Below are 72089 nucleotides of genomic sequence, written 5' to 3'. Positions count from 1 at the left end.
GTTGAAAATTTGCAGTGGCACGATTTAGCTGCTTTCTCTTTCTTGCTGGTATTTTTGTTTTAATGGTGGGTTTTGCTCTTTTTTGTGTATCTGTGATAGTAGTCACCATTATTCAGATTCTAGGTGAAGGACTCTGTTGATAATTTCTTGCAGGTCTGGTTCTGTGGTGGCGAACTCCCACAATTTTTGTTTCTCTGGGAAATAAACTATTTCTCCCTCATTTCTGAAGAAGAGCCTTGCTGGGTAAAGAATTCTTGGTTGGCAATTTTTTTCTTTTAGTATTTTGAATATATCATTCCACTTTCTTCTGGCCTATAGAGTTTGAGTTGAGAAGTCTGCTGTTAGTCTGATGGGGCTCCCTTATAAGTGACTTGATGCTTTTCTCTTGCTGCTTTTAGAATTCTCTCTTTGTCTTTGAGCTTTGAAAATTTGACTATAATGTGTCTTGGGGAGGATCTTTTTGGATTGATTCTGTTTGGAGACCTTTGAGGTTCCTGGATCTGAAGGTCTACATCTCTCCCTATACCTGGGAAGTTTTCTGTTATTATTTCCTTGAATACATTTTCAATACTTTTTCCTTTCTTCTCCACTTCTGGAATAACCACAGTATAGATGTTAGAACATTGAGGTTGTCTGATATCTCTCTTAGATTTTCTTCATTATTTTTAATCCTTTTTTCCTATTTTTGTCTGCCTGGGTTATTTCAAAAAGACCATCTTCGAGATCTGAAATTCTTTCTTCTGCTTGCTCTAGTCAGCTGCTCAAACTCTCTGTTGTGTTTTTTATTTCATTGAGTGAATCTTTCATTTCAAGGAGTTCTGCTACAGTCTTTTTTAAGGTATTAATCTCTTTGTAAATTTCCTCCTTTGTATTATGGATATTTTTTCTTGTTTCCTTGGGTTCTTTGATTGAGTTTTCTTTTATCTCTTTGAGTTTTCTTAAAGTCATTGCTCAGAATTCCTTTTCAGACATTTCAAAGATTCCCTGTTCTATAGGGTCTGGAATTTGAGCATGACTGTATTCCTTTGGTGATGTCATATCTTCTTCATTGTTTGTAGCTCCAGTATTTTTTCATTGATGTTTGGTCATCTGGTAGAGGACTTGCTTCTTCTTCTACTCTGTGGTTGGCTATGAGGATAAAGATTTCCTCCTCTATTTGCCGGCTCTACTGGTGACTCTTCTTATACCAGTGTAGTTGAGTGAGTGGTGGGTTGCCTGTAGAGTGGCCTTGGCTGCTACTGTTGTAGTGAACTGTCCTTGTGGTGACAGTAGGTACGGGTTGGCTATATTACACCACCTTGGCTTCTGTTCCAGCTTTCTGTGGCCATAGACTGGGTCACCAGTGCCACACAGGTCTCAGCTCCTCTCCGTGCCTGCTGAGCTATGTGTGCTTCCCTTCCCTCTGGGGACTTAGACTGAGCCCCAGTCTCATGTGGGTCTCAGCTCACCCTTGCAGCTGTTGGGCTGTGGGCACTTCCCTTCCCTCAGGGCCTTAGACTGGACCCCTGGTGCCACGTGGGTGTCAACTCACCTTGGTGGCTATTGGGCTTTGGGTACTTCCCTTCCCTCCAGGGCCTTAGACTGGGCTTTAGTTGCCCTGCGGATCTCAGCTCTGGAAGTTTATAAAATTAATATGCAAAAAAAAATCTATTGCCTTCACAATAGCCTTCACATAACAATAACCAGTTTGAAGATATAATGGAGGGCAAAGTCCCATGTATAATATCAAAAGAAAAAAATACCTAAAATTGCCTTTATTATGATATGCACAGATCTGTATGAGGGAAACTTTTAAACATCTTTAATGACAACACTTTTTAATGGAGTCTGTCAAACTGATTTTAAAGTTCATGTATAGAAAAGGCAAGAATAGCAAGGAAAGCCCTAATAAGGGGATCCGTGAGGGTAAGATAAGTCTGATAGATAGATAGGTAGATAGATAGAGACACAGATAGAAGGATAGAAGAAAATATAGTCTCTGTGTATTATTTAGAGATTATCAGGAAACAGATGACACCTCAAATTAGAATAATTGGAAAATAATAACAGGACTATTTACAAAGGTGTGGACAGATTGGAGGAAAACCACAAGCAATTGCATTCGCCTAGTAACTGTTGAGTTGCTGACCACCTCCAGGGGCCGAAGCTATGATAGGAGGGTGTGGTTAGCAAAACCTAGAAGGGAGAGTTGTGTAGGGGCCACGTTGAGAGGACTACTGCTGACCTTCTGTCAAGGGAAATAGACAGATAAAGGAACCTGCAGAAGGAGCCAGAAGAATAAATACCTCCAGCTTGTTTTCCTCCATTTTTCCAGTCTCCACCAGAGCTCCCCTGTGGCCATACCCAACCACAAGCCGAAGGCAAGGGCGTAGTTTTAGTTCTTTCAGGCCAAGCTGCCAGGGCTGAGCACAGAGTACAGAAGCAAGGGAGTGGGTCTGGAATGGCAAATAGAAGACCAATGATTGGAATACTGCTGTTGGCATATGGCTAGCTCAAATACATATGGAAATTTGCTATAGGAAAGAGGGACATCTCAAATTCCAGAGGAAAAGATGGTTTTGTAATGGTGCTGGGACATTTGGAAAATGATAAAAACGTGTCCATACTTCTCACCATTTACCAAAATAAACTCCAACTGCATCAGAAATTTGAATGTGAAAAATAAGCCATATAAAGATTAAAAGAAAACATAGGCAAATTTATTTTAACCTGGAAATGGCAAGAGCCTTTTTCCTATGACTCACAATCCAGAAGCATTAAAAGACTGATAAATTTAAGTACTTAAAATTTTTAAAGTTTTGCATGACAGAAAAACACCCTAAGTACTCAAAAGTCAAAGAAAAAGTCAAGGGAAAATATTTGCAACTTACATCATAAAGGGCTAATGTTGTTAATACATTAAAAATCTCTTCAGAATTAAGATAAATTGGGCAAAAGATGTAAATAGTCTACAGAAAAGAAAAGGTAAAAGTTCTTAAACATGAAAATATGCTTGACCTCACTCTTAACAAAAATATGAAAACTTAAACTACACTGACAAGTCATTTCTTATTTTCACATTGGCGGAAATCCAAGAGTTTGAAAATCCATTGTTTGCAAAGACACTGGCACTCTTGTACATTGCTGGTAGGGGTGAAAATTGTTCACTCCCTATAAAGGGGGAATTTCACAGCATTTAATAATATTACAAATGTATTTACATTTTGACTCAGCAATCCTATTTTAAGGAATATACTCTGAAGATATACTTCAATAAATAGGAAAACATATTCACTGTGGCATTATTTCTAAGAGCTAAAAGACTGGCAACAATTCAAATGCGCATTATTCAGAGAACAGTTGAATAAGCCAAGGTACATTCACACATTAAATTACTATGCAGCCCTAAAAAAAAAAAAAAAAAAAAAAAAAAATCTCTATGTACAGATTTGGAGTGATTTTTCTGCCCATTTTATTAAGTATATAAAGCAAGATGTTAAACACTGTTTATGGTATGTTGCCTTTGTTTAAAAGCTAATGGAAAATAAATACTATTTTTACAAAAAGGAACACTGGAAAAATAAATTGGAAATTAACAAAAATGGTATCGAGCTCTACAGCTGGGGTAATTGGGAGGTGGAACAGAGACTTTGGAGAGTACATTTTTTACATGGTTTTAACTGTGAACTATGTAACTATTTTACATAGTTTAAAAATTAAGTAAAAAATGAAAAAGGCAATCTAACACTGAGAATAAACTGAAACAGATAACCTTGCTTATATATTAGATTCGTAACATTACCACACGGAGAAAAGATTTTAAGTGTCTATTGAACATAGTACCCTACGTCCTTAAGGAGAAAAAGAACAGCAAAGAAATCTTAAATTTCATTTAGTAACTTCATTGTTAATATTAATATAGTAACTGTAACTTTGTAATTATTTATTGCACATTACAGTTGACTCTTCGTATCTGTGGGTTCTGCATCTACAGATTCAACCAACCACAGATCAAGTCATCAAAAAACAAACAATAAAAATAACAATACAACAATAGAAAATAATATAAATAAAAAGTATAGTATAACAACTATTTACATAGCATTTACATTACGTCAGATATTATAAGTAATCTAGAAATGATTTAAAGTCTACGGGAAGATATGCATAGGTCATATACAAAAACTATGCTATGTTATATCAGAGACTTGAGCATCTGCAGATTTTGGTATGGGAGGGAGCCCTAGAACCAATCCTCCATGGAAACAGGGATGACTGTGTAAAATAAAGCAAATACATAATGTGTTACCAGGATCTAATATGTTTAGTTTGAGATAAAGGAGATAAAAATGTGAATTAGATAAAGATGTGAATAAAAAGGTGCTAAGAATAAATCCTGTAATATTAAATTTGAATTGTGAATATCAATATGAACTCATGATTTTATTAAACAAATATATTTTCTCATTCTGTCCATTGAATGGGCCTAGAAAAAGTGGTACTGCAAAACTATGAGCTCACCTAGCACCCAGATCTTGGTTTCTATGTACTATTCTTCCCTAAAAAAAACAAAACAAAAGAAAAAAAAACAGAATGGAAGAAATGGGTGATTCTAAGTCGAGGTCAGGGAAAGTACAAAATGAACCTTCTTGTATGAAAAGCAAGAATAAAAGCATGTCAAAAAGACACAGAAGCCAGCTTGTGGGGACTTCCACTGGCCAAACACAGGACATTTTGATCATCAAACAGAAAAATAAGTGTTTGATTGCAAAATAAGGATGAATAAAAAAAGAGTACTATAAATGAATGGATGGATCGATAGAAAATCCTTAATCTGAAAATTGGTTACTAGAGAAATAAGTATTAACTTTGCCTTTTTAGAATAAACTATAGTTCATCTGGTTGATAAAGGAAAGCTTTTCCTTACCAAACTATGCCAGCTAATAACTGCAGAACAAATGATAGAAGCTCAAATTTACAGCCCTTAATGAGATAATTTGTTTACATATGGCTAGAGAATTCTGGAGTGCAGTTAACAAAGGCAGCTCTCTGGGGAGTGGGTTTCAAGGTTGTGGGCGAGTGCTGAGGGAGTGGGACTGTTTGCTTATTTTATTTTTTTTGTCCATCTGTCCTCTTTAAAATGTTCATCATAAGCATATAGTGATTTTACAATTAAAAAATTAGTTAAAAATCTGTCTGAAACTCCTATTTTGCAAATTCTTATTTTTTCTTCAGAACCTCGCTCAGCTGTTCCCCTCTTTAGGCAAACTTTCCAGCCACCCTGAGCAAGGAAGTCACTTCTTTCCTGACCTTTATTATTGCACTTACCATGTTTTAAAATTATAATTGATTGTCTGTTCACAGCTCTGTATACTCACCTTCCACCAAACCATCAGAGTTTGTTTTATTCTTTGTGGCCTTGGTTCCTGTCACCAGTTTGGCATATCATAGGGTTCAATGAATGTACAGTAGGTACTTAACAAATGCTTGCCGAGTGTTTTAAGAAATAAGCTAGAAGAAGGACTTCGGAGTGCTGATCGTCATACCCAGATCACACCTGACCCTTCCCCTCCTCTGGATAAAAATCCTCCAAAAAAGAAGTTTGATTGTATACAATTCAAAAAATAGTTACTGAGTAAATTATGTAATTTCTCTGGGCCTTCAGTTTTCTCATCTAAAAAATATGTGGGGTGAGGAATAGGAACACAAGCTGTTAGAAATAATTGAGAAAAAATGTGCTTAATGACTACTTGTTGGATGAATAAACAAGAGAATAAATCACAGAATTTATGAATAAATGAATAAATGGATTAAAGAGCATAGAGACAGAAGAAAAAAGAGAGAAAAGGACTGAAGAGGATGGATGGATGAATGTTGGATGGATCGATGGTTGGATGGATTGTTAGATGGATGTCTGGGTGGACGAGCAGTTAGATCAGGCCTAATTTATTATTAGGATTAGGTAAAGCACAGACAGAGCCAACATAAATTTAGATGATTTTCTATTATAATCATGAGTTATCCCCCTCTTGTCATCAAGAACAATTGGCTTTAATGAGATGACCAGTTGCAGACCCCACTAATGTGATTTCTTCCCGAGTCTGGGCCTAAGGCCAGTTGCATAGGGAGTGACTCACTTTTTTCAGCCTGGACTTGCCCTAGGAAGACAAGGTCTTTGAGCCCCTTAATTGATGGGTAGCTACCATTTTTTTCCAGTTAGGGAAGATGCTGGAAGAACTACAAATAAACAAAAACTAAAAGTTGATGAGTTACCTTGTCTTACAGCATGAAGGATAGAGAAGCAGTTCACATACCACCATAGGCTGTGCTGGATGAGGTAAGAGGCTTAAGTTCGAGAACTAACCCTGCAGCTAACTGTCTAAGTGATCTTAGGTTTGCCTCTCCCCCTCTTTGAGCCTCAGTTTCCACATCTGGAAAATAAGAGGGTGGTTGTTGCCCAGTTTACTTCCAGCACCAACCTTGTCAGGACCACATGAGTAGACATGGTTCTGTCCAAGGCTGATTTGCTCTTGAGTCTCTCTTTGTGTCTGAGTTTCTCCATCCTACATGCTGGTCATAATTATGCCTACTCTGCCTATTTTGCATGGTTGCTGTGAGGATCAAATGAGATAATTGGATTTGAAAGTGCTTCAAAATGACATGAGTATGCTGAAAATGTGTTAGATAAAAACCCAAGATAGCTCCCGCAGTTTTGAAGTGGAGAGATCAGAGAGGATGTATCAGAAAATATATATCTTTGGAAAGGATTTTATTCAATCCCAAACTCTACAGCAGCCTCTCTGCTGTGCTGTCTTCCTCTGAGGAAGGGGTGGTCTGAGGCAGTAATTTCTGAGGTGCAGCAGGCTCAGCAAGGGACAGGGTAACCTCTGGTGAGCTTCCTCTCCATTCTGCACCTCTGGGTCTGTTGGGGCAAGCAGATAAGAGGCCCTACTTGAGCTGGACACCCGGTCCTGTAACCTCCCATGGTTGATAGCTCCTTTCAGAAGGCTCAGTTTCCTCATCTGAGAAATGGTAGAATAAAATCTCCCTGTCTGGGTTGCTGCAAGGATCAATTGGGTGACATGGTGAGAGTAGTTTGCAGAATTGGAAGTGTGCTGAAAACAGGAGGTCCTTTCTCAAACTGAGATTGGATAGCTCTCTGGGAATTAGTCAAGACCTTAGAAAAATTTAAGGTAGTGTCTCCTAGATCTCTCAGACAGAAGAAAAAGGCTTCTAAGAATCTTGAGAGTTGCCCCACAGCATCTTGACACTCCAAAGTAAAGAGAAGCCTACCTCGAAAAGAATTATTAAAGAATTGCTAATGTGGCTTTTAGGCATGGAATCAACTACCACCATCAGATTTATAAGAAACCCACAAAGATTTTAAGTGAGCTTTAGCAACTTGGGACAGAGAGAGTTGAAAAATGAAAAGAGGATTCAAGCTTCCCAAATTTCTACGAATAGGAAGCAGGCTGAGAAAGCTACTGAGCTGCAAACAAGGAAACATACTGAAAAGAAAAGATGCCTCAGAGCCCAGAGCCCAGATGGTAGAGATAAGAGCGGGAGAGAACAAGGGATCAGAGTATCACTCCCAGTGAGCAGAACTGGATCTTAAATAGGGAATATTCCCTTCCCCCAGAAGTGGAAGCAAATAACAGATGCTCAGCTAGATTTCAAAATGTTTATGAATCACTGTCATTGTCACAGTTCTCTGGGTCAAGAAGAGCTGCATCCAAGAAGCTGTATTCACGCAACCTTGTCTCCATCTAGGCCTGAGGTAATGGGTGCATTTATGGAATTTGAACCTGATGCCATGGTTGGATGAGACTTTGGGTGTCTTACTGGTGGACAAGCACCTCTTGCGTTGGGGAGGGACAGGCAGTTTGGAGCCAGAGAGTGGACTGTGGTGCACTGTTACATTGAATCATACCTCCTTGCATCCATGCCCTGTTGCAGTTCTCTGCACATGAATGCTAGGCTTGGGCATGCAACTTGCCTTGTCCAAGAGGAAGGACGTCAGCAAGCATGACACAAGCAGAGGCTTGATCAATGCTTGCATTTTTTCTCATCACCCAGGATCCATCATTATTTTCTACCCAAGACTTGTGTTTTGAAAGATTGTCTCCTCCAAACTAACAGCTTAGTTTCATTCCCCATTTAACCAAATTAACCACTGGCAGAAATAACTCAGAACAAAGAAGACAATCACTGCGTTTGATTGAATCCCAGCCCAGGGCAGAGAAACCCAACTATTTGTGATCCTGGACGGTCTGATTGCTGGAAAATGGGCTGTTTTCATCAGGTTTGGAGGATTTGGTAAAGAGCTATTCATGGTGGCAGCTCACAGGATAACAGAATATGCTGATCCCCTGGAGCTCCAGAAAATGATGGCACCACAGAGTCAGCCCTCCCTGAGACAATGGGTGGGCCTTGCTCGGTTATGAGCTGCAGGCCACACCTGGGTGGATGTGACCCCACAGTCATTTCCCAGCCAGCTGTCTCCTCCTAATCTGAGGGCAATTCTCAGGAAAAGGGTATGTCTATGAGCTGTTAGCAGCCATCATTTATAGCATCTGGGACATGGGCATATTGTCTAAAAGATACCTGAGCAAGCACCAACAGCATCTGTGACACCTTCCCAGCTGTCATGGACAGAGGCAAACCCCAAATAAGCCTTTAGGATAACCTGCTAAACTAGCAGCTTTTCAGTTCCCCTAGGTATATTCTATGCTACAACCTGTTACTAGTTGATGTTCCCCTTTGGAGCATTGACGTGTACCTTCCAATATGGCCCCCAAGTTCTGCAGTGTTGCTGCCTGGTTACCACCTAGGCCCCATGTTCCTTTCCAAACTGTTTGTGGACCTTAGAACAATGGGGGTTAGAGCCTCCAAACCTCAGCAGGTTTTCCACAATAACTGGGATAAATTGAGATAGCCTGGGCCTCTGGTTGAAAGCCCTGAAGAACAGAAGAGAAGGGGCTCCTCACGGTACACAGTTATTTTCAAGAACAGTAACAACAAGAATGTTAACTGTTAACACTGTGCTACTCAGCACATTCTACATGCTCCATGTGGAATCCCTCTGTCAGTACGCAAAGCAACACAATGTGGTAGGCATTCATTCTCATTTTTCTAAAGACGAAACTGAAGCTCCTCATTAAACTCTGGGCTTCTGAAAGGCCTGGCCTATGATTTGATCTCTGCATTTATGGGAACTAGCTTGTGAGTTTTGGTTGATTCTGTAACCAAAATGCTGGATGGAGTCAGAGGAACTTCTGGAACAAGTCTTGCTCTTTCTTTCTTCTGAATTTTCTTACTTACAAGTATGCGCTGGAGCCCAACCGACTGGGTTTCCACCTGCCTCCATCACTCAGCAGCTGTGTGATGTTGGGTAAATCATGCAAACTCTCTGTGCCATGGTTTCCTTACCTGTAAAATGGAGAAATTAATTGTATCTTTCTCATAGGTTTGTTGTTGAGAGTAAATGAATTAAGACACATCCATTGCTTAGGGTAGGGCCTAGCACATGGTACGCTCTCAATGAACAGTATTGGCATTATCAGGGTGCTATCATCAAAGATGTTCTGTGCTCCATTTGTCTTAGAATGTTCCAGAAGTCAACTGAGGCCTCCAGACCTGTGTAGATCTGGATAAAATAGCTGGAAACTCTACAGTGCCCCAGGTGGTTCGTCTCCAAGATGCTGGGAATTAGAGAGAGGGGGTGGTTTCGTTCTCTTGTTAACCGACCTCCAGCTCCTGCTCTCACTGAGTTCAGTGGGGGGAACACCTCCCCATCCTGCTCAGGCTCCCATTCCACAGTTAGTCAACCCAAAATAAAAATTCAGTCTCTTTTCATAATTCCCACTTAGGAAAACTCACATGCATGCATTTCTACCATTCTGGTTCCAGCTTCTGGTCTATTGATATTCCCTTCTTCTCCTCCACCTCCTCTTTCTTGCCTCCTGCCAGTCCCACTTTTGTTCATTTCTAGTGTTTGGTTTTCTCACCACCTCTTTGCTACCCTGGGGCTGCTGACACATGCCTTCCAGGCCTCATCTTCCTTGTGAGGCATTTTCCCAATGACATTTCTCTTTCTAAGAGAAACTCCTGATGCTAGATGTTAAAGTTGTACATTTCATTTCTATACTACCACATCAGAAATTTTGGGCACCTGTCTGATTGTCCCATGCAGTACATGGAAGAATATGTACAAACTGTTGGTATGGGGATCTGAATGGCCTGGCCTGCTTCATGAATTAGGACATGTAGATTGATGAAGTTCTCCCAAGACAAACATCCTGGACATAAGGGTGAAGGTTACAAAGAGCTGTAGTCTTTGATAATATCCCTAGCTATTCCAATGACAGGATGTTGCAGAAGGAATGGACTATGTCAACTTGCAAAGGAAATAGGACTTTTTCTTGCACAGTCTTGCTCAGAATGTCCATACTGAAAACAATAGTGAAATACCTATGGTTTGTCCTAGGCATCAGGAAGTCAGCAAAATTTCCTAATATTCTATTAGTTGGGCTTATTGTTCCTTGATTTGGTTATCCTGTGACCTCTCAAGAGCCACTGAAAAGAGGTTCTAGAACTGAAATCATATCACATAGGGCTAGCACTCCTGAGACTGGCACACAAACCCATCATTAAATGAGCTGGTACAAATTTCTTAAGGTTCTGATGGCCCCAGGGGATTTATTTTCATATTCAGCCAGCCTTTTCATCTTTTCAAAACGCTATTTTTCTTGAGAGGCAGTTTAGTAAAATGATTAAAAACTCAGGATTTGGAGCAGATGGATCCAGATTCAAATTCAGTCTCTGTTATTCATTGGCTGTGGATTTGGGAAATGAACTGGATCTCTCTTGGTCTCCTTATCTGCAAAACTGGAATAATTGGACTTTAAGATGGTTATTATTCGTAAGCAAAATAGGATGTGCCAAGCGTTTGGCATGATGCAAGGTGCATGATAAGCATTCAATAAATGTTAGCCATTATTATTATCACTAGGAAGAACTAGAGAAATGTTGACAGCAGAAACTATTTTTTCCCCAGGATTTACTAACAACAAAACTCAATCTCACAGGAGATCAATGTTCTACAAGTGCTTCAGAAACTCAATGGCTTCCAGCTCAGTTTAAAATTGAGTAACCATCAAAGTAGGTAAATGGGTCTTTTTTGGCTCATTTGGTTTGGGTCTTGTTAATTTTCTGCTTGGCATATCTATGTAACTCACAGCCACTCTCACGGGGCCATGGAGTGTGTCAATAGCTTTCCCACTCACTCTGTGTTGCAAATCAATTTTCATTTCTGACTCAACCCCTTGAAAGACCTTTTTCACTTGGCCTCCAACTCTTTTTGACCTTTGTAATCCACCAGAGGGGGGTTTTTCCACTACTTAGCAGCTTAATGCATCTATTGTTCCAAATCACTTTTTAAAAAATCATCTTGATTGCTTGATTCTTTTTATATTTTAGTCTGTGTTTTTTCTTAACCTGTTCGAGTATGACATACTCCTTTTGAATTTGTTAAAATTATACCTTTAATTAGCAAAGCACCATATTAAATTGATGACATCTCACTGAACACAGAGCATTCTTTGATTCTGTATCTTAGCAATTAATTGGTGTCTAACCCATTGATAGTTTTCTAAGTGAATAAACTTCAAAACATTTTTTTCTGATAACTTGGATCCATTAAAAAAAAATCTTTATCTCTTTCGTTTTGTGGCAGTTTTTTTGATTTTTACAGATGGGTTTTACAGAGCTTCAAAATGTAGACCAGATGATCTGAAAACATTGGCATCGCTATGTTAGTCAGGTTCCTATGAATATTTTATATTTGAATTATAGGATTTTGTATGTCTGTTGAGCTTCTAGCTGGATTTCTTTGAGACAAAGATGCATAACACAGCATCTACTCTCAGTTCAAATGCCATGTGTGTGATCTGCAGGGGTTTTCTGAGCTTCATTCTCTTCCCTGTGAGTTGGAGCAGGGAGACTATTTGTCATGTGTTGATTGTGTGCTGTGTATTATTTCTTTATACCTGATCCCATGAGGTGGTAGCTCCAAACTTCCCCATTTTTGCACTAGCTCTGCCCACAGCAAATATGTGTATTTCAAGCAAAGATGCCCCAGGCTTCCATCCACTTTCTCTTGCACATACCCAGTGGCACAGGAAGCAAGAGGGCAGTGCCGTGTAGAGGATGAGTATGTGCCTGTGCTCATAATCCTGGCTCTGACACTTACTGGCTGTGAGATCTGGAGCATCGTACTTCATCTTTCTACACCTCAGTTTCTTCATCTGTAAAGCAGGGATATAATAGCACAGTTGATCCTCATGATTTGTGAACTCCGTAGTTGTGATTTCACATACTTGCTGAAATTTATTTGTGGACTTTAAATCAATACTTGTGATTCCATGGTCATTCACGGACATGCACAGAACAGTGAAAAGTTTGAGTTATTGATGTGCGTGCTTGCAGCTGAGGTCAAACACGGCGACACTTTGTCTTCTTGTTTCTGCTCTCATACTGTTCACTGTTTAAAATGGCCCCCAAGCCTAGAGCTGAAGCTCTGTCGAGTGTTCCTAAGTGAATAAAGGCTGTGATGTGCCTTACGGAGAAATTGGCTGTGAGTTCAATGTTAATGAATCAAAGATATTTATTAAATAAGGTGTGTTTAAACAGAAACTCGCATACAACAAGGTTATGTATTGATTGGTTGACAAACATGTTTTGAGCAGAGACTCACAGGAAACCAATTCTTTATTTCTCCTTGGAGTGATGGTTCAGTATTTGCTAAGTCAGTGTTCATGGAGCCTTTATAGAACATAAATGCCACAAATAATGAGAATCAACTGTACTAGCATTGCAGAGTGGTGAGATTTAGATAAGTTAATGCACAATCAGGTGTTTAGAACCTGGCAAATAGTGAGCACTGATAAATATTAGCTTCTATTAATAGTTACCTGAAAAGCCCATCTTTTTTTTTATCACCTGGCCCATCTTTTTTGGTTCTGTCTACTCTCTACTACCTTGCTTGATTTCTGAAGCTCTGGGAAAAGTGGCCCATGTTCCTCTGTGCTTCCTTACCTTATACAAATATGACAGTAGAAATGTCACCCTGTGTGTTAGCACTGTTATCCCACTGAAGAAGGCTTCCCCCTGGATGGTGTAGGAAACCATGCCAGGGTGGGACAGTGGTTGAGAGGGACTTTGGCCTTATCTGAATATTTTCATTTTCTTCCAAGGAAAGTGTCTGTGTGCAATTAGAAACTCTACATTATGTAATGAACAATCTTGCTCCCACTCTGTCAGTCTGTTCTCTACAGAGCATCCTGAGTGATTTTTAAAAACCTTTATGAGAGCACGTCACTTTCTGGTTCACCCTCCTCCAGTGGCTTCCCATGACACCTACAGTGAAGACTGAACTCATTACCAGGGCCTATTATTAAAGTTAAGTAGGACTTTGCCAGAGTCAACATATTGGAAACCTCAGTTTTCTTGTTCATACCTTGGAGTTGCTTTGAGGCTCAAGAGTAAATAGTATCAGCCTCCAGAGCCTCTCAGAATGCTCTGGTCTACCAGCAAGAGCATAATTTTTGAAATCAGGCAAACCTGGGCTCAAGTCTATGTTGACCCACATACTACCTGTGTGTCCTGGCACCTTGGCCTCTGCCTTCAATGCTACTGTGTAATGGCTAAGAACATGCACTTGAATTCCAGCTTCTCCATTTAGTACACACGTCTCCAAATCTGTAAGATGGGGATAGTGATAAACCTTAGCACTTAGGGTTTTTGTGAGAACTTAATCATGTAATGCATATAAAGCTCTTAGCACCATGCCTGGCATATGGCAGGGGCTCAATATATGCCAGCAATGATCATAGTAACTCCAGTATTTTGATTACTGTTATTATTATTAACTGTAAAATGATCTTACTAATACCATTTCACAGGTCTCTGAGAATTAAGTAGGAACACCAATAGAACTCTTAGCATATAGTAGATCCTCTGACCCTTTATTCTCTCTACAATTTCCTCTTTTCCTGCCCATTTAAATATCTGGACACATGTGGACCCCTAAGTATGGTTTTCATGCATTGTATTTAGTCGACAGCCACACAACTACTGGACTTTTAAAACCCACAAAACAATTTTAACTGGTGCACTGGGCAGGCCTGAGAAGACTTATTGTTATTTTATATATACATCAAGATTAGTTCTAGGCTGTGCACTTTTTTAAATTCGAAAAGAGTGTGCTTGCAGTCAGGAAAAGTGGATTACATGGGATTAACTTGGTGGTTTCCACATGAGCACTTTCAACTTCTGATGATTTATTATCTCACTGGACACCCATTCCGGCTCTGGTGATTTTATGAAGCTGAAAGGCATAAAATAAGGAAGCAAAAATCTTCAAATAGAGAGGTTTGAAAGCCCTCTTATTAAAGAACCATTTTATGGGAGATTAAGAATACCCCATCCAATTCAACAAATAACCCATCCACAGGGGCCACCTGCTACGGGAGGGTCCCCCAACCTGCCCAAGGCTTTTCTCTCTTCTGGTTGTACATGCAAGGAGGGCTGAGGGCAGACGGAAGAGACAAGGCTCTGCTCGAACAGCCCCAGGGAGGTGGAGTGCAGCTGTCTGCAAGAGCCTTCATCAGTGCACATGGCATGAAGACAGCTGAAGTGAAAGCATTGCTTTTACTTAAAGGATTGCCAAGGCTGCTCCTAGACCACATGTTATTTCTTCAGTCTCTTTGAAATGGACTGAAAAATCCAAGCTAAATAGTTTTGAGCCCAGATGTTGAAACACTTACTGTTGTTAATGATGATGGTGATGATGAGGGTGGTGGCAGCAATTTCCAAGGGGCTGCTGTAAGTGTTTCTCATGCTTTGATGTAATCCTCCTGACACCTTTACATTCATCTCCCAGAGGAGTAAACAGAAGCTCAGGGAGGACAGTCTGATGGCAAAGTCCTTGCTAACCATACGTGGTTCTTTCACATACATTATTTCACATAATCCTCACAACAGCAAATTAGGTATATCACTAATCCCCATTTAACAGATATAGAAACTGAGATTGGCAATTCCCTGACTTGAGTAAAGTCTCCCAGCTAGCAAATGGAAGAATTAGAACTTAGAATATGAGTCTTTGGACTCCAAATTCTGTGTTCTTTCCACCATCTCTCAATGCCAGCACTTATGTGCCTTTAAATGATGTCATTTAGGAGAGGAGTAATCCAGAGTGGTGGTTTTTATTTGCAAGGGGCGTGCAATTTCCGTTCTCTTCTACCAGATGGCATCCAGGTTGGGATAATTTAGCATCTTCCCTGGAAGCACACCCTCTGCTGGAGCCGGCCTTCCCCCACTGTGCCTCTTGAAAACTTCCCTTTTCTTCTAGGCTTGCCAAAATCCCACCAAGGACATCTGGTCACCAAGGCCATCTGGCAGAGAGCTCTCTGGGATCCATCCTTATGACATCAGTGGCTGGACTGCTGGGTCTGTAAACTCAGCTGAATTTTGTGGTTTTTCCAGGTTTCATGTATGGTCCTCAGAGCCCCATTCTAATTTGGGTGAGGGATATGGTCATGCTGAGTTCTTGAGCACTTATCCATGTTCTCTCACACAGCACCCTTGCCATGCTGTGGGCACCACCACTTTCACTCTGAACTTCTCATCTGAAAAGAAGAGTTGTGTCTCCCAAGCAGCACCGTGTGTGCCATGGCTCATACTAGATGCCCAGTAAATGGTCACTGACAGAATCAGCTCACATATCTGTGACTTGCTTCTCTCAAGAGCAACTAGCAGTCACTGGCATGCATGCAGAGGGTGTTGCTTGAGTACCTGTCTTGTGCCCAACCCATGGCAGGGCACTGAAGACCCAGAAATGAAGTGGGGGGTCATCTAGTAGGAACCTGCTCTGTGCCAGGCCTCGTGTTCTACACCCATGATCTCATTTAATTTTCCCAACAACATATGCTATGTTTGAGCCCCTTTATAGACTAGAAATTTGAAGTTCAGAGGTTAGGCATCTTGCCTTAGCTTATACATGGTGCCTGTAGCAGACCTTAGGTTCAAACCTAGTTTTGATGAAGATGAAGAGTGCCCAGCACATAGTAGGCACATCATAAATGGCAGCTGTCACTGAGTCATTATTAAAAGGAGAACAGGTTGTGAAGTTAGGCAGACCTGTGTTTAAATCCTAGTTCTGTCACTTAGTAGCTGTGGGACCTTGGATAAGTCATGTGACTTCTTTAAACTTTTGTCTCTACATTGTATGGTTTAGAGTTCAGTTTGGCTATGAGTACAAGAAAAGCCAAAATAACAGTGGCTTAAAAAAGATAAAAGCTTATTTCTCTCTTATGTAAAAGTTTACAGGTAAGTAATCTAGGGCTGGTTGGGCAGTTTCACAGTCTTTAGGGATCTAGGCTCCTTCTCTCTTGCTGCTCTGCCATCCTCAGCAGGAAGGTTGTATCTCATGGCCCAATTTGGCTGCAAAGCTCCAGCCATCATGTCCTATTTCCAGCAAGCAGGAAGAAGTAAAGACAACAGTGGGGTTATCCATCTCTATTTAAAGAACAATTTCTGGAAGCCATACAAATGCTTGGCTTACAGACAGGCCTTTGGATAGAGTTTACCACATGACCCTAAAAAGCAACAAGGATTATGAGGAATATAGTCTTTATTCCATCAGCCATGTTCCTGGATACAACTGGAATCCCACTGCTGAAGAAGGAGGAGAAATACTGGGGAAAATAGGCCCGTTCTGATCCATTGTCCCATTCAACAGATTGTCATGTGGGTTAATGAGATACAGGTTGAGCACCCTAAATTTCAAAATTGAAAATCTAAAATGCTTCAAAATCTGAAAATTTTGAGTGCTGACATAATGCTCAAAGGTAATGCTCACTGGAATATTTTGAATTTTGGATTTTCAAATTTGGCATGCTCCACTGGTAAGTACATATATAAAATATTCCAAAATCTGAAAGAATCTTAAATCTGAAATACTTCTGGTCCCACCATTTCAGATGAGGGGTACTCAACCCACGATGCACATAATGCTCCTAGCAAATGCAGAGGCTCAGCCAGGCACACTCCCATTTCCCTACTCTGAAAAACACTCATGTCTTTTAGAAGGGTATCCTCCCCATTATACATGGGTGCTTCCTAATCCTTGCGTCTGATTTGCTTGGCCTAAAAGTCAGACCCTGAGGCCAGCCAGCTCAGGGATGGAGTGGTAGACACAGCGACTATATAGCTTCAAGAGATAAGCCAAGACCCTGGGCAGGAATTACCTCACCCATCCCTGACCTGGACTTCTTTTTGACATCTCTTGGACTCCTTCTAGTAGTACAGATTTCTGTCATTTCCCTCAGAACCATCTGGCCCCAGAGTGGTCCCAGGCCCACACCTTGAGCAGTGAGACCCTAACTGACCACTCAGAGTGCTGCTTGACTGTCTGGTAATTATCACCCTCCTCTGACTCTGACTACCATCCCTCCACTCCCCATCATCCATCTGGAACAGTTGGGCCCTATACCTGCCACCCACCCCCAGCATCTGCTTTATTCAACTGTTGCAAAAGCACCCACCCTTCTCCACTTAAGGTCAGCCCTTTTTAAATTTTTCTTTGAGAGGAGTGAACAAGGCTAATGATACTTAGGAAAAATTCAACTTAAGATGGAAACTTCATGAGTGCCCCAGCTCTGCCACCTACTATGTGTGTGACTGGATGCAAGTTACTTGCACCTCTAAGCATCGGTTGCCTAATGGCAAATGAGGTCAGTAGGTGCACCTCAAATGCATGGAGTTGTTATAAAGTCTGAGTGAGATAATCTAGGTAAAGCCCAAAGAGCATCCAAAATGAGGGTTAACAAGCTTTTTCTGTAAAGGGTCAGACAGAAAATATTATAAGATTGTGGCTAGTGAGGCAGCCATGGACAATATACAAATGAATGGACATGGCTGTGTTTCAATAAAGCATCATCTGTGGATGCTGAAATTTGAATTTCACATAATTTTCATGTGTCATAAAATATTTGTGCTGCTTTTGATTTTTTAAAAGTATTTAAAAATGTAGAAACTATTTTTAGTTCACAGTCCCTACAAAACCGGGTGATGGACTAGATTTGGCCTGTAGGCCAGTATTAGTTCTTCCTATAACAGAATACCTGAGATTGGGTAATTTATAAAGAACAGAGGTTTATTTGGCTCACGACTCTGAGACAGCTGCATCTGACACGGGCCTCAGGCTGCTTCTACTCATGGTGGAAAATGGCAGGCAGCCAGAGGGACAAGCAGATCACATGGGGAGAGGAAGCAATGGGTGGGGGTGCCAGGGTCTTTTAAACAACAACCTCTCATGGGAACTAATAGAATCACTCAAGTAACAAATGAACTCATTCATTAATCCCTCCACCCCCGAGGACAGCATTAATCCATTCATGAGGGATCCACCCCCATGACTCAATCAGTTTCCAGTTCTGCCACATTGGGGATCAGATTTCTGCATGAGTTTTTGGGGACAACACATCCAAACTCTATCAGGGCCCTAGTTTGCCAGCCCCTGATCTAACACGTAGTAATTACTCCACACATGCCAGCTGCTGTGACGAGCACACACTTCCTTCCTAAGTCCCAGGTTCCTGATTGAAGCAAACCTCATAGCAGCTTTCTCTGAAGGCCTGAAGCTCTTTCGCTACCCTCCAAAAATAGTCTGCAAAGCACACCTATGAAGATCCTCAGTAAAAAAAAAAAAAATGAAGGAATTTCATCCACAGTGATCTAGGCCAATGACTCATTAAGAGGTAGACTGGTGGTTAAGACAGTGGACTTGGAGCCAAAGGATCTAACTGGCTTTCGGCTGTGGAAATCTAATGTACTCACTAATATTTATGCCTATTTTTCTCAGAATGGGACTGGAAATAGTAATAATAATAACAATGACAACATTAATAATAATAAAGTAACATTAAAAGTAGCTAAGAACTATTGAGCTGTGTGTGGTTTACTCATATGAATTCACTTAATTCTCGCAGTGATGCTGTGAGTGCCATTACTATTCCCATTTTATAGACAGGAAAACTGAGGCACAGATATGTTAAGTAATTTGCCCAAGGTCACATAGCTAGGCAGAAATAGATTCCAAAATCAAACTTGGGCACTTTGAAACCCCATCATAATGCCTAGTCCATCTTTTAAAATGCTAAGCTATATTTTAGAGGTTGCCTTATCCATTCTTCTAATTTGTTCATGTTTTCACTCACATTAACTCATTCATCCATCAAATAGTTATTCCCAACTCTCGTGCTGCTGGGCTGGATGCTGGGGATACAAAAATGGACAGGACATTATCTTGGCTTTCCAAGGGTGAAGAGGAAGAGACGAGTCAACAGTGAAATATCACTTAGCTGCCATCCGGGTAGTGTCACAAGGAACTCAGAAGAGGGAGTTGTTGATTCTAGAAGTTGTTGAGGATTGTGGGGGTGAAGTGAGGGGTTCGGGAGAGTATCAGAAAAGATTCACAGAAAAATCACCTTTGAGCTGAGCTTCTTAATCTCTTGGATTTCAAGGTGCTTCATAGCCTTGACCCATTTTACCTTTCCAGCATCCCATCCTGCCTCTTTGTTCACCCAAAGCATTGCTTACACGATACCAGACCACTCATGATCCTTTGCAACAGCTGGTTGCTGGACAAGAGCAGTGGGTGACAAAGCTTTCACCATCATGTGGCAAAAAGAAAGAGAAGGTCTATGAGTGACTCTTCCATAAGCCTGAATTTGTTCAATGGGAAGAACATACCTTTCTTTTTTACTTTGTTTTTCCCATTTGTTGGTATAAAAATATCCTTTTTTTGAAAAAATGATGTGAGGATAGGGATTTTTTTCTGTTAATGATTTCACTTCGTACCATCTCCCATTCAAGTGGTTGCTAGAATCTGGGCTGCTATAACAAAATAGCATAGACTGGGTAGCTTATACACAGTAGAAATTTCTTTCTCAGAGTTCCAGTTGCTGAGAAGTCCACAATCAAGGTGCCAGCAGAATTGGTGTCTGGTGAGGGACTGCTCTGTGGTTCATAGATAGTGCCTTCTAGCTGTATCCTCACATTGTGGAAGGAGTGAGGGAGCTCCCTCAGGCCTCTACAGGCACTAATACTATTCAAGAGGGCTCCACCCTTATGACCTAATCACTTGCCAAATACCATGTAGTATTAGGCCTCACTTTCTGATACCGTGACTTTGGGGGTTATGATTTCAACATATGAATTTGGAGGGTGCTGTAGATTGATTGAATTGTGTCCCCCAAATTCCATATATTGGAAGCTTAATTCCTGGTTGTAATTGTTGAGGGTGGGAAATCCTATTATGGTAATTGAAAGGTGGGGCCTTGAAGAGGTGATTAGATTGTAGAACCATGCCCTAGTGAATGGATTAAAAATAGAGGTCATGGGTGTGGTTTGGAGGGTTTTAAAAAGAGAGTGAATGAGGAGGTTAGTCTCTCTGCTCTCTCTGCTTCTGCCATCTCACAATGTGAGACCCCTGGGCCACTGTCATCACCACCAAGACCACCACCAGATGGATTTTGGACTTCCCAGCTTCAGAAACTGTAAGCAATAAATTTTGTTTTCTTTATAAATCACCCATTTTCAGGTATTTTGTTATAAGCAACAGAAACAGATTAATACAGGGGGGACACAAACATTCAGACCATAGCAATTGCCTATTCTAACCATGGTCCAGCAGTCAGATACTTAGCTCCCCAGCTCCCATGGAAGAAGAGGTGATCATGTGATCCAGTTCCAGCCAGAGGATTATGGGAAAGACTTGGCTGCCCAATGAAAATAGAACATTTGTTCTCCTCCCCATCCACTCTGCTGAGTGATTGGGCCATTGCTGTATGAGGATCTGGCTGTGGTACTGGGAGTGGTCACAGCCACCTTTCAAACCAAGAAAATCACCAAGAAGCCAGTCTCAGAGTTCTGACATCTCTGAGTTGCTGAAACAACACCACAGTCTAGACACCTTACTGAGTCAAAGCAATTCATACATGTGGCCTAACCTCTGACACTTAGCAGGAAAAGAGACCTGATCACCTGTTTTTAAAAAATGTTTTCTAGTGAACAGTTTTTAACATTAGGAGAAGTTCAGAGACTAATGTAATAAACACCTGTGCACTCACTACTCAGCTTATCAAATCTTAACGTCACCCCATTCTTTTCAGATCCCTTAATAATTTTCTTCAAATAAAACGTTACAGATAGAGTTGAAGTCCCCTAGTGCCCCTCCCCAGCCCCATTTGTTTTCCTTCCTCTGTCTGCAGAGATAACTTCTAAATTGAAATGAGTATGTATCCTTTCCAGGTATATTTTTGTACTTTTGCTTTATTAGTGGGGACCTGCAAATAATACATAGTGTTAAATAAATGGTACCGAACTCTAGGAATCACTTTGCAATTTACTTTACTCTCAACATTATGTTTTTGTGACGTATATGTGTACCTCTATACCTTTCATTTTAATATGTGCTATGTATTCCTTTTTCCTGTTGATGGCCATTTAGGTTGTTTCCAGTTGGGGGTTATTGCAACCAGGGATGGGTTGAACGCTTGCATATATCTTGTGCAAGGTTTCTCTCTTAATAGTTTCTGTAACGTGTCTGATGATGCCTGAGCAGAAAGGAACTGCAGGGAAATGAAGAAAAAGTAAGGCCAGAATTCCCTCAAAAAGGCAAGGCTGGATCGTGATTGAGAAGGAAATTACATTGCCCACTGGGAGAACACAGAGATGGCCTCTTCTTCAGAAATCAAATTGCAAATTATTTCATTTGGACACTTTGCCCCAAGGCCTTCCCACCTGGGCCTCTCTGGAGCCTGTCCTATCTGCCCAGGATATTGCTTTCTGTAGAGATTTGCAAAGACTCTTTCCCATGGCTGCTGGTAATTTGCAGAGTCCTCTGTGCGTTTCATAAGTCAGTCTAGAAGCCAAATAATTGAAGCAGTTTAATTTTAGCTCCTTGTGTCTCCTTATAAAAGTTAGCTGTTTATAAGAAATCTAAAAATTTCCTTTTCCCCAGAAGAATTCTGTTTCAGGCCTGAAATAGTCTTGTGTGGTGACGTACTCATGGGATGGTACACATGAGGTCGATCAAAAGATGTCCCGTGTTTGATGTCCCTAAAATTAGCCATGTAACTTCAGTGCAAGCATCAGGCTGGCTCCTCTCCAGCTATCTCTGCTTCTGCCCGAGGGAATGAAGGACTCAGACCCCATGCCAGCCATATGCTCCTGCACCTGCCTTGGTGGCCGGCAACCATTTACGAAAGTGCTACAGGTTTACAGGAGTGGGAACTGATTGACACTTCCCAGGGACCTACTTCTAATCCCCTAAAGCTTAAAAAGTTCTGTTCAGAGCCCTGAAACTTCAGATCTTAGCTCCACCTATGTGAGGAACTTGGCCCCACCTATGTGAGAAGGGCATTTTTTTCATGTCTCCCTAGGTAGCAGAGCAGGAGTTCAGACAAAATCTGTAAATCAAGGCAGTTTTTGTGCATTCCAGAACTAACCATATCACACTCCTATTTTAAAACGTACTCACGGCTCTCCATGGTTGTTGATAAAAAGTTGGAGCTCTTTAGCTCCCTTCAAAACCCTCCATGAACTGGCCCAGCTGAGCTTTCTAGAGCTCCTTCTTTTGACTTATTTTCTCCTTACATTGTCTATTTTCTGCTCACATGGATACGGCCTTTCCCTCAAATGCATACACTCCTTTATGCCCATTTGCCTTTACAGTGCTCTTTCCTTTGCCTGGAATATCCTTCCTTCTTTCCTCCATCCCTCACATTCATTTCAAGACCCAGGTCAAATGCCCCGTCTCCTCACCCTTCCCCAGCCACCTCATTTATCTACATGTTGTAATCTTTATTGTGTGTGTGTGTGTGTGTCTGTCTCTCTAACTAGACTGCAAGTTCTGTGATGGTAGGAGCCTTGCTGTACCCATCTTCCTAGGACAACACAGAGCCTCATGGTTTGAGAGGTCTGGAATCCTAGAGGCTTTGTTTGGTTATGTCCCAGCTTCAGCACATATTAGCTGTGTGACCTTGAACAGTTACTTAAACTGGCTTAATCTTCAGATTTCACATTCATAAAAGGAGGATGATTGTGGTAGGAACTTCATAAAGGTATCGTAGAGGGGCAAGAAATGAACTTAAGAAAGACCCTGGAATATAGTAAATGTTTAATAAATATTAGCCATATTGATGGAGTTGTCATTTACTCATTGCTCCTAGCATGTTTTCTGGCACAGAGTAGGTGGTCAATTAACACCAGTTACATAAACATTCATTGCACGATATGGTCAGAATTCAGATGAGTACCTGAAATATCCAAGTATGTGGGTATTTTAAATAGTACCCAAGTGCTCAGTTAACTAATTCATGGTTGTCCATGCACCGAGTTTTCTCTGCCAATCAAAAACCAGGGGACTAGGGTCGGCCCGTGGCTCACTTGGGAGAGTGTGGTGCTGGTAACACCAAGGCCACGGGTTTGGATCCTGGTGTACGGATGGCCAGTTGGCTCTCTTGGGAGAGCATGGTGCTGACAACAACAAGTTAAGGGTTAAGATCCCCTTACCGGTCATCTTTAAAAAAAACAAAAACAAAAACTGGGGGCTTTGCATACTGCACACACCTGTGCGTGAACCCTTTGCAGATGTCCTAGTGGGACTTTGATAGTCATGACTCATGTGGCTCTGAAATCCCTTGCTTCCTTTTCTGCATCTGACTTTAGATTTTCATGACTTTTTCACTAGATCCTAGGGAATTTTAAATACAAATTATCACATCACAGAAATATTTTGATATGACAGCTGCTGCTTTGTGCAGAGATATTTTAACTTTCAGAAAAAATTGATAAGCGCATTTAGAGATATCGGTGATGTGCTTGGGAATCATGAAGAGAAAAGTTGCTCTTTGAGAATTTAAATACACTTAAAAACAATAATAATGCTATTTGTCTTAAAATTTGATCTGTGTCATAGGGTTCTGATACTTTACATGACTGTTAAAATACACATATGAAGAACTTTATGTTGGTATACTATGTTGATGATAAAGCTTCAAGGTATGTTGTTTCTGAACAGTAGTGATTCATTTTAGAATTAAGCCCTTATATACTTAGACAACAAAAAATCCTTGCATTTCAGAAAGTATAATCTTCACATGCATTGCTAGGTAAGAGCATGAATTAGCATAACCACAAGAAAGAGCAATTTGGTAATATCTAGTAAAACTGAAGTTGTGAATTCTCAGAAATTCCACCTCTAGCCATATTCTTTAGAGCAGTGGTTTTCAGATTTTTTGATCATGTATCTCACCAGTTAAAAATTATTAGCATGCACTCTTAGTATGAGTATTGTTTATTTATAAATTCTGTGTACATATCACTATACTCATGTGAATATTATTAAAGACATAATAAAAGTAGAACATTTAAAATGATGTCTTTAAGAAATACAAATAAATTTCTACCATTTTCTTACTGTACAAACATGGATTATTTTGCCAATCTCATTGGAATATTTGTGCCCAACTTTGGAGATGCCACATTAGTTAAATTCTATATATATGTAGAAAGAGGCAGGTGGTATCAAATATATAGCAGCAGAAGGTTAGAAACAACCTAATGTCCACCAATAGTGGAATGGATCAATATACCATTTATACAATGGTACAGTTTTTACACAATGAAAATTTAAACAAAAATATAAAGAATAACACTATGTAAAACAAAAAATTACAGAACATCTACTGAAATATACCAGCTACTTAAATTCTATAAACAGGCAAAAGGCTATTCATTTACATTGTTTATGGATACATACCAGTAGAGTCAAGATAGAGCCACATGGATGGGAAGGATACACAAGAACTTCAGGATAGTGGTTTTCTTTTGGGGACAGAGGAGAACAGAGTCAGAGAGAGTCATATAGGGGACATTAAATAAATTGTATTTCTTGTTCAGCTGTTAGTCTTATTGAAGAACTATCTTATTGAAGATAGTGTTATCTTCCTTTGAAGATGGCATTCCTTTTATTCTCTATCTATTTAGAAGATTCTTCCTGTTTTTGGTTTTCAGTGGTCTGATTATGATTGCCCAGGTGTGAGTTTTTCTTAGGGGTTGGAGCACTTCTTGAAACTGGAGCTGTCATTATTTTTGGAAAATTCTTGGCTGTTATCTTTTCAATAATGCCTTTGCTGCATTCTCTCTCTCCTTTCATTCCAGTCCTCCAGTTACAGGCATTTAGTTATTTTACCATGTCTCATGTCTCCTATGTCCCTTTCTATACAATATTTCCCATGTTTTTTTCTCCATGATTAAATCTGGATAGTTTTTATTGATCTGTCTTCTTGATCACTAATTCTCTCTTCAGTTGCATCTAATCTGCTGATAATAAATCCATTGGGTTATTAATTTTAGTATAATCTTTTTTACTTCCAGACTTTACATTTTGTTTGTATTTCAGATCTCTGGTAAAAACCATTGGCATGTTGTATTTTTTTCTGAAAGTGTTATTCATTGTAATTTTGATGTTCATATCTGATCATCCCAATATATGTATCTGCTGTAGGTCTCTTTCTGTTATCTGCTATTGTTTTTGCTTTCTGGCTGCTTGTTCTTTTTTCTTCTTAAGAATGCTTGCTGGGCCGAGCCCGTGGCGCACTCGGTAGAGTGCTGCGCTGGGAGCGCAGCGACGCTCCGGGTTCGGATCCTATATAGGAATGACCGGTGCACTCACTGGCTGAGTGCCGGTCACGGAAAAAAAAAAAAAAAAAAAAAAAGAATGCTTGCTAAGTTTCGATAAAGTGTCAGCTGTTTTGTATTTTAAAAGTCAGATAATTTGAGGCATTGGATAGTATTCTTTCTCCAGAGGGGATTTAATTTTGCTTCAGGGGAAGATCTTCTCAATCCAATCTGGGAGTAAACTGATTAGAAGGTCAGTTTCGGACCCTGTGAGGGGTCTGAAAACTTTGTGCTTACTCCTTCATGGTGTCTCTTCTGGGGTCCCTCCTTTACCAGCAAGACTTTGGCTTAGGTGTAAGTGGCAGTAAGCTGAGATGAAAAGAAGCTGAGCAGGGATTTTGGAATTTCTGCACATGTGGATAATATGCAAAATAGGAACTTTGGACCTTCCAAGGAGCATGAATCCTAGAAAAAACACCAGCCTTCCATCTGGTTGGAACATGTGAAGAGCTATGAAATTTAATATGAATACAGAATAACCATACTCCCAAGAGCACAATCCTATTGAAAGAGCATAGTATTTTGTGTTCTTATGAAGACTTCATAGAGAATATCTTTGGCTTAGGAGTTGGGCACCCCTGGCTTCAAATGCCAGCTCTGCCATTCACAGCTGTTTGTCCTTACCCTCTCTGAGACTTCGCTTTACCAACAATAAAGAGGGATCATATCCCTACCTCATGGAATGGTGTGAGGTTTTAACAAGGTGTTGTCTCAAAAGCTCCCAGCACAGTGCTTGACACAAAGTGGTTGCTCAACAGACAATGTTATTTTGAGAAACTGGTCTTTGATGTGTTGTCAAAAAGACTATAAAATGCATTGATTAAATAGCATATAGGATGGCAGATACAACCCTTGGGTTGCCTTATGGAAATGTTTCACAAAGTGTGTTGTTTGGAAGTGTTCAGACACACATACACACATGAAAACTCACAGGTTTTCCTCTATAAACAAGTTCAGAAAACATCATAGGAAATACAATTAAACATGTATTTTATTTTATTTTAATTGTAAGGTATCTTAGACCCTTTAATATGGAAATACAGTTTGTAATGCACAAGAGGGATAGTACTGACAGCATGTCCTGCAATTATTTGACCAGGGCATATTTTCTTGGTGGAGACCTTAATGGGGAAATGTTTGAGCAACACCACTCGTTACTGCACTTTGCCATTTACAAAGCCTCTTCCCATGCATGTTCTCATGTGCATCTCACATTACGAAGGAGATGAGGAGTAGATGATGCTCCTTACCCTCATTTCAGAGATTAGGAAACAGATTCTCCAAGAGTTCAACCTGCCCACAGTCGCTAGTAAGTAACAAGGCCAGTTGGGATTCTGACTCACAATTAGGTGCTCTTCCCATGGTTCTGCTACTTTGTGATGGTAGCAAAGCCTCCGTGGCTGGAGAACAGCAAGACCAGGATTCCAACCTGGTTGGAACTGAACCAGCTCCTGTACACTGTTTGCTAAACCAGGCTTCTTTATGAGTGTATGTGTGAGAGAAAATTATGTAATAAGCCACCAGTTGATTGACTTGTTTCCCTTGTCAACTAGCCATTCTGATATTACTTTATGCAAGAGATTAAAAACCCTATATGAAGCAGGGAGCTGTGACCATGTAGCCAGCAATCCTTGAGAAATGTAAGCAATCATGTGGCAACTCAACCAAAGCAGGGTTAGTAATAGAAAATATAATTGTGTGTTATTTGGAAAATAGTTATCATGCTGAAGGATCTGAAAATTCACAATGCCATTAATTTTCCAAACTTTTTAGAAATGTCTGGTCATTTAACAGCCCGATTAATCCTCAGCAGTTGTTTTTATCTCTACAATTTAGATTTCATTTCCATTCATTTATTTAAAAAATAGTTTTGAGCTGCTCATTATGTGCTTGGAACTGTATCCAAACTACAGTGAGGAACAGGAAACGTCTCTGTACTCAAGGATTTTGCAGTTCGTGGTGGAGACAGATGAATGGACACTATGGATAATGCTGAATGTTGTGCTAGCAGGAGAGCAGGAGGCTCATGGAGGGCAAAGGAGGCACCTAACTAGTTCAGGGAAGCTGAGGAAGGCTTCTTAGGAAAATTAAAGCCCAAACTGAGAACTGAAGAGAAAGTAGGAATTAGCTAAGCAAAACTGGGATGGAAGGAAGATCATCACAGGTGGATGAAACATAATTTTCAAGATCTCTTTTACAGAACATGCCAGGTACCAGTTTCCTAGTGCTTCATAACAAAGTACCCCAAACTGGGTGGCTTATACAACAGAAATTCATTGTTTCAGTTCCGGAACCTGGAAGTTCAAGATCAAGGTTGTCTGGGTTGGTTCCTTCTGAGGACTCTGAGAGAGAATCTGTTCCATGCCTCTCTTTTAGCTTCTGGTGGTTTGCCTGCAATCTTTGGCATTTCTTAGCTTATTGATACATCACTCAGACCTCTGCCTTTGTGTTCGCATGGTTCTGTCTCTGTCTCTGTCTCTCTTCTGTCTCTCTCTCTCTCTCTCTTCTGTCTCTCTCTCTCTCTGTCTGTGTCACTCTTTGTGTGTGTGTGTGTCTCTTTTGTCAGTGACTCTCTCTGAGTCCAAATTTCCCCTATTTTATAAGGACACTAGTAATATTGGATTTAGGTCACATTCTAATAACCTCATTTTAACTTGATTATTTCTATAAAGACCCTATCTCCAAATAAGGTCACATTCTGAGGTAATGGGGATTAAGACTCCAGCATACTTTTTCTTGGGGGAGGACACAATTTAACCCATAAAGGTCTGCCTTCTGGCCCCTCAAAATTCATGTCCTTCCCACATGCAAAACATATTCACCCATCCCAACCTCCCCCAAAATCTTAATCATTCCAGCATCAGCTGTAAGTCTAAAATCTCATCCAAATATCAAGTCAAAGTCCTGAATCTCATCATCTAAATCCAAATCAGATATGGGTGAGACTCAGAGGATGATTCATCCTGCACCAAAATTCCTCTCCATCTGTGTACTTGTAAAAACAGACAGTATGTTATCTACTTCCAAAATACAAGGTGCAAAAGGCAGAGGATAGATATTCCCATTCCTAAAGGGAAAAATCAGAATGACAGAAGGGATGTAGACCTGAAGCATGTTAGAAATCTAGCAGCGCAAATTTCATTAGTTTTCAAGGCTTCAAAATAATTCTCTTTGGCTCCATGCTCTGTTTGGGACTGCTGGGATGGCAGTCCCATCTCCTCAGCTCAGTGAAATCCCACAAGTCTGACAGTCTTCCTTCTTCATTTTGTACCATCTCTGTCCTTAGTCCAGGCTGGCAGTGTTTCTTCTGAGATGGTTGACTGTACGCACAGGTGACATACAAAGTCTCCTTAGTAAGTGGTTGTCTATCCATACCCTCGGTATTCCCTCCAGAGCACACCATTTCATTTCTTGCAATTTGGATAGACTGAGAATTTCCAAACTTTCAAGTTCTGTCTCTTTTATGCCTAACAATTCCTTCTTCAATTTACCTCTTTTTCTCTCAGGGCCCACCGTAATGACCTCATTTTAACTTGATTAATTCTGTAAAAATCTTATCTCTAAACAAGGTCACCTTCAGAGACACTGAGGGTTAAGACTCCCACACACCTTGTTTTGGAGGGGGCACAGTTCAACCCTTAACAATAAGTTTAAGGAAGGAAAAGATATTCGGTATGTCTGGGAACAGAGAGGGAGAAGGCAGTGGTCAAAAGACCTCATAAATTGCTCCTGTAACAAGAGTTGACACAGTCAGTAATGAACCTTGTATTGAGTGCCATGTGTGTTAGTTTAAATTAAGTATTCAGTGGAGGAGGGAAAGTGTTCGTGGTTAGGCCATTGCTTTATCAAAGGTGAGCAGCTGAGAGAAGAGGAACATAATAATTTAACTTGTAATAACACCAGAATTTGGGATGGAGAAAGTAGAGATGCTCATGTACACTGTGGTCTTTAATCTTGTCTTCAAGGGGCTCTAAATTTTTACACTGGCTGCAGGGGGACTTTGCATGGTCATGGACTTGGCTGGTGACTGATTCTTCCTTCCTATTAACAGAGGGATAGGGGGTGGGTTGGAAAACTGCCTTTGGCAGAGTTTTTTGTGTGTTGTTTTTGTTTCACTTTTCCATGAAAATTAATATTAATTTAATTAATATTAATTGGGAAAGATGTTCATTAAAATTTCTTTAAGATGCATGATGTAGGAATTAACATCAAAACAAGTCTTAAATGTAAGATTTCTATTACCTTCTTAAAAACAAACTTTTTATTTAAGATAGTTTTAGATTTACAAAAATTTATGAAGATGGTGCAGAGTTTCCATATACCCCACACCCAGTTTTCCCTATTATTAACGTCTTACATTAGTATGATATATTTTATTAAAATTAATGGACTATTATTGATACATTATTATTAACAAAAGTCCATATTTTATTCAGATTACTTTAATTTAACCCAGTGTCTTTATTTTACTCCATGATCCAATGCAGGACACCACATTACATTTAGTTGTCATGTCTCCTTAGGCTCGTCTTTGTTGTCACAGTTTCTCAGACTTTTCTTATTTTTGGTAATCTTGACAGTTTTGAAGAGCACTGGTAAGGTACACTGTAATATCCCTGACTATTGGGATTTGCCTGATGTTTTTCTCAGGAATATACTGGGATTATGTGTTTTAAGGAAGAAGATCACAGAGGTAAAGTGTCATTTTCATGACATCATATCAAGAGTACACATAATCACCACGACTTATTACGCTGATGTTGACTATGTTGACTTGATCACCTGGCTAGGGCAGTTTTTCACTTTCTCAACTGTGAAGTCACTTCCTGCTCCCTCCCTTTTCTATGCTATACTTTCAGAAGAAAACTAGTAAGCATAGCTCATACGTAGAGAGTGGGGAGTTATGCTCCACCTCCTTGAGGGCAGAATATTGACATAAATTATTTGGAAACTTTTGCCTGGGAAATTTGCCCATTCTTCCCCATTTATTTATTTATTCAATTATTTATTTTTATCAATATGAACTTGTGCGTGTTTATTTAATACTTTGGGGTATAATCCAATACACTTTATTTATTTTGTTGCTAAAACTGTTCCAGCTTTGGCTATTGGGAGCTCGTTCAGTGGGATCCTGTGTATCTTGCTACATAGCATCAGTGTGTGTGTGTGTGTGTGTGTGTGTGTGTGTGTGTGTGTGTGTGTGTGTGTTTAACAATTCCTTACTTTTTGGAACTACAAGATTTTCTAGGCTTCGCTTGCATATTTCTTACCACAGTCAGTCCTCCAATCAGCCATTTCCCCAAGGATCCCCTGGTTTCTTTAATTGGAGAATGGTATTAGAAACCAAGATCTGAGCCCTAGGTAGGCTCATTGCTGCTGAGATGTCATTGCTTTTAGATACTCTCAGCAGAGAGATCAAGGAAATATGTGTGTGGATACTAACTTGTATAAATAAACATGTCTATCAATATTTAAGTGCATAACCATCTGTACTTATATTAAGCTAGACATAAATTCAGACTGTCTCCAACTCTAATCCATTACCAAATGGTTCATTTTAGCCTCCTCCTCTTGTTTATCTGTAACTTCCCACTTGTCTGTGAAAAATCTGGCCCCCATCATCTGCCATCTATTTATTTAATTGTTCGATTCCACTATACATAGAGATATCAGAATTATTAACTTGTAATCCCATGGGAAATAACTTTATGAAATAGTTTCTTTGGTCTTTATTCTTACAGACTTACTCATTTCCAAAGTTACTTAGGTCAGCATCTTTTTTCTTCTTCCTCCTTCAGTGAGTTGTTTAATACACGTGTAGTGTAGCTAGATTGTTTTGTCACAGTATGTACTCTAACTTAGGATATGCTTTGCATACATTAAGATTCACTTTTTGTGGTATAAAGTTCTACATGTTTTGACAAATGCATAGTGTTTGTTACTAGTCACCATTACAGTATCTTATAGAATAGTTTTGCCACCCTAAAAATTCTGTGCTTTACTCATTCAACCTACCCCCAATCCTTGGCAAGCCCTGATCTTTTTCACCATCTCTATAATTCTGCCTTTTGTACAATGGTATATAATTGGAATCATTTATTTATCAATATACATTTATGGTTTATTCATGTATTTTTGTGTCTTGTTAGCTGATTTCTTTTTACCACTGAATAATATTCTATTGTATGGATGGACCACAGTTTGTTTATCCATTCACCTACTGAAAGACACTTGGCTGCTTCCTGTTTTGGGCTATTATGAATAATCCCTGCTATAAACACATCTACATGCAGGTTTTTGTGTGAACATAATTTTCAAATCAGTTGTGTAAATACCTAGCAGTGCAATTGTTGGGTTGTAAGGTAAGACCACGGTCAGCTTTTTGAGAAACTGTCAAACTGTCTTCCAAAGTGGCTGCATCAATGTATTCCAAACAGAAATAAATGAGAATTCCTGTTGCTCCACATGCTTCTCAGCACTTGGTGTTGTCAGATCTGTGCCTAGGTTCTTTTTTTTTTTTTTTTTTTCATATGGACTTCCAGTTAATTCTGTACCCTTTGTGAAATGGACTATCCTTTCTCCATTGAATTGTCTTTCCTCCTTCATTAAAGATCAGTTGACAGTGTTTGTGTGAATCTATTTTTGGGCTCTCTGTTCTGTTCCATTTATCCGTGTGTCTATTCTTTTGCCAAAACCACATTGTTTTTATTACTGTAACTTTATAGTAGGTCTCGAGCATGAGTCCTTTAACTTGGTCTCTCTTCTTCAGTATTATGTTGGCTATTCTAAGTCATTTGACTTTATACATAAACATTAGAATCAGTTTGTCAATATCTACAAAATAGCTTTATGGGATTTTGATTGGAATTGTATTGAATTTATAGATAAAGCTGAGAAGAACTGACATCTTAACAATACTGAGTCCTTCAATCCATTAATATGAACTCTCTCTCCATTTATTTATATCTTCCTTGATTTTATTCATCAGAATTTTGTAGTTTTCTGCAAATAGATCCTGTACATATCTTGTTAGATTGATAACTATCTCCTCTTTTTCTTTGGTAGTATTGTAAATGGTATTTAATTTTTAAAAAATTTTCCAATTGTTCATTGCTAGTATACAGGAAAACAACTGACTTGTGTATATTAACCTTGTATTTCATGAAATTGCTATAGTCTCTTACTATTTCCAAAATATCTTTTTATTGATTCACTGGGATATTCTACATAGACAATAATAAATATAGTTTTAGTCCATCTTTTTCAATCTGTATACCTTTGATTTTCTTTTCTTATTGCACTAGGTAGGACTTCCAGTTCCATGTTGCATAGGAGTGGTGAGAGAGAACATCCTTGCCTTGTTCATGGTTTTAGGAAGAAAGTATCCAGTTTCTCATAATTAAGATGATGTTTGCCACACATGTTTATAGATGAATTTTATCAAGTTGAAAAACTTCCCCTCTATTCCTAGTTTGCTGTAAGTTTTTATCATGAATGGTTGTTGAATTTTGTAAATGCTTTTTCTGCATCATTTGGTATGACAATATTTTTTTTCTTCTTTAGCCTGTTGATGTGGTGGATTATATTGATTGATTTTTGAATGTTGAGCTAGTCTTGCATATCTGGAATGAACTCCACATCGTTGTGCTGTCTAATTCTTTTTATACATTATTGGATCTGATTTGCTAAAATTTTGTTGAGGACTTTCATATCTGGATTCATGAGAGATGTTGGTCTGTAGTTTTTCTTTCTTGGAATGTCTTTAACTGATTTTGCTATTAGAGTAATGCTGGCTCATATAATGAGCTAGTAGTTACTCCTTATGCTTCCATTTTCTGGAAGAGATTGTGGAGAATTGGTATTATTTCCTTCCTACATGTTTGGTAGAATTCACTAGTGAAAATCATTTTGGCTGGTAGGTTTTTTTTTTAAGTTATTAATTATTGATTTGTTTTTTAAAAATAAATATGGACCTACTCAGATTATCTATTTCTCTTTGTGTGAGTTTTGGGAATTTTGTCTTTCAAGGTTCAGTCATATCTGTTATCTATTTTATCATTGATTCACTTCATCTAAGTTACCAAATTTGTGGGTATGAAGTTGTTCATAGCATTTCTTTATTATCTTTTTAATGTCCATGGGATCACTAGTGATGACTCCTCTTTCATTTCTGTTATTGATAATCTGTGACTCTCTCTCTCTCTCTTTCTCTCCTAGCCTGGCTAAAGGTATACCAAGTCTATTAATCTTTTCAAAGAATCAGATTTTGGTTTCCTTTTGCTTTCCTGATTTCAATTTTATTAATTTCTGCTCTAATTTTTGTTATTGCTTTCCTTCTGCTTGCTCTAAGTTTAAAATTACTTTTCTTTCTCTAGTTTCCTAAGCTTGGGTAATTGATTTTAGATCTTTCTTCTTTTCTAAGATATGCATTTAATGCTGTGAATTTTCCTTGAAGGATTGCTCTCACGGCATCCCACAAATCTTGATAAGTTATGTCATCATTTTTATTTAGTTCTAACTATTTTGTAATTTCTCTTGAAACTTCTCCTTTGACCCTTGTGTTTTTTGTAAATATGTATTTTGCTCTCCTAATATCTGGGGATTTGGGGGTTATGTTCTTGTTATTAATTTTGACTTTAATTCTATTGTATGTGAGAATGTACTTTGTATAGTTTATATTCTTTTAAATTTGCTGTTAAGATGTCCATTATTGTCCTGAGTATGGTCTATGTTAGTGAGTATTCTGTATAAGCTCAAATAGAATAAAAATTCTGCTGTTGTTCAATGGAGTATTCTGTAAATGTCATTCAGATCAAGTTGATTGACAGTGCTGTTTAACTATATTTTTATATATTTCCTGCCTACTTGAGCTGTAAGACAGAGGGGAATTGAAGCCTACTGACAAAGGGGAATTGAAGCCTCCAAATATAATAGTGAATTTGTGTATTTCTCCTTTTAGCTTTTGTCTCATGTATTTCTGATGCTTTGTTGCTAGGTGCATATGCATTTAAGTTTATTGGTCTTTTTGGAGAACTGACCCTTTTATCATTATGTAATACCCCTGTTTATCCCTAATACTTTTTCTTCTTCTGAAATCTGATTTCTCTGAAGTTTCTATAGCTACTTCAGCTTTCTTTTGATTAGATTAGTGTTAGCATCATATATCTTTCTCCATCTTTTTACTTTTAACTTATGTAAGTATTTATATTTAAAATAAAATTCTAATAGACAACATAGTTGGGTATTTTGTTTTACCCACTCTGACCATGTTTGTAACTGTTTCTATTCATTGCATTTGCTTATTTCTTTTTCTGCCTTTTCTGATCTTCATTTAGCATTTTATATAATACTTTTTGTGTTCTCTCTTGTATTAATTATGCTCTTTTAAAAATTTTGTTAGTTGTTTCCTTGGTGTCCCTGACATCACTTTTTACAAATCTAAGCCTACCTTCGAACATAACTATTCTGTTTCAAGGGTAGCACAGGGGCCTTACAACTGTTTGTTTATTTTCCATTCCTCTCTCTCATCCCTTATGACATTGCTGTCATTAGTTTGACTTATCCATATGCTATAATCACCCAATATATTTCTTAAAATTTATCTTTTAAATCAGTTAAGAATAAGAAAAATAGAAAAGATTTTATTTTATCTTTATTCCTTTTCCAATGCTCTTCTTTCAGTGTAGTCCTAAGCTACACAAGCTTCTGATCCATATCACATTCCTCCTCCCCGAAAAACTCATATAAACATTCCTTGCAGTGCAAGTCTGCTGCTGCTGATTTCCCACAATTTTTGTTTGTCTAAAAGAGTTTTTATTATTTTTTACTCTCTGAAGGATAATTTCACTGGCAAAAAATTCCTGGGTTTGTGTTTTCTTTGCTTTCAACACTTTAAATATTTTACTCTACTCTCTTGTTGCTTGGATATTTTCTTTTCTTTTTATTTATTATTTTTATTTATACATATTTATGGGGTGCATAGTTGACTATCAGTATTTGTGTACAGTGTGATGGTCAAATCAATATCATAGCAAGTTCATCATTAAAAATCACAAATACTTTTTGTGTCCCTTACTCAGTTACTTCCTATCCCGCTTCTCCCTCCCCCTTTTTTACCTATAGTAACTATAGGTCTATTCTCTCCTTCTGAAAGTTCAATGTTTTATTATGGTCTTTCTTTCTTCATCTCTTAGCTCCCACTTATGAGTGAGGATGTGGCATTTCTCTTTCTATGCCTGGCTTATTTCACTGAACATAATTTTCTACAAGCTAATCCATGTTGCTGTGAATGCCAGAATTTCATTCTTTTTTGTGTGGCTGAATTGTATTCCCTTATGTACATACCACATTTTCCTTATCTAGTCATCCATTGATGGTTGTCTAGGTTGGTTCCATATCTTGGCTATTGTAAATAGAGCTGTGATGAACATGGGAGTGCAGGTATCCTTTTGACATGACGATTTCCATTCCTTTGGGTATATACCCAGAAGTGGGATTGCTGGATCGTGTGGTAGTTCTATCTGTAGTTGTTTGAGAAACCTCCATACTGTTTTCTATAATGTCTGTACTAATTTACAGTCCCACCAATAGTGTAGAAGAGTTCCCTTTTCTCCACATTCTTGCCAGAATTTGCTATTCTCAGTCTTTTTGATAATAGCCAGTCTAGCTGTGGTGAAATGATATCTCAATGTGGCTTTGATTTACATTACCCTGATAATTAGAGATGCTGAGCATTTTTTCATCTACCCGTGTGCCATTTGTATGTTTTCCTTTGAAAAATGTCTATTCAGCTCCTTTTCTCATTTTTTAAATTGGATTATTTGGGTTTTTATTATTATGCAGTTGTTTTAGTTCCTTGTATATTCTGGAAATTAATCCCTTATTGGATGTATGGTTTGCAAATGTTTTCTCAATACAAGATCTGAAACTATAAAACTCCTAGTAGAAAACAGAGGAGAAACACTTCAGGATGTAGTACTGGGCAAAGACTATGAATAAGACCCCAAAAGCACAAGCAACAAAAGAAAAAGTAAACAAATGGGATTATATCAAACTGAAAAGCTTCTGCACAGCAAAGAAAACAATCAACAAAGTGGAAAGACAGCCTGCTGAATGGGAGAAAATATTTGCTTGGATATTTTCTGAAAAGAAGTCTTCTATTACTATGTTCCCCCCACCTCCCTGGATTCTTTCAATATTTTCTCGTTGTCTTTGGTTTTCTGCAATATAAATATGATATGCCTACACACACACACACACACACACACACACACACACACACACACACACACACACACACACACACACACGTATCCTGCTTGGTGTTCTCTGAGCTTCCTTGATTCCTTGATCTGTGGTTTGGTGTCTGTCATAGATTTGAAAACTTCTCAGCCATTATCATTTCAAATAATTCTTCTGCTCCATTCTCTTTCTTTTCCTTCTGACATTCCAGTTATGCATATGTAATAACTTCTGAAATTGTCCCACAGTTCTCTGATGTTCTCTTCTGCTTGTTTGTCATTCTTTTTTACATTTGCATTTCTGCTTGGGAAATTTCTATTGGCTTATCTTTAGACTCACTAATTCTTGGTGGTGTCATCTGCTGTGAGACTTTCTTTTCGTTAGTGTGATTTTAATTTCTAGCATTTCCTTTCAACCCTTCAAGGTGGGGGCTCTGCCTTTCTCTTACCTCCATCTCCTGCCACTTCCTTCCCCAAACTCTGTGCACCTGTCACCCCAGAGGTCTCTCCCTTCCTTGAACTCACTGTACTCTTTCATATCTTGAAATCTTCTTCCTTCCATTTAGAATTCCTTTCTCCCTTTCTCAGGCAGGCAAACCCAAACCACTGCTCAACCTTCCAAACTCAGCTCAAATACCACTTGTTGGTGCAGCTTTCCTGAGCCTTTGGGCAACACCAGGCACTCCCTGCTCTGTGTTCCCGCAGCTTCTGGTGGCACACCTATCACAGCAAAAAACTGGAATTACCCCTCACCTCTTCCTGATCAGAACCATGAGCCCTTTAGTCAGGGGCTGACAAACTCATCCTCGTATACTTAGGTTTTCTTGGTCAGAAAAAAGTTGAATTCAAGTCTCGAAAATCTCTTTACCATGTTGGCTTATTTGTTCAGCTTTTTCCAACTTTAGGGGAAAAATATTGAACTAAATTGATCCCCCTCTCTCTTCCTATTATCAGGCCATCCTATCATTTTTTCTCTGAAATTTAATGTGAAAACCTGCCCCTGCAAAGCTCAGTCCTTTTGGAGCTTCTGCTTTATTGCCTTGACATATATTATTCAAACATTTCTGAAAACATGTTCCCATGCTTGTTTGTGCTCCCATCAACCAGACAACTGTGTTTAGGGGAGGAACTAAATTTAGTTTCCTCAGTAGAATTTTAAGTGCCATTTAGAGCAACTACACAGCTAATGTGAGGTGGCAGTTTCAGCCTCATGTGAAATGTGCCAGCACAGCAGAGTGGAAGATGAATGTGTCAGCCCATCCCTTTCTCACCCCTCTTTAAGCTGTGGTCATCCTTTGTGGCTTTGGTCCTTGGTCTTCTGCAAAATACCTACCATCATCTTCTCTACACAGTTTGATGACAAAGGAAAGAATGAGTAGTAGGTAGACATCTCAGTCCAGAAACCTGGGTGTGTAAGAAATAGGACTTTATTTTCTATAATGTAATTTCATTCTGAATCTAAGCCTCCAATCAGACTGGCTGGGAGAAAACTTAACTTTGGCTTATTTTGTTGTTCCCACCAAACACTTATGTGGTGTCAAGAATTCTTACAGTGGGAAGGTTGGGGTGGGTGAGGGGCTGGGAGACAGAGCATCTGGTCCTTGGTCAGCAGTCTCTCAAGTTACTGCTAGAGGATCCCTAGTTCCTGTTCCCTTAGGTCTGGTGGCTTCTTGCTACTTTTGTTTCATGCTTGTACTGGGGACCTTTTGTAAGCTTCTCTGTTGTCCCTTTTGGCCATTTCTCTGGGGTCTTGCTGCCTCTCTACTGTTACATCTAGGATGCTGTGTTCCAGTCCCTTGGCCACAACCCACAGATTTCTCTCTTTTTCCAAGCCTGGGGGCATCTCTTTCTGTTCTGAGGTGAGGGAAACCCTGATGTCACCCCTTCTTTGATCAAGAGGCTCTGTTTATGCTACAAATACCTTCCCTTTTAGGTCTTCTGCAAAACTCTCCCAGACCTTTGGACAAAATAGCCAGGGAAGTCTTGCAGACCACTTTTTTTTTTCATTTTCTTCTTCTTTTTTTTTCTTTTTTTTTTAAAAAAATTTTATTTTGTCGATATACATTGTGGTTGATTATTGTTGTCCCTTACCAAAACCTCCCTCCCTCCTCCCTCTCCTCCCTCCCCCCCAACAATGTCCTTTCTGTTTGCTTGTCGTATCAACTTCAAGTAATTGAAGTTGTTATATCTTCTTCCCCCCCCAGTTTTCTTTGTGTGTGTGTGTGTGTGTGTGTGTGTGTGTGTGTGAATTTATATATTAATTTTTAGCTCCCACCAATAAGTGAGAACATGTGGTATTTCTCTTTCTGTGCCTGACTCGTTGCACTTAATATAATTCTCTCAAGGTCCATCCATGTTGTTGCAAATGGCAGTATTTCATTCGTTTTCATAGCTGAGTAGTATTCCATTGTGTAGATGTACCACATTTTCCGTATCCACTCATCTGATGATGGACATTTGGGCTGGTTCCAACTCTTGGCTATTGTAAAGAGTGCTGCGATGAACATTGGGGAACAGGTATACCTTCGACTTGATGATTTCCATTCCTCTGGGTATATTCCCAGCAGTGGGATAGCTGGGTCATATGGTAGATCTATCTTGCAGACCACTTTTGATTTCTGCCCTGAGACATACCAACACTGAGGTTCTGAATCAGCATGCAGCTGATGACTTGCCTGAATAAGGGACAAAAAAAGAGTAAATACAGGGAGAAAAATGATATAAGTTCATTTTTCAAAATATTACACAGCCATATTCAGGTGACAGGAGGTCCTCAGGGGACACAGAGATAGTTTCTCATCTCAATCTCTGTAATATGCTGGAAAAAAAACTCTCCTGCCAGTGGACATGCTTTCTTTTCTGTTTATGTATTCAGGTATGATACCAATAATTTCGGTTAATTCTTATTGATTGTGACACTAAATTTCTGTGTCAACCTAGACTTCTATCATTTATGTGAGATGGTTAGCATGCCCTATTAGAAGTGTGGAGAGACTGACAAGTCAAAGGCTGTGCATTTAATGTTATGATAAACCTGCCAGCTTCCTCTCCAATGGATACTTGTGCATGAGGGGCCATGTCTCTCACTCTTCCACCAGAATTAGGTATCATGTCTGAAAGCATGTTGGACCAGGGAGCTTTTGAGGAGATGATGGTTCCCAAAGTGAGAAATGCAAGGGACCCATAGCCATTGGCTCTGAAGAATCCAGGCAGGTTCCCAGATAAGTGCCAGAAAGAACATTAAGTGGTAAAGCAAAGTTGTTGAATCCAAAGAAAAAGAGATAGAAAAGCATGACAGAATATTAAATGAGATTTAAAAAATCTTGACTGAGAATTTCAGCTAAAATCTCAGAGCTTAGGAGATGGCTGGTAAGCACCCCACCTTCTAGGAGAGGCACCAGACATCATTCCACAGTGACTACAACTCATCTTTCCAGTGACCATACGTAAGAAAGGTTGGAGATTCAATGGAGAAGATTCTTTGAATTTAAGTGAAGAGGACAACAAGGTGCTATTGGGGAGATACTTGGCAGAGGTGATCCAGACACCCCATCTCCAGCTGGACCCTTGCCCAATTGCAGAAAATCCCGGGACCAGACAGTTGCATAAGCAAGTGCTTAAGGAACACCTGGATGATTTGTGTCCCCTGAAATTGGTGACCTGAGAGACACCAGTGCCACACCTTCACCTGGATGAGTCTCGGGCAGGAGGCTGTGGGATTTTCCTCTCACTGGGAGCTGGGAGAGAAGGTGGTAATGGAGGGGAGCTGCAATTCCACTGTCTGTTGGAGCAAAGCAGGTGGGTTCCATGGGCCAGGTGGAAACCCCACATAGCCAGCTCAGAGCTATTTTGAAAAGACCCTCCCCAATAAAACTGCCAGCCAGGCGAAAGGGTCCCCAGCAGAAAGAAAGGTTGTAGATCTCCAGGGGCAAAGGGGAAGCAGAAAGTTGTACTGGAGAGTGTGTCACTCACATTAGAGAATGGTGCAGCTGAAGTTCCCAACAGGAGGTCTTCAAAGAGCCCAGGCAATTACTCCATGTGAAAGAGAGAGAGAGCATTGAGCCACCGTGACAGAACTTCACAGAGCATCAGTTAACCAATTAGAACTTCACCCCTGGTTCTGTTGTCTCTTTTCTTCCCAAACTGTCCTCTGGAACACTGCAAAACACCACTACTGGTAGAGGGAGTCCTGTATTAGGCCTGAGAGGTGGAAAGAGTGGCTGCAAACTGGGCAAGAGACTGATGCGTAATTTAGATGGTATGGAAGCCCAGAAAACCCCAAATTAGACAAATATCAAAAATGACAGAGGGGAAGGAAAAAAAAAAAAAATGCTGAGAAACCTGCCTGAGGTTTGGGTGGGAGAAAAACTAAAATATAAGATGTATTTCCTTTTTGTACTTTACCAAGTTCAGCCTATTGATTACAGAAGGATGGGGGTAAAACTGTTAATTTCTGTCCTCATCTTTGTACATAGCTGAACTTTTAGTTTCTTCACAATGACCATCTGTTTGTGGGTGATAAGAACAAAACAGCAAAAAAAGTTACTTGCAATTAAAATCATTAAAGTGGTGTATACATTCACACATTTGTGATGGCTTTGTCCAGCATGCGGTGAAAGCATTGTGTAGACAAAGGCTTAGTTTGATTTTATATTTATTAGTTAAGCTGGAAATAGTACCCTGGTGAGGCCAGGAAGCTTCTGTTAACCCAGTTTTAGGAACGAGTGTCCTGAGAGCTGCAGGGAGCCTGGATCTTGCCGATGTTCAGCCAGTGGGAGGTCAGACTGGAGGTTTATTTCATTGCCAGCCAGCTTGCCAGAACACTGAGGAAATTTACAAAGAAGACATCATGCATTTTTCAGGTTAGTCAACTCTTAGGAAATTTGGACACAAGCAGTCTCTATCTAAGAACTCTCTCCCTCTTCCCAGAAGACCAGGTTGTCACACTGTCTTATCTGTGGTAGGGCCTAATGGGAGTGGGGAGAGGTGAGAAAGGCATATTCTGGTAGGGTTCAAAAATTTCCAGAAAAATGGAGTCCCTAGCTCAGAGAGGGAGGGGCAGAGTTTTTTTGCTGGAAATATTAATAATCTTTTTTTGTATGAAAATTTATATACTTTATATTTTTACAGCTATGAAATATATATGAATGGAATTGTAGTATTTGTATTCTATGATGCTTTAGTGACTTGCATTGATGGAAGTAGCTATAAATCACTTATTTTTAACAGCTGCATGTCATTCCAGGGTAAGGTCTAAATAATAATTTATGTATCCATTCCACTTTTGTGGGGACTTTTAAAAAAAATTTTTTTTTTTTTTTTTTTACAATTTTTAACGATTACATGAAATGCTATGATGAACTGGCACACTGCTATTATGAATATAAAAACTTATTGAGAATATATACTTAGAAATAAAATAAAAAGGGATTATAAGGTATATGGTTCTTCAAAATAACTGTTTTTCCAAAACAGTTTTATTAGTTTACACTGCCATCAGTCTTTATGACAGTTTGTATTTTTCTTGTTATTCTCCTTGTTAACTTTAGTATTTCCAGACTGTTTTTTTTTTTTTTTTAATTTTTGCCTATACAGAGGGGTGCTTGCAATTTTCACTTTCTTTGTTACTGCTGATGGGAAGCATCTTTTCTCATGCTTGTGGGTTGTTTCTGCTTACTGAATGTTTACTGTGAAATACCTGTCAGATCTTTTGCCTACCTTTTCTGTTGGGTTGTTCGTAACTTTCTTATTGGTTTGTAAACAATCTGGATATACCACATTCAAGTGCTTTGTCAGTTGTATGTGTTGCTAATATCTTCTCCATGTTGGGGGTGTAACTTTCACTCTTTCTTGATGTGGTCTGATAAACAGCAATTGTTCATTTTAATGTAGTTGAATTTATAATTCCTTTTCCTTTAGGTTTTATGTTTTTTATGTCTGAATTAGATCATTATTTCCTCTTCTAAGGTCATAAGTATATTCTCCTATGTGGTGTTTTAACGTTTTGTTCATTAACATCTAAAAATTTTAAAGATTTGCCTTCCATGTTTAAGTCATTTTTCCATATCCAGGTTTCTCAATGATACTGTTGTCGTTTTTGGCCTTGTGATTCTTTGTGTTGGGGAATTTCTTATGCACTGTAGATCTCTACACATTAGATGTCAGTAGCACCACTCCTCACCTCACCCCCCAGTTGTGACAACCAAAAATGTCCCCAAACGTTGCCATTATACCCCGAGTATGTATGCCAGATTTAGCAAATAAAAGAATACCTAAATTTGAATTTCATATAAACAACAAATAATTTTTTAGTATAAATGATGCAGTATTTGGGACATAGTTATACTAAAAACTTATTCATTGCTTACCTGAAATTCAAATTTAACTGTGTGTCCAGTATGTTATCAAGCAATTCTACCTGAGTGGGTGGTGGAAGGTGCTTTAATCACCTCCTATTCATACCATTGATGAAGGAAGGACTCCAACTCTAGGGTTATGGAGATGGGTGAACACACCGCACTTGACCCTGGACAGACGAGATTGACGGCAGTTTATTAGTTACATACACTGTCAGCCCAGGGGAGGAGGACACTGCATGCTATCCAGGGTCACATGGGGGTTGCAGTCAGAAACAGAGTCAACAGCCAGGGGCTGGCTGTGTCGTCTTAAGTGGGTGGAGTGCCCCCTGATTCTCATGGGAAGATTGGCTGGTAGGGAAATGAAACCTGCTACACAGGAATAAGTAGGAACTACACTTGGTACCTTTGACAGAGAGTTGTTTGGCCAGGGAACCTTATCCATGGGAGTAGATTGGGAGGGGAACTTGCTGTTAAGCTGTTCAAGGACCTCCTGATTTTATCAGGTATCAGGTAGCATATAATATTGAGCCTGAATTTTAGGCTATGAACCACAGAGTAGGGGAAATTGCCGCCCCCCGCCCATCCAATTGAGAACAACTGATCCACATAGAAATGATTGTTAAGGATGTGATATTAAAATCCAATTTTATTTCTTTATATATAAATAATAAATTGTCCCATCACAATTTATTGAATTTCCTCCCTCCACCCTCAATTTGCAATGCCATCTCTTTAATATATCAAGTTTTCATAAATTAGTGAGCCTATTATGGGCTTCTCTATGGTCTGCCATAGGACTGTAGCTCCATCCCTGTGCCAATATCCCTAGTCTTAATTACTATAGCTTTATAAAGTTCTCAATATCTGGTGGGGCATGTCTTCCACTTTGCACTTTGTTGGAGAATCATGTCTATTCTTGTCCATTTCATCTTCTATATAAATTTAGCATAAACCAGTGAAGTGTTATGAAAAAAACTCTGCTAAGGTTTTTATTGAATATAAGTCTATGGATTAATTTGAGGATAATTGACATTTTTACTCCAATGATTCTTCCTATTCATAAATATAGTATGGATTTTTCTAGTCTTATTTTCAAACTTTAATGTTCTTTTGCCTAGTGTTTTCCTATTATAAATAAGATATAGTTGAGAGTGTTTTTGTCCAGTGGGGTGATAGTTTTTAATTCAAATTTTAGATAATTTACATTTAAAAAAAATTACTGACCTATTTGGATTTATTTCCACCACCTTAATATTAGGTTCTAGTTGTCCAGCTGTTACATGTCCCTTTTGTTTCTCATTAAAAAAAAAAAAAAATCAGTTAAAATATTTTCCCGTTGTCTCTTTTTATAACTTTGTTAAATGAATTTTTTTCATGTGTGAGCATTAAAATGAATGCAGTTTGTGTCTTTTAGCTAAGTTGTCCATTTTATCTAAGTTGCCAAGTTTATTGGCATAAACTCTGTAATCTTTTCTTATTATTCTTTTTAATGTCCATTCTGTAGGGTCTGTAATGATGTTGCTTCTTTCATTCCTGGTACAGGTGATTTGTGTGCTCTCTTGTGTCTGTCTCTTCTTGGAACTTGGGAGACTGGCTCTTCCTTTGCAACCAAAGAGAACTTCTGATTCACAGCGGATGGAATCTTGGGTCATCTATTGATTGCCTTCTGTGTGTCAGCAATTTACCTACGCTATCTACCAATCCTGACAAAAGCTTTGGCATAGGTGTTATTATCCCATTTTATAGATGAGAAAACAAGTTCAGAGATGACAGATAGCTACTCCAAAGTCCCTCAGCTGTTAACTGATGGAATTTAAACTCTGATTTCTAATCCTGTGCTTTTTCTACTCACATTTAGACTGGATCCAAAATTGGAGGATTGCAATGATGGAAAGAGAGAAATAAACACATGCAGAGAGGGAAAAAAGCTAGACGGAAATATATCAAAATGTTAGTAGTTGTTACATTAGGGTGTTGGGACTGGGACAATTTTTCTTCTTATCAGTATTTTTCTAATTTTATTTAATACACACCAATAGAAAAATGAGGCCACAGTCAGCTCCCAGGAATATTTTGGGAGCAGGGGGCTTTCCTAACTGTCCATTTGGGAAACTGAACCTCTTAGCTTTTTCCTGCTCTCTGGGAAATCATCTTTTCCATGAGTTACTTGCTCTGGAGGCAAAGTGGCTTCTTCCTTCCTTCAAAAGTCACTGCAATTTAATCACAGATAATTGCTGCTCAGAAAGATCGGTACTTTACATCCCTCAGGTTTTCTGTCTCTCATATCAAACAGCTCAGTGAATCATTAAGCAAGTCAGTATAATAGAAATTCTACCACTTAAAAAACCCACCTCTCTCCTACGTGCCTTCTGAAATTATTTTTCCTTGTATTGATTGATCATGATGGAAATACTTCTCTCACCCTATCATTATGCTATAGAGTGTGTTGATAAAGACTCTGTGAGTTCAATTTCTCTCCTGGTTAGAATGAAGGAACTAGTATTTACCAAGAGTCTACTCAGTGCCCTGAGTTAAGTGCTTTAAATACAATATTTCATTCATAATAAGGAGGGTGGTGTGGGCATTCTCAGTTTTTCATTTAAGTAGACCAAGGCTGAGAGAGGTTAAAAGGTGTGGAGCAGGTGACTGGCACAGTGGCTATGTTCTCAGCCCTGACATAAGCTAGACAAGGTCTTGACCACCTGCTCTGCTCTTGACTGTGACCTCAGGCAGGTTGCTCAACTTCCCACAGCCTCAGATCTTTCATCTGTAAAGCAGGGGAGAATAACAAGAGTACCAGCATCACCACATTGTTATGAGGGTTAACACGATGAGATTTATTTAGTGTCATTATCACAACGACATTTAAAGTGTTCTTTTCATGGCTCTTATACATTTCCTGATAGATTTATTTCTAGAGATTTTAGGTTTCTTTTTTGGTATTGTGAATTGGATCTTTTTTTCCCATTACACTTTTAATGGATGGGAGGGGAAGGATTTATCTGGACCACGGGGGCGGCTCACTCTGCTTCTTCTAATGGTGAAAGACATGTGAAAGACAAGTTGGGGGGCTTAGGAGGAAAAGCCCACTTCACAATTTTACCCCAAAGCTCTGAAGTCCAAGGGTAGTTAAAGTAAGCAGACATACTTTAACTTTTAAAACTAAAAGATAATTTGTTCTCTTAAAATAGTCTCAAACTTAGTCTTTTATATACATATGAAATTCATTTACACTCACTCCTGCACACCCTTTAACTACTTCAAATCGAAGAGGTTTTACTGCACTTTTAAAATTCTTTCTCAGGCTTCCATGATATCTCTCTAATGCATGGTCTCTCTGAAAGGATATAAACATTGGAGATCTGTATTCTTTTCTCTGACTTTTGTAAAAAAAGTTAGTTTAAAGATTTTAGGTGTTTCTGGATTGATCATTTAAAACTTTCTTGAACACTTACTATGTGCAAGGAATGAATCTTGGGGAAGTGTGAAAGTTGAGTAGGGGTAACTAACAGATATGACATAATCCTAATCCTGGCAAATTTTGAATAGAAGAAATACAAGGCAGTTTTGAGGCCTTAGGTAGGATTGAGCATATCATGAGATCATTGAAAAGGCCATGGTTCGTGAGATAAATCCTAATAGAGGGCCTTAGGAAAACTTCATTTAGGAAGAGTACTTTGATGGGAAAGGAAGAGAAGGACATCTCGGAATGAGGCAACCGTGTGAACAAAGACAAGAGCCTCAGGGTGTTTGATTGGAACCTACAGAGCAGGTACTGTTTTCCCCATCTCTGTGCCCAGCACTCACATCATAGTTGGCACCGAGAAGTTCACTATACAGAGATTATGTATTATTTATCCACATATCTCGAGGCCCATTCAGAGCTTGGTGTCAGATTGCCACTCCCTAATGCTTTGCCACAGTTAATATAGTGTCAGGGGTCTCAAAATCCATTGTCTACAGGACCAACAAGGTAACAAAATTAGTAAAGCTTACTAGCATAAGACATTACAGAATGGTAGGGACTAGGGCCAGCCAAAGAGTGTTGTCATTTTGGAATGTGGTCATAGTGTTTCTGGGTCTCCCAACTTTGAAGAGAAGTACAGAAAAAAAAATCTAGATTTGTATGTGAAATTTTCAGGTATTTGATGTCTGAGGACCAAATAGAACATGCCCAAGATTCAGCTTATGACCCACTAGTTTGTAACCTGAGAGCAGAGTGTATAGTTGGAAATGGAGGGAGATGAGGCTGGAACAGTAAATTGGGGCTACATTTGAAAGAACGTGGAATGTCTCCCTTCAGAGTGTTGGATCTATGGGTTTTTCAGCAGGTAAGTGGTGGAAGCAGATCTGTTGCTGAAATAGAGGAAATGAATGGAGGAAAGGGAGAGACCATGGGATGGGGTGGACGGCATGGATAGGACAGAAATTTAGGAGGCAGAAAGGGGAGGACTCGGCAAGCAATGGAGAGAGGGAGAAGGAGGCAGAAAGGTCGACTTTAGAAAGGTGGTCTGGGTAACAGACTGGATGGTAACACCATATACGGGAGGAGAGAGTGATTAGCCCTATGACTTTCCTTTGACCCCACATCCCTGACATGCCATTTTCCCTTTTGCACGCATGCCAAACAGCCCACCCGGTAAAAGGGCTGCCCGCCTCCTCCTAACTTCTTTCCTACTCACCTCCTCTTACAGCTTTGCTATTTTTAATGCCTCCTTCCCACCACTCCCAAAGCCCATCCCTCTGTTTTTCTTTCCCTCTTTCCTTTCACTGCTCCACTCCTTTTACCAAGTTGTCATTTCAACAAGCTCCCCTCCTCTGCATGCCTTCCCTCCTACGGGCAGCCTACCCACCTACACTTCTAACGCAAATGAGGCTTTTAAAGCTAATTATCTAGGATTTTTGATCAAGCACAGAAGCCATGTACTTAAAGAAGTGAGACCAAGTGACTTTGGCCTATTTTTAGTGGCTGCAATGTGTAGGCTGTGGCATCTACTGTCACAGCAGCACCCAGAGACCAGAGCTCAACTCCAGAGCCACAATGCCTAAGGATTTGTGAAATCTGCAGTTAGTGTGTTAACAGAGGGGTTAATCTAGTGATAAAGTCAGCATCCGTGGTGCACTGAAAGCCTGCTTTTCCAGCCCTGCTTGGTGAAGAAGAAGAAATAATCAAGAATACAAATAGGCAGGGAAGGAGAAAGGGAAAGAAGGAAGACAAAACGTTGAGTTAATCTGCAGGCACAAATTGCTGCATCCCACTTCTGTGCCCATAACCATGCTGTTCCTTCTCCTTAGCACAACCAATGCCTCCACCCTCTACTCTCTGGATGAATGCCTGGGGCCCAAGTGCTGCTACCATCCAGCCCAACCTGAGGCTGGGGGCACATTCACACCTTCTGAACAGGGAGAGGCTTTCATTCTGCTCAGTCTCATGCTAACTGACCTCCCCAGATCTAACCCCTGCAAATCTCCTTAGGCTCATCTCACTATGTCCGTCACCTCTATCCTATTCCCCTCCAGGACAGAAATTGTGTCATTTTCATCTTTGTACCTCTGGAGCCTGGCACAGGTGATGATTGAGCTGAACAGAGGAGGCATTTGTTCTATTTGAAAAATAACACCTGCTTTTTCGCTGATGTGCTTCCCTCATTTCCTGGAATTTATTCCCTAAGGAAAGCTCCCACTCAACCTGCAGGACTCTGTTCAAATGCCACCACCAGAGGCCCTCCTGGATTGTCCCCTTTGTCTCTGTGCAAACCCATTCAAAAACTGCACTTCCCATCCTGTGTCAGGCTTCTGTCTAGATAATGGTCCTTAGGCTTCTTCCCAACAGTGCTTCCTTCTTCTTGGTGAAATCTCCGTGTTTCTTATCAATTCCTCCATCCTTGTTCCACTAGTTGTTGGTAGTGATCTCATGGTTCCAGCTGAGGGGGAAGACAGTGGGTCTGGAGAAGGTAAGAAGGTAGTGGCTACTGGCTGTGTTAGGCATGCTTTGGACATCCTTTCAGAAGCTCCTGGGAAAACACTATTCCTCAGAATAGTGAGAATGGTAGGGTAGGAAGTAGAGTAAAAAACAGCACCAAAGACCAAGCATATGTATGCCTCTAGCCTTCAATGATGCAAATATTCTTTGAGATTTGCCTTTGGAGCAACCACCCATATTCACTTTTTCCACCTTCCAATCCATTCTCCAAGCTGCAGTGTGAGAGAATTTTTAAAAATTTGATCATGTTGTTAACTTCCTAAGATATAAGCAGGCAATCTGTTAACAAAAACTAATGGACTGTTAGCTCACTTGGTATAGTGTGGTGGTAACAATACTAAGGTTAAGGGTTCAGATCCCTGGGCCAGCCACCAAAAAAAAAAAAAAAAAAAAAAAAAAAAAAAGAAGAAGAAAAGAAAAAAACTGATTTTAATAAAAAAATAAGAAAATAGAATAAACAAAACAGTAAAGTTGTTTGAGTTACTTGTATATTCTGGATATTAATCTGTTGTTATATGTATAGTTTGCAAATATTTTCTCCCATTCTGTAGGTTGTTTTTCTCTTCTGTTGACTGTTTGCTTTGCAGTTCAGAAGGTTTTTAGTTTGATATAATCCTGGTTGTTTATTTTTTCTTTTGTTGCTCATGCTTTGGGGGTCTTATTCATAAAGTCTTTGCCCAGTCCTATTTTCTGAAGTGTTTCCCCTATGTTTTCTTTTAGTAACTTTTTGGTTTTGAGTCTTATAGTTAAGTCTTTAGTCCATTTTGTATTGCTTTTGGTGTATGGCAAGAGGTACAGGTCTAGTTTCATTCTTCTGTGTATAGATGTCCAATTTTCCCAGCACCATTTATTGAAGAGTCAGTCTTTTCCCCAGTATATGTTCTTGTTGCCTTTGTCAAAGATCAGTTGGCTATAAGTATGTGGGTTGATTTCTGGGTTTTCTATTATGTTTCATTGGTCTGAGTGCCTGTTTTTATGTCAGCACCATGCTGTTTTGGTTACAATAGCTTTGTAGTATAATTTTAAGTCAAGTAGTGTTATGCTTCCAGCTTTATTTTTTTGCTCAGGATTGCTTTGGCTATTCAGAGTCTTTTGTTGTTCTATGTGAATGTTAGGATTGTTGTTTTCTATTTCTGTGAACAACTTTACTGTAAAAAATCAAATAATCCAATTAAAAAATGGGTGAAGGAACTGAATAGACATTTCTCAAAGGAAGACTTACAAATGGCCAACAGACAGATGAAAAAACGCTCAGCATCACTAATCATCAGGGAAATGCAAATCAAAACTCATCGAGATATTATGTCACCCCAATTAGACTGGATGGTATTAAAAAGACCAAGAATAACAAATGTTGGCAAGGATGTGGAGAAAGGGGAAACTTCCTACACTGTCAGTGGGACTGTAAAATAATACAGCCATTATGGAAAACAGTTTGGAGGTTTTTCGAACAATTATAGAAAGAACTACCATATGATCCAGCAATCCCACTTCTGGGTATACACATACTCAAAGGAATGGAAATCATCATGTGGAAGGCATACCTGCACTCCCATGTTCATCGCAGCTGTATTTACAGTAACCAAGAGTTGGAACCAACCTAAATATCCATTGACAGACAACTAGATAAGGAAATTATGGTATATATACACAATAGAATACTACCCAGCTGTAAGAAAGAATGAAATTCTGCCATTTGCAGCAACACAGATGAGCTTGGAAACAATTATGTTAAGTGAAATAAGCCAGACACAGAAAGAGAAATACTGCATGTCCTCACTCTAAGTCAGTGCTAAGAAAGAAGGATAGGGAAGGAAGGAAGGAAGGAAGGAAAGAAGGAAGGAAGGAAGGAAGGAAGGAAGGAAACCACAATAATATGTTGATTTTCAGGAAGAGAGAACAAATCTATGGTTACTAGAGGTTGGAGGCAGGGAGGGAGAGGGAGATGGGGAGAGATTGGGTAAGAGGCATAAAGAATAATTACTATGTGTAATAATGAACATGGTAATAATATTGATTTGATCAAGATATGTTGTACACAGGTTGTCAACGTTGTACCCCCAAAATATATATAATCAATCATGACTCGATTTAAAAATAAATAAATAAATAAGAAAATAAAGAAAACAAAAGAAAAACTAAATTAGAACTTACTGTAGTACTGAAGAACACCACCTTGAAAAAGGACTTAGAAAAAAGACCCAGTGCCTTAGAAGAGGGATGTCTGAATCCATTTATGGGTTTCAGTGGTTTAAGGCAGTCTTTTCAAGGTTGGGAACTCATTAGCTAGCCCAAGTTTGTGGCACTGCAGAGTAGGATGGTGAACACAGTAAGGCAAGGACTAGAAGCAAATCTTAAGCCATCTGTTTTTGGATCACCAATCTATTTGCCCACGTTAACAGACTGTTGTATCAAATAGATTGATCTGCAGGGATTTCTTGAAGCAGAGAGTAAACTTATTTATTGCTATATAGTGTTACCTTTCCCAGGCAAAGTATTCTTGGAAGAAACAACTAAGTTATGTTGACACAAGTGGTCTCAATTCTTAGTCCCAATAGCTAAGCCATATTTGGTACAAGTGGTCATAGTTCTCAATGACATCAAATCTCCATCTCCCCCCTCCAAAAAACAAAACAAAACTTTCAAAGCTTCCCATTGCCTTTTAATAAAGACCACAATTCTTAAGTATCCTGAAGTGCCCTACATGGGCCTACATCCCAGACTCTTTTTATCTCCTTCCCTCTGCTCTCTGAGCTTCACTGGCTTTCTTTTAGTTTCCTGAGTGTGTCATGTTCCTTCAAGTTGCAGGATATTTGCAGGTCTCTCTGCCTGAAAAATAAAAAATGCTGCATTTGATTCTTTTACACACATACACACACATTCACGATGCTTTATAAAATAACAATAATTATCCTCATTTTAGTGATAAGAAAGCTGAGGAACATAGAGATTAAATAACTCAACCAAGGTCCCATTGTTAATATGTGGATATGTGGATGCACTAGAAGTCAAGCCCAGGCCAGACAGCTCCAGAGCAAACACTCTTGACTATTACAGTATCCTAAACTCTGTGTGCCCCTAGGGATAAACTCCTATCTCCTTGGCTAGTTTGTTATTTTCTCTTTCTGTTGTTAGACTCAAGGCTGCCACAATAGGACTGGAGGGTGGGAAATGCTGGACTGCAGAAGTAATTTTACTGTGAAGCTAATGAAACTTAAGCAGTGACTTATTAAGGGCAGAGTAGTGGGAGCTCTCTGTTTCGGTTGCAGGCAATAAATGGGTGCTTTGTCTGCAGAGAATTTAAAAACAATAATAAAATCAACTAAAAATTGGTCTGATTTTTCTTATCACAATGCTATGACAAACCTTAATGAGGTGAGTGATAAAACACTCCCTCCTGCTGGGGCAGATTCCTTCCGTTGCTCCCCACCCTTGGCAGACCACCGAGTTCAGGTCTCAGGGGTCCCCACTGGCATAGACTCCTTCTAAGGACTGGGAAGTTCACTAGCAATGTGTTCACAAGATCAAACTTTTTTATGCAGTTTGAAAAAGTAATATATTTAGATCATAATCAGTTAAGATCCCCATCAATTTCTACTCCGACTTGACCTCTGTCACTCTTCCCCTCATATAGAGTAATTGGAGTAGTCAAGGGCATGTTTGGGATTTAGTGAGGATAAAGGTAAGCTTAGGATATGTTTTGTTGGTCTTAGTGAGGGCATATTTGTCTTCTGTAATTTCTTCATGTATTGTTATCAGTAGCTATCCTGATATAAAAATGGCTTCTGGAATACTGATTTACCCATTGTGATTTATCTACATTATGATAGGTTTTATAGCAATATAAATGCCTTATGGCACCCAGCACTGGAAGTATGTGATTAATAAAGTTCAAAACATACAGGGCCAGAAACTAGTCCATGGAAAAGTCTTCTAAATTTTTTAGCTTACTTATTAATAAACAAAACCTAAACAACTGAAAATAATTTTCCCAAATTTGATGACAACCTTTAAAAATTGTATATTACTAATAAAGAGCTATAAAGATGAAAAAAACTTTTCCAAACTACTGTTAATAAAAACCACAAAATTTGATTAACCATGATAAAGACTGAGTTATCTTTTATTCTCTATAGAAAACACTACAAATGGTTGCAATAAAATCATAGTAATAAAAGGATTATAGAGGTGTGTCAGGCAGTTAATTAGTACAGATATATTATTTTCTGGATTTTTGCTGCTTATGGCATTTGCGAGTGTAGTATTATAAAAAGTATATCTGGTCTTTGTTCCTGGTTTTTGTCACAGAGCTTCAAAAACCCTTGCAATTTCTTGCTGATAGGAATGTCTTTTTTATGCTAATGAGGTGACTTATGGTGAGTCCCTAGATAGCAGCAGGATTGGGGACTGGTGACCAGAATTACCAAGCACATGATTGGAAGGTTGGAACTTTTAGCCACCCAACCTCCAAGGAGAGAAGGGTGGGGGCTAAAAATTTACATGGCCAATGGTTTAATCAATCATGTCTATGTAATGAAACTCCAATAAAAACTCTGGACACTGAAGCTCAGTGGAGATTCCTGGTTGATAAACACATTGATATGCTGGGAGGGTGACCTGCTCTGGATCCAATGGGGAGGGGACACAGATGCTCTACATTTTCTCCCAAACCTTGCCCTATGTATACCCTTTATAGTAAAGCTAATCATAAGCATAGCAATTTCTTGAGTCCTGTGGGTTGTTCAAGTGAATTGTTGAACCTGAGGGGCTATGGGAATTCCTGAATTTTTAGCCATTTAATCAAAAGTTTGTGTGGTTTGAGGATCCTACTTTCTGCTGGCATCTGAAGTAGGGGTAGTCTTGTGGAAGACTGAGCCCTTAACTTGTGGGATCTGACACTAACTCTGGGTGGTTAGTGTCAGAATAGGGCAGTATATCCAGTTGGTGCTGGACCAGCTGAGATTTTGGAGTTGTTAGGGTCAGGAAACACAAGAAACATAGGATTCACTAGAATGATCCTGACTCACTGAAACATGTACTTCAGGAAGAAAAAGAATGAAAGGGCGGGCTTTGAGGAACATTTTATTTTTGGACAGCTGTGGGGTAACCCCTACTATGAAACAGCAGCTATGCTGTGATAAGTTATTAGAGGTAAAAGTTTCCCATAGAATTTAGAAATTATGGAGAGAAACGATGGAGTGAACTGATGGAGAGTTGGCTCAGGGGATACATAAGAAGTGCAAAATAATACAAAAAAATCATAATATATAATCCCTTGGTTATTTTTATCTGTAAGAACTAAAATGAAAGTAACAATAGGGACAAAGTTAGATTCTACCAGTCTGAACTATAGTCTAACAAAGGAATGTGTCAGGAAAGATCCTGATTCTGGCCAGCCCAAGATACAATCACTAGCCTCAGAGCAATTTCCAAAGGACAAAGTTATGCTGAAACAACAAATAATGAAAAGGGCTAGATTGATTACCAAGAAAATGGGGTAGGCAGAGGGGAAGTAAAGGGACTCATCCAGCAGGGTGGAAAATATTTAAGTGATTGTTAAGAAATGGACAAATGAAGCAAACACTGATGGGGTGGAAACATATGTCTCTTGAAAGTTGTGTGGACCGATAAGACCCTCTGCCAGTCCCCCAACATTAAAAGGTCCCAAATAAGTCTCCTCTATTCATCTGCATCAGGGTTCTGTTGCTTCCAGGTGTACTCTGGAGCCCTGATGCCATTTCCCACCTTCTGCCAATGCCATTCTGTCCTTGGCCTCCTCCCAAGCCTGCATCTCCTTTGGGAAGGCAAACCTCCCAGATCCCAGGCCCCTGCCGACTTCCCACGCAGCCCATCTGTCAGTCCTGAGATGCCCAAACAAATCTGCCAGGAATCCTGAGACACCTGTCTTTCTTACTTCTGTCCTTTAGAGAAATGACAACTACTTTCTTACGGCAGGAGGTTTTTGTTTTGTTGTTGTTTTTTAATTCATTTTCCCTAAAGAGAAAAAACAAAAGCCCTCTGATTCAGCTCAGTTCCCCTGCTGGGAAGACGGCAATAAGAGAGGTTGTTTTGGTGGGTGATCCTTTCCTAGTTTGGCCAGACTTGTTAAAGTTGGATTTCAGAATTCAGAGGTAGGAAAGCAAACACTGCCTCATTAAAACTTGGGTGCCTGTTTGATTCCTTAATCATCTCGCCCTAATACTCCCTGATAAGTCTGTTCATTGCCATTAATCACTGGGCTTGTGGGAGGGAGCTGCCAGCTGTCACAGCTTTTCTCTTAACCCCTCGTCTGCCCACATCCAGAGCCTGTATTAGAACTTGGACTACGAGGGTGAGGATTTGCAAGATAGCAGTGGGTGGTTTGTCCTGTGGGCCTGGGGTGCTAAGCAGTTCTGTCCTATTAAGGGCATGAGCCTTCTCACCATTGAAACAATGTGACAGTGCCCTGTTACTGGTTATCCGTCGGTGTCAGGTGCCTTGTCTCTTAATAAGCATGACATTATTCCTATGAGTTCAGTGCTCTCCTTTTTACTGATCAGGAAACTAAGGCTCTGAAGTGGTTTTCCCAAAGCCACATCTCCAATAAATGCCAAGGTAGGATTGGAGGTCATGGAGGTTGTACTTATAACTCCGAGCAGCTGAGAAAGCCACTAGCTCCACTGCCTCCCCTCTTTCTGTCTTTCAGTAGTCTGTAGGTAGATGGTAAAGAGTGTGGGTTTTAGCATCAGACAGGCCTGAATTAAAATCTCAGGTCTGGTACTTTTTAGGTGACCTCTAAACCCTAATTTCGTCATTTAAAGAATGGAGATAATATATGTTTCTCATGAAGCTTTGAGGGTTAAATGAGAAGCCCTAGGAAGTGCCTTCCATAGTGCCTGGCAAGTAGCAGATGCTCCAAAATGGCAATTTTCTTCAAACACTTCCTCAGTCTAGTGATAGGGTGGGCACTTTTCTCTCAGGGAAGAGAATCTGACAAATTTCTTCAGACTAGGTGACTGGACTCTAATGCCCAATCACTTCTTCCAACTTCCTTCCAGACACAAAGTTCCAGTATAACACTCTGTGCACACCAAGTCCCAGTGCCTTTGCACAAATTTCGCCTCTGCCTGGAGTGTTCAACCCTGCCCTCGCGTCCACCATCATCTGGCAAGCTCCTACAATTCTCCAGACCAATTTTAATTCTGCTCTGCTGGGAAGTCCTTTCTGATCCCACTAATCAGAATTAGTTGCTTTCTCAGATTCTGAGAAGAAAGCTGATCAATACAATGCCTGCCAATGCCAATGACGGGACAAGCCCATCTCCCCCTTCTTCATTGATTTCTCTAATTAACTGCCCTGCAGTAATGTGTCTGAATTATCCTGGGTCAGTGGGAACTAGTGAGATGTCAGGGAATGTATCTGCAAAAAGGAGCTACTTGATAGTTTGTTCTTTTTTTCCCCAAGATCAAATTTTCTCCAGACTTTGAAAACACTCAACTATTTTGTTGTAATTACTTAGTAAGATTCATGGCCTTTTCAACACAAATTTGCTCTGAGATTTGAATATGAAAATACCCAGATTTAAAAAGGTTAAAAACTTCCACTTATTAATCAATTTACTTATCGATTCATTTGTTTGTTTGACAGACAAATAATATTGACCCTGTCCATGCTGACCTTGTGGAGCCACTGAGCATGTGCATGTGGGTCCTGCCCCCACAATTACCTGATAACCTGATACATGCTTTAAAAAGAGGCCCAAGAAGGGAATCACCAACTGCCCCATTTGTCTGATGCTTTCTCATGATTAGACTCATGATCTCATGATGTTGCAGAGATTGGGAAGAAATATCACAGAAGTGACTGCTGTAGATTGATGTCCTCCCAAACTTAGTCCCCACTGTGGCAATGTAAAGAGGGTAGGAAATCCTATTATGATAATTGAAAGATGGGGTCTTGAAGAGGTGATTAGATTGCAAGACCATGCCATAGTGAATAAATTAATAATGGCAGTCGTGGGCGTGGTTTTGAGGGCTTTAAAAGGAGAGCACGTGAGAGTCTCTCTGCTCTGCCATATTTGCCATGTGATACCCTGAGTCACTGTAGTCACCACCAGGACAAAGCCCTCACCAGATGTATTCCCTGGACTTTGGACTTCCCAGCCTCTGAAACTACAAGCAACAAGTTTTGTTTTCTTATAAATTACCCAGTTCCAGGTATTTTGTTATAAGCAACAGAAACAGACTAATACAGTGGTGTTACTTTCTTTTTAAGAAATTTGGAATGGTTTCTCTCTTTGGGGTTATGCCACCAACTGGACACAATTTTTTGGCTCACTTTTTTTTTTTTCATTTAACTCTGGGTTTTAGAAATTTATTTTAAATTTAATTTTGTCATATCATTATGTAGACTATGTATATATTTCTTAAGTCAAACTTACAAAAAAAAAGTACAGTCAAATTAGTTTGTATCCCTCTTTCCCTCCTTTTTCCCACCTCCATTCACTTTTTTCCCCTATAGGGAAGCACTTTGAAGTTACGGTTTACCTTCCTATTGTTTTTCTAAAAATAAACAAAAGATAGATAGATAGATTGATAGATAGATAGTCATAGATAAAGATTATATACACACATATATCTCTAATAGTTTGTCTTTCTATCCACCTATCTATCTATCTACTCACGTGCTTCCTTTCTGAGAAGACTGATAGCATATTAGATACTATGTCTACCTTGCACTTTTCACAGGCCTTGCATCCTGCAGAGCCCTCCACGAGTGTAAACACGGATCTCTCTCATTCGTTTTTACAGCTGCACTGGATGCCATTGGTGACTTGCTCCAGTTTTTTACCAAGCCCCTTGTGGATGGGCATTTGAAGTGTTTCTAGTTTTTTGCAATATTTTTATAGCTCCCCACTTTATTTGCATTTCTTGTGTCTTTTTTCTTTACCTTTTAAACCTTAGTTATTTGTTTAGATGCATCTCTGATTAATATGTTTGATTTCAGTTTTGTCATATTTTATATTTCTATAGTCATACACATGTAAATGTGTGTGTGTTACATATATATGTATATATATGTTTTAGTCTGTTTCATATGTCTTCCTTGTTCTTGCTCTTTTTTGGTATACATTTTAATATTTAGGAAATATTGTTTTGAAATTTTTGTTTCAATAGTTACCTTTATAAATTTACACTGGTGTCTGTTCTGGTTTATCTTCATTTCTGAAATGATTTATTTTACTCTTAATTCCTTCCTGACTTCTCTCTGTTTTTTCAAAACTTCCTTTTGTCCAACCACTTCACTTTTGAGCATTTCTAATTCTAATTTATGTTGTTCTTTTGCAGCTGCAATCATTTTCTTAACCTCTTTTAACATGCTAAACTATTAGGTTCCAGTTTTCATCTGCTTGGAGGTATGCCTTGCTGGCATGCTTTTATTGTTTGTAGGGATATTATTCATTCCTTGGAGAATCTGAGAGAGATTTTTGGCAAGAGGATTGGAAGTAAACAAAAATTTTATTTTTAAATCATGTGATTCAATTCAAAGAATGAATCACTTTAATTTTTATCTGGATATGGCAAAATCTATGAGTGAATGACTGAGCTTGGAAATCCATGAATTAAAGAGTTTTAATTTCATAGTTATCTGATTAATGGGGCACTCTATTTTCATAGGAATTGTCATGGAAAAGATTATGTTTCATGTTGTGAAGTTAAAAGGATCTCATTCATTGTATGACAAGCCTGCACCCCACCCCTGTCATCAGAGACCACAGTAAAAGAAAGCAATAATTAAAATACCACTTTAAGTGTTGTAATGGGGAATCCAGAATGTGGTGGCAGTCCAGGGAAATGGGGACCAAAATCAGTCTGAGAGATTAGAAAAAAGTTTCAAGGTTGAGACTTTGGATAAGTATGGGTTTTTCAAGGATGCAGTTGGGGGAAAGAGCATTCTGGGCAAAGTTAGAGAGATGTGGGAGAACAGAAGTTTCAGAAAAGTTGTATTATCTAGACTTCAAGGGGACAGGTTGAACTTGCAGTTGGTAAGTGTGTAGTTCTGAGAGTCTTGATTGATTATTGTTCATGAACTCCCATTGACTTCAACAATTGGTGCTGCTACTGACATAGGAAGGTGAATGTATTCACCACCTCTATACCTTCCTTGCATATTGTGGCCATAATAAATTGCCTCAAAGTTTAGCTGTTTAAAACAACAATCATTATTATTTCATGATTTTTGTGGATCAGGAATCAGGTCTTGGCTTAGTTGGATAACTCCTCCTGCTCAAGATTTTTCATGAGACATTGCAGCCAAGCTGCCAGGCAGGGCTGAGGTCTAATCTGATGACTTGATTAATGCTGAAGTATTCACTTCCAGCCTCACCCATGTGGTTGTTGGCAGGCTTCAGTTTTTCTCAACTGTTGGACTGAGAGCCTCAGTTTCTCAAGGCTGATGTACTTTGGGCCTCAGTTCCTCATTACATTATGTGGGTTTCCTCATAAGATAAGTCACAAAGTGACATCTTACTTCTCCCATCATGAATGATACAAGAGAGATGGAGAGAGAGAGTGAGGGTACACTCAAGATGGAAGCCACCATGTTTTAATAACCTATCTCGGATGTTGTATCCCCTTGCTTCTGCTGTATTCTGTTTATTAGAATTGAGTCAATAGATCTAGTCAAGACTGAAGGGAAGAGGATTTCACAAAAGCCTGAATACCAGGAGACAGGGATCCTTTGGGGTGATCTTCAAGGCTGCCTACCATACCACTGTGTGAACTCTAAGTCCCAAATGCCACAGCTCTTAACAGGTTGGAGAATTTAACTTTGTTTTAATAATGCACCACCTCCATGTTTTCTTCAAATCCAAAGATGACACTCTGATCTCTTTATAAAGCTGTTTTCCCACTTCCCCCCCTTTTTTATTTTCTGTTTATTTTAGTCTTTGCCCATTTTTTTTTTTTTGCACTATCTTCCTTCATGTAGAATAGATGGAATTTCCCATCAGTAGGGGAACCGTTTCACCCTGAAACAGAAAGCTTCCATGGGGTTTTGTTGACACTGCAGCTAACCATATGACAGGCTTGTCTGTTGTTCTCTCTTATTCTGTGGGGTTTTCATCTAGGGAAATTAGGAAAAGGATGATTTCAGACACAACTGTTCGAGTTAATACTCCTCCTCTTGCTACTCAGCATACATCACACACTCACAATGCCCTATGAGGTCAACGATTTGTTTTACAAATGAAGGGACTGGGAGGTAACTTGACCAAAATCACACAGCTGGTTAAATGGTCTGAATAGAACTCAAAAGCAAGTTGGTTTTTGTGGGTGGGGTGGGGTGGGGGGGGGGACAGAGGAGGGGAACTCTAAATCTATCCTGATTTCCATTTATTTATGCCTCAAATTTAACTTATCTCTTAATGCAGTTGCTTGAACTATTGCCTTCAAAAGGGTTTCTTTTTTTTCTAATTTGGATTTCAAAAAACATCTTCCTTTCAAAAAAATTCTTTATTCACAGTGGACCTGGTATTTGTATTCTCCCTAATTATGTCTCCATGTTTCTTCCAAAGATTGTTGAGAAGGGGAGAATTGAGCTATGCATAGAACATAACCCTTGGCTGATGAACTTGTTATCATCCCTCTAGAGTGAACCTGTGCAGGGATTCAGCAGGCTGAGAGTCTCAAAAAATTTTAGCAGAGGGCCAGATACTGATGAATTCAAAGAACATTTAGAAGAAATTTCTCTTGGAAACTATATGAGTCTTTTGGAGAAAATTTTATCTGATAACATATGCTTACTGGTTAAAGAGTTCTATTCTCAGGAAATTTGGATGTTGCTAAATTTTAAATTTAAAATGTGAATCATTTTACTCTATTTTTCTTTTAGGAATATGAATGGTTTTTAGTTGCTGAGCACTTACTATGTACCAGTATCTCTGCTAAGCATGTCACATACATTTTCTCATTAAAGCCAACAACTCCAGCAGATAGATAAACACTCTTAGCCCTGTTTAAAGATGAGAAAATTGGGCTCAGAGAGTTTAAGGAAGTTGTTGAAGGTTACACAGCACTACCAGCATTCACACCCCAGTCTGTCTGATTTTGAAGATAGGCACTTACCTGAGTTGCTGTGTTCAGAGCACTAAATGTGAGGATAAACGTGAGCATTTGGTTCACTTGATGGTAACAGAGTGTCATCTAGCAAATCAGTTCTCGACCAGGTCTCTGTCCATTGGGACACAGTTTCCCACATCACCCACTTCCCTTCTGTTGCCCTCTGTCCTTTCAGTCTGTTGTGCCCATCTCCACAGGGCCACCTCACCACAAGCAGGCAGCACAGCCTGGGGGTTACAACAATGACATGCAATATCTGTGTGACTTTGGGCCAACTATTTAATCAAGCTGGGCTTCTTTTATTCTTCTTTGAAATAATGATAATAATATCTACTTGCATGGTTATTGAAGGATTAAATGGAATTATGTATATAAAGGGAAAGCAGAGTGCCTGGCATGTAGTAAATACTTAATGAATAAGAAATAGCATCTATCTGTCTGTCTATCTATCTATCTATCTATCTATCTATCTATCTATCTATCTATCTATCTATCTATCTATGGCATATTTGTCAGGGATAAATTACAGGAAGCAGAAATTAGCTTTGTACTGCTTTCTAAATTATCACTGTATTCACTGGTTATAGTACAAGTCAAGGTTCAAAACACAGATTAATTTGTCATTATTTTCTGAGACACAAATGCCCCATTTCATCCCTTCCTGGTTTGGGGTGGTGGGATGGGATAAAAGAGAAGAAGGGCATCCAGCCCTTCTTGGGGTGTAATTCTGCATCTGTCTCAGCATCTTTTCTGAGATGGCTGCAAACAGGTCCTAAGGTTCTAAGGTTCTAGGCAAGAATGGCATCCATCCAATTTGCATGGTATTATAGTATTGATTATTTAGAGCATCCATTCTAACTGGATGTTCTGGGTGCTAAATATTGTTAACATTCCCCCTGGTTCTGGGTAGTCTCTGTAATCTGTGGCTAGAGGCCTCCACCCCAAGCCAGAGAGATGAGAGCAGGGAGAGCAGGAAGCTAGAACATTCCTCAAGAGCTATTGTCTGAAGGGTGACTGAGATTGGGGTCTCCAAGGAGGATGTGGGCTCCATAGACTCCCCTTTATCAGCTTGACCAATCCATAAGAACATGCTCCTGAAGTAAAGCGATGACACTGGGAAATGTACTCCCTGTTCTCCAGGGGCCCTCAGAGTCTATCAAAGCTGAGAGGGAGTCATACTAGGTTATCTCATCAGGCCCTAGTGCATATAAAGAGCCCCAGAAAAGCCTGTTAAAGTGCAGGTCCCAGAGCCCCAAACATGCATTCCTGAAAAGCACAACAGGTATTTCTGATACTGATGGTCTCTGGACCACTTCGAGAACTACTTACCTGGGGCAATTGTCTTATTATGTAGATGTAAAAATTGCTTAAAGCCACATAGTGAGCTTGTGATGGGAATTGGATTTCCAGCTGGCAGATTTCTTAAGTCTCAGCCAGTGTTCTTACCAGGATAGCACAGGCTATGGGGAACAGAAAGTCCCAGCCTCTGTGGCCTAAGAGAATTAATAAGTGCAAAGACTGAGACATAAGAATAGGCTAAGAAGCAAACAAACCCTGTGTGGGATGTACAAACTGAGAGGGCTCAAATCTTACAGGGGACTCACTTTGCCTCACTCTTCCTGGTGGCCCTGAGAGATATCAATTATTATCTAGTTTTACAAAAAGGAAAATGAAATCCATAGAGAGAAAGTGACCTGCCTGAGAGCACTGAGTACTAAGTGGAAGCAGCCAGGAAAATGATGATGATGGTGACGATGATAGTGACGGTGATGATGGTGATGATGGTGTTTATGCTGATGATGGTAATGATGATGGTGATAGTAACTAACGGTGATGGTGATGATGACAGAGATGGTGATGGTTATGGTGATGATGGAAATGATAGTGACGGTAATGGTAATGGTGATGGTAATAACGATGGTGATGATGTTGGTGGTGGTGATGGAATGATGATAATGGTCATGATGGTGGTGGTACTAACGATAGTGATGATGATATTAACCAGTAATGACAAAAACTGTCATTTCTGGAGCTTGACCCTGGGTCAGTCTCACTTACTCTGCATCCAGCTCTCAGGGGGTAGATGATAAGCACCAGGCCTTTCCTCTCCAAATTCAGCATTTTTAAAAATATACTACACTGTCTTCTTGCCACAAGGGAAGAAATCAGGGGGTCATCATTCTCGTTTGTCTTTCAAACTTTGGGAAGAAGAAACTACTGGGAGTTGAAAACTTGAAGTTCTGACAGTCTTAAATGTACCCGAGTGAAGAGAAGAGCTAATACTGATGGAATCCACTTGCCAGGACTATATAAATAGCAACTTGTACCTACACTGCACCTCATCTGCACACATCAAAAAGCACATTAGAAGAATTAAAATGTCAAGTGGGTTAAATCTGAAATGTGACCTACCTTATTATCTTGTAAGCAAAAAAGCTGTCAAGAACTCAAATCTTCCTGGCTCTTTTGAATAGTTGGGAGCTGGAAGGCTTTTACTGGAAGACTTGCCAATGGCTACTCTTAATGGAGCCAAAGTCAGGTAGGACAGTATCCACTTTTACAGTCATAGGTCTGGCCTCAAATATTTGGGCAATTATCCTGGGAGCACTTCTCGGGGATGCCATTTCTAAGGAAGTCCATGTTATTTCCAGCAGTTTCTCTTCCAGTGTAGCAGATGCAGTCTGGGACCCAGGCTCCCCAGGTCTCTGAAAGTGAGCCTTTAGGTATTTCTCTGATCAAAGTTTCACCATTGGTTGCTTTGAGGAATTCTCCCCAGGGCTTGTAAGTAACCAGCTTGAGGCACTAACAAGTTCCAACATCTCATACAACTCTGTTAGCCGTCCTCCCTGCTGTCCGGTGGTCACCCAAATTCCACAACATTGGGGAGCATGTATGGGTTTAGCAGAGTCAAGACTTCGAAGAGAAGATCTGAATTCAAGGTGATTTATAAATTGTAAAAGACTTCTGAGATAAGACGACCTAACACATCCAGCAGAAATAGACCAAAGGTTCATGGTGCACTTTGTCGAGGGTCTACCTATCTGTCGCTACCCTGGGAGTCAAGAGGAATATCAGGTGTCAGAAGATTGCTGGGCTGTTCATTGGCTGATTCCCCTTGTGTGGGCTGTGGGAGTGAGATGAGCTTCCAGTGAACATGTTAAGGTCAGGCAGAGGCATGAAAGGCCAGTGTCTGGCAAAGCCCCATACGGTCAGGGTGGAGGGCCACCTCCTTGCAGCTCACCCCAGACACAGCCCTTCTCCTCTGGCTTCCACACACAGAAGCCATGGGAGGGGGGCTTGGCTTTCAGTCCTAGCTCAAGAGGAACTCAGAACACTGTATCTACTGCTATCCATTTCTCTCTAGCATCTGCTTTGGAAGCTTTTGGCTGAGTAAATAGCAGTAAAAAATTCAATCTGACTCCAGTAACAAAGGTGATGTAATGACTTACATGACTGAAAAAAATCCAGAAATAGGGATAGTGTCAAGTGAGGCTTGAACCAAGGCCTTAGGGGCCAACAGCAACAGGTATGATAATAGCTAATGTTGACCTAGTGTTTTCTTGCCCAACATTCTTCTAAAACTTTTCTTGTTTAACTCATTTAATTCCTAGGAAAACACTTTGAAGTAGGTATTATTATATCCCTTTTTACAGATAGAAGAATAGAGGCACAGAGAGGTTAAGTAACATGTCCAAAGTCATACAGCTTGTAAAGCAGAGAAGCTGGGCTTTAATGCTCAGTTGTCTTGTACCAGAGTGCTGACTCGTAACCGTAGTGTTGTTTGCTATCCTAGAAGAACTCATGTTTCTACATGGGAGTCAGAGAAAGGAGATAATCAAAAAGCAATGTGAGGCAGGCTATGCCATATGAAGTAATACCAGGATGCACACAGCCCTGCAAATCTATCTGACAGCTCCATCCACACAGCAAACCAAAGCCAAATTGCCTGAGACAAGCAGCCTTTCAACCCGTTTGGAGAAACCCTGGTGGTAATGGCTTCAGAGGTGCCCTCCCCAGCTCTCTGTTTAGGCTATTTTTTCAAAGGCTACATTGCTCATAATTACTTGTGTCTCCTTCAAGAGAGGAAAATCCCTTGCCACTGGGAGTTTTTGCATTCACCCTCAGAGTGATTACAGCAGCCCCCTCTTGACATGGTAGGAAACCGGGGCATTGGTAAAGGCCCTGGGATGCCAAAGGCATCAGGACAGATGGAAGATGAGCATCCCATGACATGTGCAAGAGAGTGGCAGGGGCAGAGCCTGTGTCAGAGCAACATGTGGTGGGATCCCAGCCAGCCACTGATGAGCTCTGAGACCTTGAGCAAGTCACGTCTTCTCTCTGAGCCTCCCTTCTCACCTGAGAATTGGAGACGATTGTACCTACCTTTACCATTTCAGGATTAAATGTGGTAATATATACATAAATTTCCAGTATACTCTCTGGTACATGTTAAACATCCAATGAGTGCTTGTTATTATTGAGATTTTTGTTTATTGCCTAAAGTATTCAGTGATTTAGAAACACAGAAGACCCTTATCTTTCATGCACATAACATTTGGGGTCACTTAGCAAGTAAGCTCCATCCATCGCCCAGCATTGAAAACATAGTTCTGTTGTTTGCCACTCACTGTCACAAATACAATACTTCCCATGTAGGGTCTGGAAGGTCAATTAAAATCATATGTTGTATTGAGAAGATTGTATGTTTCAGTTGTATTCATAAATCTGCAAATGTCTTATGATTTACCATACGTGGGTGTCAGGAGCCTAAATAATCAACTAATTAAGCATGATATGGAAAAAGCCTTAGTTGGAGAAAAGTTTTAATTAGATAATTTATTACTTCATATAGCGAATGTTATTGAGTATGTACTACTTACCAGGGCACTGTTGTAGCAGTAAATAGAACAAGCAGAGGTCCACATCTTACTAAACTTACATTCTCATGGCTCTTTCCTGATTTCTAGAGCAGGTTGGGAGACAGATTGGAAAGTAGGCTTGGAGATTAGTTAAGAGGCTGTTGCACTGAACACATAACTTCCTAGTGAGATATAGCGTGGTTTGAGCTGGGACAATAGAAATGATAGTGGGGTAGGGTGGAGGTGGGAGTCGGGGGTTGGCAAGGAGAAACATAAAGATTTATTCAGAGTGACCTCAGGGTTGTCTTCACCAGGATGGGGTGGGGTGGGGAGCCTGTCACTGGCTTGCAGTTGTACCCAACACTGGAGTGTCTGGGGCAGTTTGGGTGATTAGCTGTGCAATGAGAACCCCCAGGAAAACTCTGAAGTTAAAACTCTATCCCATTTGAAACAGGAAAAAACTAAAAGCTCACACTTGGTTTTGTATATGGCCACTGGTACGTACTGAATGTTTGTGTCCCTCTAAAATGCATGTGTGGACACCCTAATACCCAGTATGATGATATTTGGAGGTGGGGGCCTTTGGGAAGTGATTAGGTCATGAGAATGGAGCCCACATGATGCGATTAGTGTCCTTATAAGAAGAGACACTAGAGAGCTTGCTCTCTCTCTCTGCCATGTGAGGACAGAAACAGGAAGTGGGCCCTCCCACAAACTGAACTGGCCGGCATCTTGATGTTGGACTTCCCAGCCTCTGGAACTGTTAGAAATAAATGTTGGTTAAGCCATGCAGTCTTTGGTATTTTTGTTATAGCAGCTGTTTTAATCTGTTTTGTGTTGCTATGACAGAATGTTGCTATGACTGGGTAATTTATAAGGAAAAGAGGTTTATTTGGCTTACGATTCTGGGACAGCTGCATCTGGCACGGGCCTCAGACTGCTTCTACTCATGGTGGAAAGCGGCAGGCAGCCGGTGGGTACAAGCAGATCACATGGTGAGAGGGAAGCAAGAGAGAGGAAGCAAAAGAGAGAGAAGATGTCATGGTCTTTTTTTTTTTTTTTTTAAAGATGACCGGTAAGGGGATCTTAACCCTTGGCTTGGTGTTGTCAGCACCACGCTCAGCCAGTGAGCGAACCGGCCATCCCTGTATGGGATCCGAACCCATGGCTTTGCTGTTATCAGCACCGCACTCTCCCGAGTGAGCCACGGGCTGGCCCTGTCAGGGTCTTTTCAAGCAACGAGCTCTTGCGGGAACTAATAGAGCGAGAACTCACTCTAATCCCCCCTCCCCCAGGGAGAGCATTAATCCATTCATGAGGGATCTCCCCATGACTCAGTCAGTTTCCAACACTGCCACATTGGAGATCAAATTTCCACATGAGTTTTGGAGAGGACAACACATCCAAACTCCATCAGCAGCCCAAGCCGATTAAGACAGCCACAATGAAAACTCACACTGAAGTTCAGTTTCATACTTAAATCTACTAATCTCCCCACCTCCCATCCCTCTCCCTCTGATTTGTCCATCCAACCTATGGCAGCTGGAGACATCTTTCTAAAGCATAAATTTAACCATACTGTGTCTCTCTTTTTTCTAAAAATGCCTTTGGGAAAACATTCAACTCCCTTAACAAAGCTCACAAGGTTTGCTGCTTTCTCCCCTGACTCAATCTCTAGCCCCATGCCCCCACTTGCCCTGTGCCCAGCCACCCCCGGTCACTCATCACACTGTCAGCTTGCAAAGTCCTTCCCTACCATGGCTCCTGGCAAACTGCCATTCACCTCTCAAGACCCAGTTCAAAGTGCTCTCCTCTGCAAAATGTTCTCAGATTCCTGAAGGTAGAGCAAAAAAGCACTCCCCACTTTACATTACCGTGGGAGATCATGCCTCCCTCGGCAGACGACTTCCCCACTGTTCTTTTGCCCCTGCTACAGGGCTGCAAATGTGTTCTAGGGTGCTCAGCCCTGATGTATGTGTGAGGGGATGCTGTCAGGACCAGGTTGCCTCTGGCAATAAGCAGACAAACATCAGGGTCAAGGTGGGTCATGGTGGGAAGAAGGTGGAGACACTCAGTCAGCCTGAGCAGTGGAGTGAGATCACAAGTTTGCCTTCCTCCACCAGGCCTGGACCCCTCCAGGGCTGGGCATGTCTCTTCACCTCCCATCTAAAAAGCTTATTCAATGGTTAATGTTATGTACCAATTTGACTGGGCCAACGGTTGCCCAATATCTGGTTAAATATTATTTATGGGTGTCTGTGAGGTGTCACCAAAAGAGCATTTGAATTGGTGGACTGAGTAAAGAAGATGGCCCTCCCCAATGTGAATAGGCATTGTCCCATCCATTGAGGGCCTCAATAAAACCAAAAGATAGAGGAAGATTGAATTCTCTCTCTGGCTGACTGCTTGAGCTGGGTCATTGATCTTCTCACGCCCCCAGCACTCCTGGTTCTCTGGCCCTTAGATTTGGGCTAGAATCTACACCATCAGCTCTCAGGTGTTTGAATTGCACCAGCAGCTTTCCTGGGTCACCAGCTTCAGATTGGCAGGACATGGGACTTCTCAGCCTCCATAATTGTGTGAGCCAATACCTTATAATATCTCCTATTGATCCTGTTCCTCTGGAGAACCTGACCAATACAGTTTAGCACTGAACACTGAGCCTGGCACAGGTTTCTGAGTCAATGAATGCCCCACCATTCTCAGATGCTACCTTCTCAAGATTCCACCTTCTTGATTACCCAGCACCTCTTCCCATGTTACCACCATCCTTCATCTGAAGGAATGGGAAGACTTGCTCCAGAACCAGATCATCTGTCCAGTGTTAAATGCTGTGGGAGCCATTGTAGCCCCCAGTGCTTTCCCTCAAGGAGGGTCCTCACCCTGTAGAAAGTGGAATGAATAGGAGGTAGTTCAATGCTAAAAAGTGGTCCAGATACTAAATGTTTAAGGATTTATGTGTTCAAGTAACTGACAGCAACACAACATCACCCACTGCTGTGTTACATGAGAAACAGAGTCAGGAGAGTTCTTGCATCCCCAAGGGACATGAATTCCCTTTATGATTTGACTCCCTGTGGTTCTATTTGACATCATGACACAGCTTCCCGTTTTCACCCCTGAAACATGCTGCCTGACACTTTCATATTCATTTAGTAAATTAAAGTGAATCAAAACAATATTGAAAATTATCCAACTCCCTTTGAGATAAGTGAAGATATCCCAGAGGGCCAAAGAATCAAGCAGGGAACCCTTGCTGAAGGTGACAATGGAGCAGGGAAGCACTTGTTAAAGCTTCTATTCCCTCCCCACCTTGCATCCTGCCAGATGTAGCAGGACAAGCAAGCATTGGCTTGCAGCCGGGCTGCCCTCACTCCAAAACCCAGCTTTGCCTTTTCTTTGCTGAGACTGCAAGCAAGCCCAGTTTCCTCTCTGAGCCTCAGTTTCCTCATCAATTCAATGGGAATGGTGCTGTGGTAACCCCTCTCTTGACATGTGCAGCCAGTGGTGTACTGACAGAAGGAACTCCTCATAGTGGTAGTTAGGCATAATATAACCCAGTTCTTGCAAGAATCTTACACACATTTTTCATACATTGCCTCTTTAGCATCATGAAAAAGGTGGGTGTGAGCTTGGTCCACCTCACATTTGAGATTGGATAACTATATTTGTTTGCTAGGGCTGCCATAAAAGGGTTATATGGTTTGCCGTAGTCTTTAGAGAAGGAACTGAATACTGGTGGGTGGGGGGATGGAGGGTGAGCAAGAGATTCTTAGGAAGCTCCTGATGCCACTGCCCCCACCAGGGTCCCAGCCCAGCAGCAGATGGACAGCCAACCCTGCTGTCACACTCAGCTATCTTGCAGCCCTTTCTTTTAGAGATCTGAGGAGCTGCAAAAGCTGCTAATTGAAAAGAGATGTCTTTCTGTCATGCCCTCAAAGAACTCCCGAGCAGATGTCTCCTGCTGCAATGAATGATAAATCAGAGCTCATAATGGAAGAGGCTGGGCATCCTTGGCTCTGTCTACACGCAAAGGCTTTCAGTCCTCAGAAAGGCTGAAAGAAGTCAAATTGCAGAGTTTACTTTGAGGATTCAAAAGCTGGAGATGAAACTATTGGGGGTTTTTGTCTTTTGCCTTCCCCACCACACACACTGTTACTGCTATAGGCAAAACTTAGGAAGAGCAATTTTCTTTTCAATAGAATTCCTTTCCTTTCAGAATATAAAATGCTAATTTGAATTTGCATTACATTCTTAGGGAACCTATCGCATGCAGGTACTATGTTAGTGCTTTTTGTTCCGATTATGCCGGTTAACCCTCGAAATAGCCTTAAGAAATAGATGCTACATTCTGATTTTACAGCTGAAGGGAACTGAGGCTCTATAGGGGAAAGAAACTTTCCAGAGACCTTCTTATGGGTTGACTGAGCCAGGACTTGGGCTCAGGGTTACAGTACTCTCTGTCCTGTGCATAATGCACTTGCTGACTTTGTTAGCACTGGAAGTACCTGGACACAACCTGTGGCTTGAGGTCAGCACATTGTGGCACAGACCAAGGGCACAGCCTTGAGCTCACATGCCAGCTTCCACTTGTGCCCTCTGGTGCCATTCCCATCCATCTGCTCAGAGCAACTTCCCACATTTTCTTCCTTTGACCTCCTTATGTTCTCTCCAAACTGCAACAGCTTGACGACGTAGGCTCAAATGCATCTGCTTCTCCATAGCTCTACTCTAGGAAATAGATTTATTCCTCAAAAGTCTCCTACAACCTGAGTATCAACATTCTAATTCAAGATTGTCACCAGCCCTCAGCATAAAATCGGGTGTGTTCTGAGTAAATGATATGAACAAAAAAGAAAATGGAAGCCATATTCCATGATGCAGAAAACTTTGTGAAATCACTTTGGGTGGGGGAGGGGAGGAAGATTTCACAGAGCATGATTATTATTAGCAAAAATACATTTTAAAATAGGGTAGCAGGGGCTGGCCCATGGCTCACTCGGGAGAGTGCGGTGCTGATAAAACCAAGGCCATGGGTTCGGATCCTATATAGGGATGGCTGGTTAGCTCACTGGCTGAGCGTGGTGCTGACAACACCAAGTCAAGGGTTGAGATCCCCTTACTGGTCATCTTAAAAAAATAAAAATAAAAAATAAAATAAAATAAAATAAAATAAAATAAGGTAGCAATGTGATTGGATTTGTTCCATGGGATCATCATCATGGCAGCCACTGCCCATGGGTCACTTTCTGTGTGCCAGGCTCTGTTCTAAGAACTCTATGTGAATTAAGTCATTTACTCTTCATCGCTATTCCATAAAGGGATGCTACCACTAACCCCATTTTACAGAGAAAACAGAAGCCCATACAGGTTGATTAGTTACTCAAATTCATGCAGCTGGAAAATGGCAGAGGCAGGTTTTGAACCCAGGTGATCTGGCTTCGGAGCTCAGACTCTTGATCATAGCCATTGTACAAAGCAAACTGATTGCTGAACCACCTACTGAGAAGGCTTTGGCCCCAAGCCCCTTGGAAGTGGAAAATTGAGAGAGGAAAAAATTGCCCACAAATGGAGATCTCTCCTTCTCTTCCTGAAAATTCAAGAAGTCTGGTAAGAACCTGTAATAAGGTAAACGCAATAGCTCCTCCACCAAGACTTTCACCACATAAACCACATAAAGAGCAGGGCGGGAAAATAAATTTCTGTTGTTTAAGCCACCCAGTACTCTTTAATGGCAGCCCTAGCAAACAAATATAGTTATC

The sequence above is a fragment of the Cynocephalus volans genome, chromosome 2 (genome assembly GCF_027409185.1).
Source record: "Cynocephalus volans isolate mCynVol1 chromosome 2, mCynVol1.pri, whole genome shotgun sequence".
Classification (NCBI taxonomy): domain Eukaryota; kingdom Metazoa; phylum Chordata; class Mammalia; order Dermoptera; family Cynocephalidae; genus Cynocephalus; species Cynocephalus volans.
The sequence above is the reverse complement of the archived record's forward strand: the minus strand, read 5'-3'. Positions refer to the sequence as shown.